General features: G+C 47.0%; 2 protein-coding genes across 4 annotated transcripts; both read right to left on the bottom strand.

Moving 5' to 3' along the window:
- Positions 1-3,146: 3,146 nt before the first annotated feature.
- CREM (cAMP responsive element modulator) lies at positions 3,147-15,441 on the bottom strand. 3 transcript variants are annotated; one of them, XR_012320043.1, is made up of 4 exons: positions 15,321-15,441; positions 11,311-11,467; positions 5,054-5,942; positions 3,147-4,640 (listed from the first exon to the last, which is right to left on the bottom strand). XR_012320043.1 is itself a non-coding variant. In XM_073677635.1 (3 exons), the coding sequence occupies exons 1-3, from the start codon at positions 15,343-15,345 to the stop codon at positions 5,798-5,800; spliced, it is 327 nt and encodes a 108-aa protein (XP_073533736.1). In that variant the 5' UTR covers positions 15,346-15,441; the 3' UTR covers positions 4,788-5,797. The 3 variants fall into 3 exon arrangements, 2 of the variants coding, with proteins under 2 accessions (XP_073533736.1, XP_073533737.1); XM_073677635.1 differs by lacking the exon at positions 3,147-4,640 and having other exon boundaries at positions 4,788-5,942; XM_073677636.1 differs by lacking the exons at positions 3,147-4,640; positions 15,321-15,441 and adding an exon at positions 14,883-15,101 and having other exon boundaries at positions 4,788-5,942.
- A 14,422-nt stretch (positions 15,442-29,863) lies between these two features.
- Positions 29,864-52,924, bottom strand: LOC141264619 (uncharacterized). Its single transcript, XM_073676898.1, has 5 exons — positions 52,628-52,924; positions 36,307-36,484; positions 33,865-33,941; positions 33,279-33,409; positions 29,864-30,102 (listed from the first exon to the last, which is right to left on the bottom strand). Exons 2-5 carry the CDS (start codon positions 36,478-36,480, stop codon positions 29,864-29,866), a joined length of 621 nt encoding a protein of 206 aa, XP_073532999.1. The 5' UTR covers positions 36,481-36,484; positions 52,628-52,924.
- Positions 52,925-60,948: the final 8,024 nt, after the last annotated feature.

Raw genomic sequence — 60,948 nt, 5'->3', positions numbered from 1 at the left:
GAGTGTTCCCTTTATTTTTTTGAGCAGTGTAAGTTTTACCCTCTCCAATCAACTTTTTAATCAAAGTACGCTGTTCTTCTGAACAATGTCTTGAGCAACCCATATTTCTCAGGCTTTCAAGGAGAAATGCAGGTACAACATGTGCTGCCTGAGTCACACCTGTTTCTTCACAGAATGATTGACCTCACTTATCGAACTCCACACTGCTAGTATTTTGAAAAATTAATTATTCAAATACAGACTCAAAAACCTGCAGATCATGAATGCAGTCTCTTGGTTTTCTTAGAATCTTCTGCACCAATTGGTAAATTGTTTGACATGTGGTAATATAATTTATACCAAAAACAGTAATTAATCTGGTTAGTCATATTGGACTGCTATTATTTTGAACACTACTGTATATACCCAACAGTGGCCACAGTCAGGATGGATGCCGAGGCATCTGTCCACCACAGGGACCCATTGGAAAAAAAGATTTGTGGAAAAATATGTAACTTTTTGCTATTTTTCAACACTCTCACTACATCAAATTAGCTGTAAGCAAAATTAATCAAATTGCGACTTTTTCAAAAGTCTTAACATTCACAAGTTGCGAAGTCCAGAAAAAAAAGCTGAAAAACAGCTCTAAGGGTATGTGCACACGATGCAGAAATGCTCAGGATTTTTTCCTGAGCGTTTCTGCATCTCTCTGGCAGGAAAAAACGCATGCGGATTGTACATGCGGTTTCCTGCCAGGGACATGCGGAAATGAAGCGGTCTTCACTTTCATTTCCGCATGCGGGTTGACAAGCGCTTCCCAAGCGATTTTAGCATCACTTGGAAAGTGCTTGTCAACTTCACACTATATAAATCCATGCAACCGGCATGGATTTATATAGTGTGTGATGTCAAAAAATAAAAAATAAATCTATACTTTACCCTCTGATGGCCCCCGGTGTCCTGCTTCATCGGTCCCGGCTGCCGGCAGTGGAGACTGTAGGACCTTCCGACGTCAGCGTCACGTGACCCGTCACATGACTCTGACGTCAGCGAAGGTCCTTCATTCAACCGCGAAGTGCGCGGGAAGCCGTCAGGACGCAGCGCGGGCCGTCAGAAGGTGAGAATATATATATTTTTTATTTTATTCTTTTTTTTTTAATGGTACCTGGGTCTGGATGAGAGTCCTCTCATCCACACCCGGGTATCATCCGCACATTAGACCGCATGAAAAGCGCATCAACATATACAGTGATGCGGATTCCATGCGGTCTAATGCAAGTCAATGGCGGCAAAAGAGCAGCGTTTCCGCAAAATTAATTGACATGCTGCGGATTTTTGACCGCAGCGTTTACGCTGCGGAAAAATCCGCATCATGGGCACAGCACATGCGGATTTCCATTGGGGAACATTGCTGCCCTTCTACCATGCGTTTTTCATGCGTTTCCGCGGCGTTTACGCAACTGCAAAAACGCCGCGGAAACGCATGAAAAACGCATCGTGTGAACTCAGCCTAAAGTCTAACAATTTAAAGATGCACCCAGAAGAAAAATACAATCCTCTGAATGAGCCCTAACTGGTACTAGAAAATGACGTGACGTGAGGCTGGTCGTACAGAGTACAGCCCGCGATGTACAAGCAGGCCTCGGGTCTCCTGACATGAACTTAACAGACTCAAAGATACCTATTAGGCTGTTGAGTTCTGGTCAGGAGAGCTGCAGTCAGTCTGTATATCATGGTCCATAGTCCGACCCAAGACATTGAAGACTGCAGTATTTGCTGGGGAGGTGCAAGTTGGGCAAAGTGCTCTTCCAGTAGGGCGCCCCTTGTGCACTGGGTGTTTATAGGACAACCTGATCCTGGCCATTTCCCCAAAGCAGAATTTGTGTGCAGCGAGTCTGTATTAGGCTACGTTCCCATGGTGAGTTTTTGATATTGCAGATTTTCTGCACTTATTGGGTTACGTGCGTTTCTTTTTTTTAAATTGCGCTTTTATAGCGTTTTTGACACTGCGATTTGTCTCATGTTTTAAATAAAACTGCTTTGTTTTTTATACTTTCTGATATTTGGCTTTGACAAAACGTTATTGATACAGTCATGTGCAGATTACATGCGCTTTTAGTGTGTTTCCACCAAAACCGCATTTTCCGCTCCTAATGAAATTCTATGGGGAATACCCGCACATAAAACTCAGCAAGAGGAATTGACATGTTGCAGATTTGATACACGCACCGCAGGTCAGTATACACTGTATAAAATAAAAAAAAAATAAAAAAACAGTGGGTGTGAGATTTCTATACATCTCATCCACTTTGCTAGAGCTGTAATAAGATTCTGCATCAAAAACTCACCAAAAACTCATCGTGGGAACTTAGCCTAAGGTTATGTTCACACATGTTGGGTTTTTCAGCGTTTTTTGCTGCCGATTTTTATGCAAATTTTCAGCTGCGTTTTGCAGTACCAGCAAAGTCTATGAGAAACCAGAATTCTCTGTTCACACATATTGTTTTTGTTTTTTTTTGCATATTTTGTGCCTTGGTTGGGTTTTCGGAAAATAGAGCATGTCACTTCTTTCAGCGTTTTTCACCCATTGGAAGTAATTTATTTTTGTGATTTAACCATCTTGTCTTGGTCACTGAGATGGTTGTTTATAATAGGAGTGTTTAATTAAATTAGTGATGTGTACATTTTAAACATTGGCTGAGCTATATGTGAGATTGAACAATACCTGTGGCCCAGTGAGGTATGAAATTGAACAATGCCTGTGCAACTGAATGGCAGACCCCATAGTGTACAAGTAAATAGTGTCATACAAACTCAATGCATTACCAGTGTCCAAAGTATTCCTGAAAAATTCACCTCCCCCACTATGCCAAAACCAGAATAAGATTTTTTTTTCCACTGAACTTTATGTACATGCATAAAGGGACAAAAGGACAGTGAAAAAAAACGCTGAAAAAACACAGCAAAACCTGCGTTTTTGACGAGGATGATCTCCTGCCAGAGTTGGGTTTTGCTTCAGATTTGTGACGCTGAAAAAACCCAACATGAACCTAGCCTTAGTGTGGTGTTCTCCTGAACATTATCGGTTAATGCTATAAAGAAGATACAGTATGGTTTCACTGTTTAGAGCTCCTTAAACTGAACATTAAAACTAAAGAAACATAATATTCTTTATTAGCAAATTTTTAATTATGAAAAGAGTGAACAGCACCATAACTACAGGGGAATAAAGAAGTTGCAGTTGCACTTGGGAGCTATTGCTCCTCTACTGGGAGGGATACCTTAGAGATGGTCAAGGTTAAGCTACACCCGAAAAATGCTGGAAAAGGAATTGTGAAACCGGATATAGCCAGCAGGATCGTCTAAGAAGCAATCGAATTGTAATATTAGATCGGAATTATAATTATTATATCTGAAAGCCTGGTGGACCCTCAGTTTAAGTCAAGGGCATCTCACTTGAATTATTGAAATCCATCTGAAAACTGTACAAGTAATGCAGACCAGATCACATACCCTGCCTTTTTCGAGAAGTGACTCCATTCAGGCTGCCCAAACACTGGGCATGAATCAAAGCCTGGCAGGGGGGTTGCAGTCAGGTATGTTTTTCTCGGAAAAGCTCCGGTGTTTCACAGAAAACATAGTCCCCAGTTGGCTTTTCAAACCCAAGGTAGAGGCCAGACTAGTCCAGTGCTGGACCCTCGGCTGGTTTCTTCCTGCATCATTCTAGTTGATTGACAGGTGACCTGTCAATCACTTAGAGCAAGCACTGCCCCCGACCGTCACCGACTAATATTGCCTATTCCTATGGTTCTTGACCATGTAGGAGCTGGAGAAAGAAGCGCGGATTTACCCCCACTTTAACGGTATCAAATGTAGAGCGAGAACTTAGAAATTGAAATGCGGTTTTTATTCGACGCGTTTAGAAGCACACCTGCTTCTTCCTCAGGACAAACCACTGTGGTGTGCTTCGAAACGCGTCGAATAAAAACTGCATTTGTATTTCTAAGTTCTCGCTCTACATTTGATACCGTTGACAGCGCGGATTTACCCCTACTTTTTCTCCAGCTTCTACATGGTATACCATTGTGGATCTGCAGCAGCCTACACCTTTTCCAAACTAACACAGGGGTTGTGTCTTTCACAAACCCGCCAGTTGAGCATTTCCTCTGCCTTTGATCTTCTTTTTAACCTGTATATGGCCCTATTGCGCTCTTTATCTTTCCAGATACCTGTATAATCGTTATAGTACTTGACCAGCTTTTCAAACTATGTCGAAATATTTCAAAGTAAAAAAAAAATACCTAGCTACAAGCGTGCAACCAATTGATTCATGCTACCCGTGGTTTGGCAGCATGGATCTGGTGCTAGGTTCCCTTTTTAAAAACAAGTATTGCCCGGAGGGATTTCTACTAGGTCTGATAGATAAGGATCCCATTTCTGTGACCCCCTCCATCGTGAGACTGGAGGTCCAATGACCCCTTTTTAACAGTTCAAACCAGCCAGGAGCAGCAGCGCATAGAGGAGTAAAAGAATGACAAATGTGGCAGCAATTTTCTCTTTCCATCTTGCTTTTCTGTACTTTCTACCCGTTTTGTACAATTTCATCTTGAAGCTTGAGGAGAGAATTTCCTTACAATTGTAGTTGTATGATAAGGTTGACCCTAAAAAAAAAAAAAAAGCCTGTGCAGTATAGGGAGGTAGTGTACTCTATAGTATCTAGAATTTACCCAAAATAATAATAATAATAATAAGCCTATAACAATCTTCTGTAGAACTAATTTCACACCTTCAAGATCTCTGAATGCAGGTTTAAAGTCCTCCGAATAATTTTCTTTTTAATACATAATATGCAAGGCATTATGAAGAGTGGTACATCAAAAAAATAAAATAAAATAAAGCAAAAAAAAAAAAAGTTGGAAAAAAAAAAGCACATGGTAAGACACAAGGAGCATAGATGGAAACCACATACCGGTACATATTTTAAAGGAAATGGTAAGAAAACATAATCTACCACTAGTAATTATGACAGGAATACAATATTAAAAATAAAAAAAAATAAAATATTCATACTCACTTTCTGCAAGCTTACGGACAGACATACATGAAAAAAAATAGTGTTAACCATATTCTACAAAGGTTTCTTCCTGAGGTAAACTGTGGGATCACAATGCAGTTTTAAAAAAATTGACTTTAAAAATTGCTAAAAAGAAAAAAATATATATTCAATTATTCACAATTCATATCACGGCATGTAAAATGTGTGAAAAAGCTACCTTATCTATAACAACACAATATATACATACAGGTTTTTTGGAATTTTTTTGGGGGGGCGATTTTCCCATTTGCTATAAAAGATATACAAAGAGGCTGATTTGTGACAAAGTAGAGCTATATTTTAGGAATGTCAGAGTAACTTCATGAGGTTGTTATATTTGCGCTGAGAGAATATAGAGTTCTATAAATTTCCAGCTCCTGCGTCAGCTCCTGGATATGTCCTTCCAGAATGGCGTTGTGGTTCTCCAGACATCTTATGTACTCTTTCCTCCTGAGTCGACACGCTTTCGCTGCTTCTCTACAAGCGGTGAAAGGCAAAATACCAAAAAAAAAAATAATAATAATATTGGCGCATGCGATTATATAAAATACAATATCTTACAAAGAAATAAAATTATTCATATTGTCATTTACACTCCTGATTTGTTGGAAACCTAAATGAATAGGACTTCAATCCCAGACTCATCACAGTCCACCTTGGAGTCCGTAATGCAACCGCTTAGGCCAACGCCTTTATCCAAGTCCAAAGCCCCCCCAAAAAAAGTTATTCCACTTTATGACAATATAGATCTTTGAGGGCTTTGAGTTCCTCAATCAGAGTCTTGTTTTGGTTCTCAAGTACAGCCACACGATTCTCAAGACACTTCACGTATTCTTTCTTCTTTTTACGACACTCCCGAGCGGCTTCCCTAGGACCAACATAAAAGACATAACTATGGCAAACCAGCCATGTTGAGAAACACGAGTGGCGGCCTCCACCTTCACACTGCCCATGCAATAATAGCAATAGGATGGCGATGCACCAAGCAACCAGCAGGTAATAGCAATAGGATGGCGATGCACCAAGCAACCAGCAGGTAATAGCAATAGGATGGCGATGCACCAAGCAACCAGCAGGTAATAGCAATAGGATGGCGATGCACCAAGCAACCAGCAGGTAATAGCAATAGGATGGCGATGCACCAAGCAACCAGCAGGTAATAGCAATAGGATGGCGATGCACCAAGCAACCAGCAGGTAATAGCAATAGGATGGCGATGCACTAAGCAACCAGCAGGTAATAGCAATAGGATGGCGATGCACCAAGCAACCAGCAGGTAATAGCAATAGGATGGCGATGCACCAAGCAACCAGCAGGTAATAGCAATAGGATGGCGATGCACCAAGCAACCAGCAGGTAATAGCAATAGGATGGCGATGCACCAAGCAACCAGCAGGTAATAGCAATAGGATGGCGATGCACCAAGCAACTAGCAGGTAATAGCAATAGGATGGCGATGCACCAAGCAACCAGCAGGTAATAGCAATAGGATGGCGATGCACCAAGCAACCAGCAGGTAATAGCAATAGGATGGCGATGCACCAAGCAACCATCAGGTAATAGCAATAGGATGTCGATGCATTAAGCAACCAGCAGGTAACAGCAATAGGATGGCGATGCACCAAGCAACCAGCAGGTAATAGCAATAGGATGGCGATGCACCAAGCAACCAGCAGGTAATAGCAATAGGATGGCGATGCACCAAGCAACCAGCAGGTAATAGCAATAGGATGTCGATGCATTAAGCAACCAGCAGGTAATAGCAATAGGATGGCGATGCACCAAGCAACCAGCAGGTAATAGCAATAGGATGGCGATGCACTAAGCAACCAGCAGGTAATAGCAATAGGATGGCGATGCACCAAGCAACCAGCAGGTAATAGCAATAGGATGGCGATGCACCAAGCAACCAGCAGGTAATAGCAATAGGATGGCGATGCACCAAGCAACTAGCAGGTAATAGCAATAGGATGGCGATGCACCAAGCAACCAGCAGGTAATAGCAATAGGATGGCGATGCACCAAGCAACCAGCAGGTAATAGCAATAGGATGGCGATGCACCAAGCAACCATCAGGTAATAGCAATAGGATGTCGATGCATTAAGCAACCAGCAGGTAACAGCAATAGGATGGCGATGCACCAAGCAACCAGCAGGTAATAGCAATAGGATGGCGATGCACCAAGCAACCAGCAGGTAATAGCAATAGGATGGCGATGCACCAAGCAACCAGCAGGTAATAGCAATAGGATGTCGATGCATTAAGCAACCAGCAGGTAACAGCAATAGGATGGCGATGCACCAAGCAACCAGCAGGTAATAGCAATAGGATGGCGATGCACCAAGCAACCAGCAGGTAATAGCAATAGGATGGTGATGCACCAAGCAACCAGCAGGTAATAGCAATAGGATGGCGATGCACCAAGCAACCAGCAGGTAATAGCAATAGGATGGCGATGCACCAAGCAACCAGCAGGTAATAGCAATAGGATGGCGATGCAACAAGCAACGAGCAGGTAATAGCAATAGGATGGCGATGCAACAAGCAGGTAATAGCAATAGGATGGCGATGCACCAAACAACGAGCAGGTAATAGCAATAGGATGGCGATGCAACGAGCAGGTACTAGCAATAGCATAGCAATGCACCAAGAAAATCGCAGGTAATAGCAATAGGATAACAATGCACCAAGCAACGAGCAGTTAATAGCAATAGGATAGCGATGCACCAAGCAACGAGACAGCGTAAAAACAGGTTAACAAACACCAGATCAATGTATAGAAGCAAAAAGAAATCATGGCCGTGATGTCGTGGAGATTTCCAGCCGAAAAGCACAAAAATCAGCATGATTGCAACAGAAGCAAGACAAACTGCATGCAAAGAGGAGAAGCACAAAAGATATAAACTAGATCAGGCCTAAAAAAGGTCACACATGAGATTAGATGAGATAAAACCAGCAAAAAGATCATGAAAAACACTTAAGAGACATATGAATGAAGCCAAATTTTTGCAAAAGCGAGTCATAAAACCATTTCTCATAACCTGAGTCAAGGCGTGTGGGGGAGGGGGAAATCTGATTTTAAATGTTTATTTTTGGGAACTTCAATATTGATTACAGAGTTTAAGGATAGGTCATCACTATCAGATCAGTAGGGGGCCGATTCTACAATGAACTGATTCACTTGAATTGAGAAAGAGCTGCAGTACCACTCATGGCCACTACACAAGGCACGGCGCTGTGGAGGTTCTGGTGAAAAGCAGCTTCTTCAATCAGCGGATCAGTTGGGGTGCAGGGAAGCGACGCTAGGCCCCCACTAATTTGATATTGGTCACTTCTTTTGAGGATAGGTCATCAATGTTTGGATCTTGGAAAACCCCTTTAAACTTGAGTAGTCATCTATAGGTGGCACTAGTTTTACTTATAAATTGCATCCTTTTTCCCAGGGAGGATTGTTCTACAAGTCACACGTCGTCTTTATTTTAAGCGTATTCAACCTTAAAAAAGCGATAACTAAACGTTCGAAAGAATGAACACATGCATTTCTCTGCAAAATGACTTGCTTCTACATATGTTCACTCTTTGAGCCGAGATCTCATTCTGCGCGTGCGCCACCTCTGGCGCCATTTTCCTGAAGACCGCAGGAGGTCGATCTGCCAATGCGCTGACGCCATTTTCATGAAGACCGCCACCAGCGAGAGCGCCGCCCACAGCTAAGACGGCACCAACCCGAAATTCAAATTAATGCAACAGAAGGGGAGGAGGGGCCGCAGCTGAGCCCTCTGAGCCGAAGACGCAACCCACAGTCCCAACCTGAAGCATCGAAATTTAGCATTAAGGTTTAATGAAAACCAGGCTGCAGATTTGCAGATGTGAACCCTTTGGTTATGACCATGGCTGTAGCATTACCATCAACTATATCATGACATTGGAAAGGATCCTTCTTGTCCAAAGACACTGGGCCACCAGGACCAATAACATCATACTATGACAGTGCCCATCTAACATACTGCTTTCTAGATACTTCTGCCCTAATTAACCATATTTAAGATATCCAGTGGTCAGCGACATCTTATGAAACATTTATATTATATTGATTAAAAGGAAAAACACTTTAATGGGCACCTAGTATTGTATGAAACTTTTGACATGCAAAAGTTTTGACCAGAAAGGGTGAAATGTTCTATATTTATTATGGCTTGCACTTTTCCCTCAGGAATACTCCAACCTAATAAAATAGTTTTCAGCAGTCTCACTATCATCACTGACAGGATTAAAATGATATCAGATGCTGCCTAACACCGGAGTCATCAATCACAATAGATGAAGTCGCAGCTCACCTCCTCCCCCTCCCTTCACAATGACCTTAGGGTATGTGTGAGCGTACCCTAAAAGTTAAAATCTGAAATAAGGAACATTTTATGGGATTTATTGGGTTTATAAGGCTAAGAAATGATGTTCACAGCTGCACCTCTCCTAATGTTCTGTGATTGTATGTCACCAGCCTGCACTTATGACGGCCCCAATGATTATGGACACATCCGGATATAGATCTACAGACAATACTGCCATGTGCAGAAAAGGGTCACGGTAACATGTGTGTACTGTTCAGATTGATGGAGGGTAGAAAACGAAGATCCAATGGAGGTAAAGGATAATGTGCAGCCTGAAGCAAGGAATAAATGCATGGGAATTAGATGGATGTGCAGTTTGGCAGGAACTCTGCTAGCTGCTATCACCCGTCCTCTTATTGAGCAGTAGCACGCACAGCAGGCAGAGCAGCGACAGCTAGGAAAGCAGAAGAACAAGGGTTACATAATGGAAAGGAGCATTTAAAGTGTAATGCTGGAGGACAAACAGCGAAAGATAAAATTTTGGCCAAAGTTATGGATCGCTAGACGTTTCGCCTAGAGTGCAGTAACTACAGAGCACAGCAAACATTTATTCTGGCCATGATGAACACTTGATACCAAAACAGTATTTGATATATGAGCTACAAGGCTCATGATGGCACTGCTTGGTTTTCATGTTGCTGCGGCACAGCACTGGTTAAAGAAGCACTCCTGTTAGTTTGAGGACTCCTTGAACATGTGTAAATGTTAGTGTAGGGCAGTGTCAGTGTGTTACTATGCAAATTGTCTCTTCAGACTTGAACTCTAGCGCCACCTATTGGAAGTATCAATCCTACAAGTAAATATCGACCCTTTAACGCAGGGTTCCCCAACTCCAGTCCTCAAGGCCCACCAACAGGTCGTGTTTTCAGGATTTCCTTAGTATTACACAGGTGATAATTGCATCACCTGCACAGGCAATAATTCCATCACCTGTGCAATACTAAGGAAATCCTGAAAACATGACCTGTTGGTGGGCCTTGAGGACTGGAGTTGGGGAACCCTGCTTTAACGAGTCGTGCAATATGACTTAGGATAAAAGCCAAACCAGAATCTCAATTTGTAGACACGGTGTTTCGGGGTATTGCCCCTCATCAGTGCAAAGTATGAGATCTGATTTGGGTAGGTGAGAGTGTGTTAATATACTCACCGATGGCTGTCTTTTCCGGCTTCCAGCTCCGCTCATCTTCTGAGTCGCGTGACAGCGATTCAGACTCTCTGGATCACACTGCGGTCTCTGTGTGACCCTACGGAGTGTCAGTACGAAGCCCCATAGACTTACACTGTAAAACAGACCTCCGGCTCACACATAGAGTGTAGTGTGATCCAGACAGTCTGAATCTTCGTCACATGACTCAGTAGAGGAGCTGCGCTGCGCTGGATACTGGAAAAGATGGCGGTCAGTGACTATATTAGCACACTGACACTGCACTAACATTTCCACTGGTTTAGGGAATAAAAAAATTAAATTTTGCATGAACGGGGGTGCTTCTTTAACTTTGGGGGCATGTCCGGCTCCATAACACTGGCCAAATTAAATCTACCTTAGAGGGGTATTCAGATTATAACTACTAGACCTGCGAAGGTTTGACCACTAAGACCCCCAACTGATGAACAGAATGGGGGGCTACTGTTTCTACTCTGCTACCTCCATCAGTCCCATAAACTGGGATTGGAGGGACAGCAAAGATACTCGACCACCAGTCTGATCCAATAGGGAGGGGGCACAAGTCCCCATTAGTGGTTTCAGGAGTCAGACCCCCGACTGATCCAGTAGTTAGCACCAATAAGTAATCACTCATTAGACCTGGAGTGCCCCTTTAAGTTTACTTTATGCAGTTAATTACCTGTTTTTCATTAGTCGCAGCTCTCGCTTCCGCGTTACCTCCTCCGCCAACTGCTGAGGGATATGCAGGTCTGTGGATGAGGCTGCCACAACTATTCCCTGAGGCAGTCCAGAGCCCGGCGTATGGATCTGGTGTGCTGGCATCTCTCCAGTGGCAGCTGCAATGTACAAAATAACAAATTCTCATTAATAGACATTTAATCAGGTCTGTTTTGGAGAAATGTACTGTCCCTAATATAGGTGTATTTTTATACTTCTCAAATCAGTATACATTATATTACAACTGCCCATTACTACACAGCCACGTTATTGTACCCCTCCCCCGCACCACCTGATGATGTCATATGTAACAAAGCTCGCTCATCCGAATCAACAGGAAATACGTGATGTCATCACTCGGGAATCCGCCAGGACGAGCTCCCCAGACGGGAAAGATTTACAGGTGCGACTCAGCAAATAGACATTATCCATTGGAGAATGAAAAGCTTTCAGCATTAAACTCTCGTCTTTTTCCAAGATCTCCGCTTGTACTTCTTTAGGGTTAAATCATTGGGGTGCATGGCTCCTTACAGTAACACTATGCGACCACGACCTGACACAGAAACAAAAATGGTCCCTGCTGAACAGCAAGCAGAGATCTTGAGAACTTGGAGGAATAACTTATTTGTTAAAGCGGTCAAACCCCTTTAAATTGAGTCCAAATAATTAAAGACTTTATAGAAAAGTCTAAGGCGTCATTCACATGTCAGATTTATTTTCCCCTTGTAATGATGGAATGACGGCTTCACGCTCTCCACAAGGGGAAACGTTACCCCTTAGACCCCCCCCCTATCGTAGGCCTCTCATCCAGCCAAATCAGACCTCCTGCTTTGCACTGATGAGTGGCAAAACCCCAGAAACATGCGCCTGCAAATGGAGTTTGGCTTCTTATTCTAAGTTATGTGGGAAGGTTCTTGTTAAAGGGTTAATATTGAGTTTTGGGATGGCTGCCTCTAATAGGTAGCACTAGAGTCCCTGTCCTCGTCCTCTATGATGAAGCTACTAGCATTTTATTTTCCTAAGGCAGAGGTATTGGCACTCCGGTGCTCCAATAGTTAAAGGCACTTTGCACTTACAATACGTAAAAGATATATAGTTATCTCAGCGCTAGAGGTTGTGACGTCATTCCGCCTCCTCCCTTATTACACCTCCATGAGTAATGCAGTCTAGTTGTGACCTTGATCACAAGAGCTTGATCGTTCCCACGGCCATTGAGACCCGTCAAAACCGTTATTATTTATACATATGTGACAGCACAAGTCAGGAGATCACAAAGGAAGAACAAGAGGGCTGCGAGGGCAGAGAGCTACTTGTGGAAAAAGCTATATAGCTAGAATATGGATACAGGGCTATGCCCCGCGATCTAGTGGAGCGAGAGGCCAAAGTGCCAGAGTGGGTGAAATACCTAAAAGCCTACGGGCAAGGCCATGGGTTTATATCGCCATAAGTGAGTGTGTAATATTATACATATACTGGGGGCCACTGTTCAACTGCATGTAAATATTACATTACCCTTATTCACAAATGTCTCTCTTCTGTATGTTAATAAACCATATAGTTTGTTGGATGAATATCAGATGCTGCTTTTATCTGCACATAGAGAATCCGATGTATTTGGCCAAGTACGGCTCATATAAGGGGGCAAGTGGCTTCTCCTGCACAGGGGCCCACCGGGGAATACACCAGTCCTCCTGTGGGCCAGTCTGAGCCTGCTGTATGTAGATAAACATACTATGTGTGTGTATATATATATATATATATATATATATATATATATATATATATATATATATATATATATATATATATATATATATATATATATATATATATATATACATACATATATATATATATATATATATATATACACATACACACACACCGTATACAAACACATATACTGTATGTAGATACACACACCTATACTAATATTATTCACACACACTGTACACAAACACACAGATATATTGTATGTAAATACAATATACACAGACATATTTCCATGTGTATCTATAAACATATGGTATATACCGTATATATCTACATATATAATATATGCACATTATAAACAAACAAGCATATACTGTATGTGGATATATTACACAAATCTATATACTGTATGTAGTAGACACTAATGTGCAGTTTCCAAGTTTCTCTCAGTACCACATACAGACAGATACATAATACAGATACATATTCACACAGGTACATACAATATACAGACATACAGGTACATATACACATATAGACAGATACAGGTACAGATACACAGTATACACAAATACAGATACAAAGTACAGGTATGTATACATACAGTATACACACACACGTACATACAGTATAACCATATAAACACACATATAGTATACATATATACAGTACAGACCAAAAGTTTGGACACACCTTCTCATTTAAAGATTTTTCTGTATTTTCATGACTATGAAAATTATACATTCACACTGAAGGCATCAAAACTATGAATTAACACATGTGGAATTATATACTTAACAAAAAAGTGTGAAACAACTGAAAATATGTCTTATATTCTAGGTTCTTCAAAGTAGCCACCTTTTGCTTTGATGACTGCTTTGCACACTCTTGGCATTCTCTTGATGAGCTTCAAGAGGTAGTCACCGGAAATGGTCTTCCAACAATCTTGAAGGAGTTCCCAGAGATGCTTAGCACTTGTTGGCCCTTTTGCCTTCAATTTTGAATAAATCCCCAACAGTGTCACCAGCAAAGCACCCCCACACCATCACACCTCCTCCTCCATGCTTCACGGTGGGAACCAGGCATGTAGAGTCCATCCGTTCACCTTTTCTGCGTCGCACAAAGACACGGTGGTTGGAACCAAAGATCTCAAATTTGGACTCATCAGACCAAAGCACAGATTTCCACTGGTCTAATGTCGATTCCTTGTGTTCTTTAGCCCAAACAAGTCTCTTCTGCTTGTTGCTTGTCCTTAGCAGTGGTTTCCTAGCAGCTATTTTATCATGAAGGCCTGCTGCACAAAGTCTCCTCTTAACAGTTGTTGTAGAGATGTGTCTGCTGCTAGAACTCTGTGTGGCATTGACCTGGTCTCTAATCTGAGCTGCTGTTAACCTGCGATTTCTGAGGCTGGTGACTCGGATAAACTTATCCTCAGAAGCAGAGGTGACTCTTGGTCTTCCTTTCCTGGGGCGGTCCTCATGTGAGCCAGTTTCTTTGTAGCGCTTGAGGGTTTTTGCAACTGCACTTGGGGACCCATTCAAAGTTTGCCCAATTTTTCGCACTGACTGACCTTCATTTCTTAAAGTAATGATGGCCACTCGTTTTTCTTTACTTATATACATACAGGTGCATATACACACACACACATACACATACACACACATACATACATACATACATGTAGTATACACACACAGGTACATATACACACACATACATACATACAGTATACACATATATACACACACACCCACTTCCCGGCTTCCCAGCACCATCCACCACAGTCTGGGCTGCCGGCCTCCGGCTCGGTGCCGCACTCACCCCACATGTTCCCGGCACGGTCGGTCCCGCAGCGCTCGGTGCACCGGGGCGGCTGGCTGTGCCCGGCTCTGCTGCTGATGATGATGATGATGACGCGGCTCGGTGCTGACGTCAATGTGCATCTTGTTTAGTGTGACATTTCCACTTCCCCGGCTGTAACCAGATTCCAGGAAATCTCATGACGTCAGCGGCTCCGTCAGAGGGGAGGGGCCGGGCAGCAGCTGACAGCCGGGGCTGCTCCCCCTCCGCTCCCTGGACACTCGCACAGCTCTGCTCATCCACAGCCCGGTCACCGGTGGCTGCCGATGCTGGGAGTTGTAGTGCCACTGGCACGGGTTACATGAAGGTGACCGCTGAGACAAGTCAGTGTGGGTCTCCGGAGAACTACTGGAGGCGGCATGCTGGGAGTAGTAGTCTCCGGACATGACTGATACTTACCGTAGTCATCTCTGGTCACTGCCATGTCCCCGCAGTGCTGCAGCTGTGTCTTTGCTGTCAGTGCCGCCGCCGCCGCCTATTAATGTGTGCAGCTGATGACATCATCGTGACGTCACCGCACAGAATAGCAGGGGTGAGGAGTGTTATTTATTACTCACAGGCAGCGCTGATAGGAGGGACATGGAGTGCCGACGATTTCTGGTGATGACGTCACAGTGTCGTCATAGTCCAGATGGAAACATTCACAGAACACAGCTACTATCAGAGCAGTGTAATTAATAAATAATTTGGAAAGTTAATTTTTATTAGATATAATTTATTTTCTGGTTAAAGGGAAGAGAGATATGAACTTTTATATATATTTTAATATTTTCAGTGTTTTTTTTTACATTTTTTATTGTTCCGTCTAGGGGACATGACTCTGCGATCACTTGTACAATGCAATACTTTAATATTCAGTGTATTGGTGGCGCCGTAGGTGCACAAACAAGGCAGACACGGGGGACTGCAGTAGGGGCTAGCTGTGAGCAGGTGAGCTGCTGTGACATCATAAGAAAGTTTCAGTCAGGTGAGCTGCTGTGCAGTGACATCTCAAGGGAGTTTCTATAAGGTTAGCTCAGTGACATCACAAGAGAGTTTCTATAAGGTTAGCTTGGTGACATCACAAGGGAGTTTCTATAAGGTTAGCTCAGTGACATCACAAGGGAGTTTCTATAAGGTTAGCTTGGTGACATCACAAGGCAGTTTCTATAAGGTTAGCTCTGTGACATCACAAGGGAGTTTTTATAAGGTTAGCTCAGTGACATCACAAGAGAGTTTCTAGAAGGTTAGCTCAGTGACATCACAAGGGAGTTTCTAGAAGGTTAGCTTGGTGACATCACAAGGCAGTTTCTATAAGGTTAGCTCTGTGACATCACAAGGGAGTTTTTATAAGGTTAGCTCAGTGACATCACAAGAGAGTTTCTAGAAGGTTAGCTCAGTGACATCACAAGGGAGTTTCTAGAAGGTTAGCTTGGTGACATCACAAGGCAGTTTCTATAAGGTTAGCTCTGTGACATCACAAGGGAGTTTCTATAAGGTTAGCTCGGTGACATCACAAGGGAGTTTCTAGAAGGTTAGCTTGGTGACATCACAAGGCAGTTTCTATAAGGTTAGCTCTGTGACATCACAAGGGAGTTTTTATAAGGTTAGCTCAGTGACATCACAAGGCAGTTTCTAGAAGGTTAGCTCGGTGACATCACAAGGGAGTTTCTAGAAAGTTAGCTCGGTGACATCACAAGGGAGTTTCTAGAAGGTTAGCTCGGTGACATCACAAGGGAGTTTCTAGAAGGTTAGCTTGGTGACATCACAAGGCAGTTTCTAGAAGGTTAGCTCTGTGACATCACAAGGGAGTTTCTATAAGGTTAGCTCGGTGACATCACAAGGGAGTTTCTAGAAGGTTAGCTTGGTGACATCACAAGGCAGTTTCTATAAGGTTAGCTCTGTGACATCACAAGGGAGTTTTTATAAGGTTAGCTCTGTGACATCACAAGGGAGTTTCAAGAAGGTTAGCTCAGTGACATCACAAGGGAGTTTCTAGAAGGTTAGCTTGGTGACATCATAAGGCAGTTTCTATAAGGTTAGCTCTGTGACATCACAAGGGAGTTTCTATAAGGTTAGCTTGGTGACATCACAAGAGAGTTTCTAGAAGGTTAGCTCAGTGACATCACAAGGGAGTTTCTAGAAGGTTAGCTTTGTGACATCATAAGGCAGTTTCTATAAGGTTAGCTCTGTGACATCACAAGGGAGTTTCTATAAGGTTAGCTCGGTGACATCACAAGGGAGTTTCTAGAAGGTTAGCTTGGTGACATCACAAGGCAGTTTCTATAAGATTAGCTCTGTGACATCACAAGGGAGTTTTTATAAGGTTAGCTCAGTGACATCACAAGGGAGTTTCTAGAAGGTTAGCTCGGTGACATCACAAGGGAGTTTCTAGAAGGTTAGCTCGGTGACATCACAAGGGAGTTTCTAGAAGGTTAGCTCGGTGACATCGCAAGGGAGTTTCTAGAAGGTTAGCTCAGTGACATCGCAAGGGAGTTTCTAGAAGGTTAGCTCAGTGACATCACAAGAGAGTTTCTAGAAGGTTAGCTGGGTGACATCACAAGGGAGTTTCTAGAAGGTTAGCTCGGTGACATCACAAGGGAGTTTTTAGAAGGTTAGCACGGTGACATCACAAGGGAGTTTCTAGAAGGTTAGCTGGGTGACATCACAAGGGAGTTTCTAGAAGGTTAGCTCGGTGACATCACAAGGGAGTTTCTAGAAGGTTAGCTCGGTGACATCACAAGGGAATTTCTAGAAGGTTAGCTCAGTGACATCACAAGGGAGTTTCTAGAAGGTTAGCTGGGTGACATCACAAGGGAGTTTCTAGAAGGTTAGCTCGGTGACATCACAAGGGAGTTTCTAGAAGGTTAGCTCGGTGACATCACAAGGGAGTTTCTATAAGGTTAGCTCAGTGACATCACAAGGGAGTTTCTAGAAGGTTAGCTCAGTGACATCACAAGAGAGTTTCTAGAAGGTTACCTCAGTGACATCACAAGGGAGTTTTTAGAAGGTTAGCACGGTGACATCACAAGGGAGTTTCTAGAAGGTTAGCTCGGTGACATCACAAGGGAGTTTCTAGAAGGTTAGCTCGGTGACATCACAAGAGAGTTTCTAGAAGGTTACCTCGGTGACATCACAAAGGAGTTTCTAGAAGGTTAGCTCGGTGACATCACAAGGGAGTTTCTAGAAGGTTAGCTCGGTGACATCACAAGGGAGTTTCTAGAAGGTTAGCTCGGTGACATCACAAGGGAGTTTCTAGAAGTTAGCTCGGTGACATCACAAGAGAGTTTCTAGAAGGTTAGCTCAGTGACATCACAAGAGAGTTTCTACAAGGTTAGCTCTGTGACATCACAAGGGAGTTTCTATAAGATAAGCTCTGTGACATCACAAGGGAGTTTCTATAAGGTTAGCTCAGTGACGTCAAACGTGAGTTTCTATAAGGTTAGCTCAGTGATGTCAAACGTGAGTTTCTATAAGGTTAGCTCAGTGATGTCAAACGTGAGTTTCTATAAGGTTAGCTCTGTGACATCACAAGGGAGTTTCTATAAGGTTAGCTCTGTGACATCACAAGGGAGTTTCTATAAGATAAGCTCTATGACATCACAAGTGAGTTTCTATAAGGTTAGCTCTGTGACATCACAAGGGAGTTTCTATAAGATAAGCTCTGTGACATCACAAGGGAGTTTCTATAAGATAAGCTCTGTGACATCACAAGGGAGTTTCAATAAGATAAGCTCTGTGACATCACAAGGGAGTTTCTATAAGGTTAGCTCAGTGACGTCAAACGTGAGTTTCTATAAGGTTAGCTTGGTGACATCACAAGGGAGATTCTATAAGGTTAGATCTGTGACATCACAAGGGAGTTTCTATAAGGTTAGCTCTGTGACATCACAAGGGAGTTTCTATAAGATAAGCTCTGTGACATCACAAGTGAGTTTCTATAAGGTTAGCTCTGTGACATCACAAGGGAGTTTCTGTAAGGTTAGCTCTGTGACATCATAAGGGAGTTTCTATAAGATAAGCTCTGTGACATCACAAGAGAGTTTCTATAAGGTTAGCTCAGTGACGTCAAACGTGAGTTTCTATAAGGTTAGCTTGGTGACATCACAAGGGAGATTCTATAAGATAAGCTCTGTGACATCACAAGTGAGTTTCTATAAGGTTAGCTTGGTGACATCACAAGGGAGTTTCTGTAAGGTTAGCTCAGTGACATCAGAAGGGAGTTTCTGTAAGGTTAGCTCAGTGACATCACAAGGGAGTTTCTGTAAGGTTAGCTCAGTGACGTCAAATGTGAGTTTCTATAAGGTTAGCTCGGTGACATCACAAGGGAGTTTCTATAAGGTTAGCTCTGTGACATCACAAGGGAGTTTTTATAAGGTTAGCTCTGTGACATCACATGTGAATTTCTATAAGGTTAGCTCTGTTACATCACAAGGGAGTTTCTATAAGATAAGCTCTGTGACATCACAAGTGAGTTTCTATAAGGTTAGCTCGGTGACATCACAAGGTAGTTTCTGTAAGGTTAGCTCAGTGACATCACAAGGGAGTTTCTATAAGGTTAACTCAGTGACATCACATGTGAGTTTCTTTAAGGTTTGCTCGGTGACATCACACGTGAGTTTCTATAAGGTTAGCTCGGTGACAACACAAGTGGGTATCAGTCAGGTAAACTAGTGTAGTGACACAAATGAATATCAGTCAGGCATGCTGCTATGACATCACAAGTGTGTTAACGTCAGCCATTCTACTGTGAAATTACATTTACAGTATTCATGTAAGTTCAAGGATGTGCATAATATACTTGACAACTCTGCAGAGAGATAGCTGTCAATCACTAGTAGGACCGCCCACTGGACTCCTATGCATACAAACACCAGGGACTGCAATGAATAAAATACAAGTTATACTGAATCTTTTCCAACAAACCGATAGATCATTCTGCTCCGCTTCTCCTTCTTTATGCCAGGCTGTGCAACAAGACAGGTTCCCTTTAAATATGGGAGAAATTTCTAACCTTATCAAGTAATAAGAGATAAGCGAAACAAGGCACCAGTGGTTGTAGCAGCTTCAGAGACTGTGCAGATGAGCAGACATTTAGGCAGTTCTCATCCCTAATAGATGTACAGTGGATGTGAAAAGTCTACACACCCCTGTTAAAATGCCTGTTTTTTGTCATGTGAAAAAAATCATTCCAAGAAAAATCTTTTCAGGGTTTTTTCCACTTTTAATATCTCCCATAATCTGTACAAATTCACTGAGAAACAAACTGAAATCATTTAGATAGGAAAATAAAAATAACAAGACTAAAATAATGTGGTTGCATAAGTGTGAACACCCTCTTATAATTAGGTTTGTGAATGTGTTCACAATTAGCCAATCACATTTAATTTTATGTTACATGGTAGTCAGCACACGGCTGCCCTCATTTACAGTAATTCTGATTAATCTCATATAAAGTTTTGCTGTTCTAGTAGGATTTTCCTGCCATTTTTTTAGCAGCTGTCACGGGTGTGTCAGGTTTAGCAGACAGTCATTCTGGATCCAGCTGTAGAAGGTCGCTGCGCTTGGCCTTGTAGACTCCTTCTTGATCCTTTCATCATACCTCCCTCTCTAGGACCCAGCGGTGATCTCCACCTTTTGCTACTAATTAACACACCCTTGCTGGATCTTTAAATACACTCAGTTTCTCCAGAGAGTTGCTGGTGATAGAAGTATATTCCTCTGTTCAGGCCTGGAGTTCTAGCAGACGGCTAGATTCTTCTTGGAGTTCCTTTGTGGAGTGTAGTCATGATCTCTCTGGTGTATTCTCAAAGATAAGTGTATCCCCATGTCTGTTTCCCTGTTTGTTTTTTTAGTTGCAGTGGGGCTGACTAGTGCCCACCCCTCTCCCTCCCTACCTAGGGCCTAGTTCTAGGGTCAGGCAGGGATAAGGTATCCTGCTCGGCGATAGGTGTGGAACCTATTTAGGGAAGATAGGTGAGTCAGGGTGGTGTTAGACCAGCTTAGGGGGTCTCCACTCCCCCTTTCCCTAGTTGCTGGGCTTCCCCCCTTTTCCCATCATCGTACTCTGGGTTCTTCTCATACCTAGTATGACAGTTGCATTTTACAGCAAAAGCCATGGTCTGTAAACCACTTACAAGACAGCAAAGGGATCTCATTGTTAAAAGTTATGAGTCAGGAGAAGGGTACAAATCATTTCCAAAACATTATATATATAATGGAACACTGAATTGGACTTTCCTAAAAAATTGATGAAAATACAAGAAAAAAAATGGGTCAGGGAGGCGGCCAGAAGGCCCACAGAAACATTAAAGGCGCTGCAGGAATTTCGGTCAAGTACTGGTTTTGTACTGCATGTGACAACAATATCCCATATTCTTCATGTGTCAGGCCTGTGAGGTAAGGTGGCAAGATGGAAGGCTTTTCTTACGAAGAAAAACATCCAAGTCGGCTTTGTTTTGCCAAAATCTACAAGAAGTCTGGCAAAAGCATGGGGGAAAAGTGTTAAAGTCTGATGAGACCAAGATTAAAATTTTTGGCCATAATTACAGAAGGTATGTTGAAGCCACTAATGGAGTACCCATGTTTGTGATCTCATCTGGTTACATCTTTTACCTTCTGCTCATTACACATTACACAATCCATTGTGCATTGTGCTGAATCATCCAGACGATCGTCCGCTTCCTCTGACACTGGATTTTATTTTTGAAGCAAGTAACAGCTTTAAAATAGGAGCAGACGTCTATTGGACCACAACCGTCCCGTATTCGGTGGGACTGTCCCGATTTGAGGACTCAGTCCCATGTCCCATCACGGCACAGGTGTTCTCCCGGCAAGTGCCGGGGCCCTGAGGAAGCGGGGGGCCCACACGCCGTCGGGGACTCCAACATGCTATGGGCCCGGTGAGTTGGGAGAGCCTGGTCCCAGCGCCTGCGAGTGGGCCGCCGCTTCTTCAGGGCCACGGCACTTACCATAGTAACTTACCTTTCCCCGTTCCTCCGCATCTCCTGACTCTGTGACATGTCAAGGCAGAGGGCGTGCTGACATCACTACACTGCACCCTCTACTCTAACAGTGCAGAGTGCGGGAAGACACTGAAGAGTCCTGACCTGCCGCCAGCGAGGAGAGGTGAGTATGTGATTTCTTTTATATATGGGGGCCATACTGTATGTGGCTACATATGGGGCCCATACTGAATGGAGCAATATATGGGTCCCATACTGTATGGAGCATTATATTGGGTCCATTATTCTGTATGCAGCATTATATGGGCCCATTATTCTGTATGCAGCATTATATGGGGCCCATTATTCTATATGCAGCATTATATGGTGCCCATTATTCTGTATAGAGCAATATATGGGGTCCATTATTCTGTATGGAGCATTATATGGGGCCCATTATTCTGTATGCAGCATTATATGGGGCCCATTATTCTATATGCAGCATTATATGGGGCCCATTATTCTGTATGGAGCAATATATGGGGTCCATTATTCTGTATGGAGCATTATATGGGGCCTATTATTCTGTATCGAGCATTATATGGGGCCCATTATTCTGTATGCAGCATTATATGGGGCCCATTATTCTATATGCAGCATTATATGGGGCCCATTATTCTGTATGGAGCAATATATGGGGTCCATTATTCTGTATGGAGCATTATATGGGGCCCATTATTCTATATGGAGCAATATATGGGGTTCATTATTCTGTATGGAGCATTATATGGGGTCCATTATTCTATATGGAGCGGTATATGGGGTCCATTATTCTGTATGGAGCATTATATGGGGTCCATTATTCTGTATGGAGCATTATATGGGGTCCATTATTCTGTATGAGCATTATATGAGGTCCATTATTCTGTATGGAGCATTATATGGGGTCCATTATTCTGTATGGAGCATTATATGGGATCCTTTATTCTGTATGGAGCAATGTATGGGGTCCATTATTCTATATGGAGCATTATATGGGGCCCATTATTCTGTATGGAGCATTATATGGGGCCCATAATACTGTATGGTGGACTATGTGGTGCCCATAATACTGTATGGAGGACTATATTGTCCGGTCTGCACTGTGCGCTTCAAGGATTCGTCGGTTTTTGAGCAATTGTAGAATTTACAATAGATATCACTTATGTAATGAAAGAAGTCAGTGAAATCTTTGGACTTGTACTATTCCTATATTTCTCTGCCCTATCTATGCATCATGAATCCGTGGTACTCTTTCACTCGGGGACGCGAAAACCTGGAGTTGGCCCTGGGAAAAAGAAATGGTAAATGGGCGTGGATTGGAGTGTGGCCAGGGACGTGCACCTTCCAGAGTGGGGAGGTATGTGTAGCACCCCGAGGGCTCGGCTGCTACAGGGGTATTGCACCTCGAACCAGAGGTGCGGTATTCCACTCCCGGGTAAGGATGGAGTGTGGACCAGGACTCAGTAAGCTGCATGCACCACACACACCCCATTTCCGAGGGACAGCTCAACGGTGCTCCCACTAGACAGTCTGAGGAGAAGACAGGAAGCAGAGCCCCTGCATGGGCTCTGCTCTGCAGGCAGGCCTTGTCAGGAGGCTGGAGCCTGAGAGAGAGAGAGAGAAGAAGGAACAGAAAGGAAAGTAGGAAAGGAACTGGAACAGAGGAGAAAGGAAGCAAGGAACACAGAGAAAGGCCCAGAGACACGAGGACAGAAGGAACCCCATATGCCCAGAGGAGATACTGGGTGAAGGGTTGGCAGAACAGGGTACCGGAACCCAAATTGGTGGAGGCAACAGATTCCTCAGCCAAAGACCGGAGGTTGTTACCACATCTTGGTGCGACCCCTCACTACATCCACCAGAAAGGCATACTGTATAGGGTCAGGGAAACCGGAGAAAGGTTTCGCCAACAGAAGGCCCGAGGGAGCTGGACAAAGGTGGGTCACTGGTGGGGACGGCCGGAGAAAGGAAAGAGAAGGGAGTTCTGTGCCACACTCTGGAGTTGCCTGGGAGTTGGTCGAGTCCCTTGCCTGGTGGACGCAGCATGACTCGGGCGGTCCTAACTGCGCACAAGTGACCTGATAAAGAACTGTGAGTAAAGCATTGAAAACTGCAACTGCACGTCTCTGTGATTCCTCGCCGCACCAGCACCATTAGTACTGGGACGCTCACACCATCACCACCATCATCCACATTAGCTGCCCTGAGGCAATACTTCTCCCGTGGGGAGTCATCCCATACTCAGCTGCGCAAACAACATCAGCCTCAGCGGTCTGCAGCGCAGCGGCGGTCCCCACTGACCGCAATCCACGGGTGGCGTAGTCGGACATTTGCTATACATTAAGACTGCCACTGGTTTGACCACCCTGGGCACGGACCGGGTCACCGCCACACGGAGACTACAACCCCCAGCGATCCGGCTCCGGGTATCCCCCTGCACAGCACAGGCCCAGGGGGCGCGTCATATGCATAGACTATAATGAGCACCAAGTAGTTAGCGGTTCTGTACCATTTCAAAGGTAAGTAGCTGCCAATTTAAAAAAAAAGGAAGCTTGGCAGCAGAGTATTTGCTTTAAACTCATACATTACACTTCTGATTTATGCCCATTATTTCCAGAGATATCATATATCAGACTCGGAGAGCTGCCCAAGGAGGATTTTGCAGCACCACACATTTGTTTTTCTTATCCCTTAGCACCATCAACCATATATTCACAGCACTACAGCTATGCGGTTAGCGCCGAGTGCTGTGAATGCATACCTCCTCATCTCACCAGATGCAGCAGGGCATGTTGTCCCAGAAGGTCATCAGCTTGTCTTTATTTCATATGTATCTGCATCCTCCAGACACAGAAGCAGTTGAATGCATGGTGAAGTAGGGAGCTGTCAACTCCCTGCTCCACCATTCAGTCTGTGCCCCACTGCACTGTCTGAGGCACACAGCAGCAGGCGCAATGATGTCATTAGAAAGCACTGAGTCACACACAACACAGACCGGAGCAGACCTGCAGATGTACCCAACTTATCATGGGAAAGGAGAGGGGGTGAGTATAATATACTATTATACTGGGCATGGGGGTGAACTTTGTGGACAACATAATGTGTTTGGGGTACTTAGGAGCATCACATTGTGGAAGGAATGCAAAATCTGGGGGCATCTTTCGGTGGGAGGGGAATGCAATGTGTATCTTTGGGGCATCATACCATGTAGATGGGCATCATACTGTGTGGGGACTCATCAAATTGTGTCAGGGCCAGCAAAGCGGTATCATACTATGAGAGAACACCATTTCTGTTTAGGTTCCGCAAAAAAAGAACTGGGCATGGCTAGCGTGTGGCTCAGGGTAAAAACAAATATATGCTTTTTGACATTGAGTCACTACTCACGTACAAGTCATGATACAGGGTAGTCAGGAGGTCCGAAGTCAGATACCAGGAGGGCTCGTAGTATGGAGGAGCAATACAAAAACGTGGTCAAGTAACAGTCCGGGGTCCAAATGGCAGGAAGGTACGACAAGATAAGGGGATAAGACAAACGAATAGTCAGGCCAAGTCCGGGGTAAGGTACCTGAGGTCAGAGAGCGTCATACGCAAAAGGGATAACACACACGAGTAGTCACAACAAATCCTAGGTCCGGCAACACGATCAGAGAATTGGACCCAGAGCTAAGCACACACAAAGCTACAACTGACAGAGACAAGAGACAGACAGACAGCTAAATAGCCTGGGAATCATTATGAACAGGAGATACCTGTAGGAAGCCCAGCACTCCCCGGCCCTGGATGTGGCTCGTGATCATCTGTCAGAGCTGAATGTGGCTATTTGGCTAAGAAAGGTTGGGGACCACTGTTCCATATAATAACATATTGGGTAGTTAATTAACGAATTAACGGAATGATGAGATGCTGCCATTGTCTGTACATAGTGTTTATATAGATGGCGTGTGGGGCCCTGCGGAGGATTTAACTGTTCCTCCGTGGGCCAGTCCGAGCCTGGTTGGGAGACATGTAAATACATAGTGTTGAGATGGTGCGAGCACAGAAGCTGTACCTGCACCATCTGCAGAGGGCGTCAGCTGTGTATTACAGCCGATGCTCTTCTGCGACAATGAGGTGGAACAATGAGGTGGAATAAGATTCTACAGGTGAACAACTGGCTACGTCGATGGTGCCGTCAACAAGGATTTGGATTTCTGGATCACGGAATGAATTACCTATACGATAGACTAGTTGCTAGAGATGGGGTGCACCTTACGAAGACTGGAAAACATGTATTTGGAAGTCGCCTTGCTACACTCATCAGAAGAGCTTTAAACTAGAACAATGTGGGAAGGGAAGCAAAAAGCCAGAAAAAGCCATACAGCTGACAAATACTATTGAGATCTCTGCTACTGGAAGTGGAAAGGAAGAACAAAGACAAAAAAATCTAAGTAATAAAAATATGGGAGGAAGAGAAACCAATCACAAACTAAAATGTTTTTTATACAAATGCACAAAGCATGGGCAACAAACAAGGAGAATTGGAACTACTAACGCAGGAAAAGAAATATGATGTCATTGGAATCACTGAAACTTGGTGGGACGATACACATGATTGGAATACAAGGCTAAAAGGATACAACTTATTTGCAAGAAACAGACTTGATAAACGAGGAGGAGGTGTCGCATTGTATGTTAGAAAAGCATATATCTGCACAGAGATTGAAGCTTCAGAGACTGGGAGTTCTGTGGAAACTGTTTGGGTAAGAATACAAGGAGAGAACAACGGAAAGGACACCATTGTAGGCATTTACTACAGGCCACCTGGGCAAGCTGAAGATATGGATGAACTCTTTATGTATCAAATGACCAAGTTCTCCAAAAAATATGACGTAGTGGTCATGGGAGATTTCAACTATCCAGACATTTGTTGGGAATCTCTCTCAAGTAAAACTAACAGGTCAAGCAAATTCTTATCCTCTCTTGCTGACAACTTTATCTTCCAAAAGGTAGGGGAGAAAACAAGGGGATCTGCTACTTTGGATCTAATCCTTATAAACAGGGAGGAAATGGTTGAGGAGGTAAAGGTGGCTGGGACCCTAGGAGGCAGCGATCATGCTATTATAAAATTTTGGATAACTAGAGGAGGAAGACATGTGAAGACTCAAACTTCAAGGTTAGATTTTAGAAAGGCAGATTTTAAGAGACTCAGAAAGAGAATAGGAGGGATCCAATGGCTGGATGTCCTTAAGGACAAAAATGTCCAGGAAGGATGGGAAATTTTTAAAAATGAGATTCTCAAAGCACAATCGTTAACAATCCCGAAAAGTAGGAAGAATGGGAAGCATTTAAGGAAACCAGGATGGATGAACACAGAACTTAAACACATGCTAAAAAGAAAGAAAGAAATGTTTATTAAATGGAAAGAGGGAGGCATATCTAAAGAAGATTATAATGCAGTCTGCAGATCCTGCAGGGCACGTATCAGGTTAGCTAAAGCTGACAATGAATTAAGGCTTGCAAGAGATGTCAAAAGCAATAAAAAAGGATTTTGGGGGTATGTCAAAAGTAAAAGAAAAGTCAAAGATGCTATAGAATTTTTACAGGATGAAAATGGAGAAATGGTAAAAGAGGATGTTGAGAAGGCCGAACTTTTTAACTCCTATTTTGCATCTGTTTTCTCTCAGAAAGAAAATGTAACATCAACTGATCTTCACTGTCCTTTTAAAGGAATAGAGGAATCCAAGTTATCTGTAAACAGAAAGATTGTGAGGGAATATTTAGCTAACATAAATGAGTTCAAGTCTCCAGGTCCAGATGAATTACACCCCAGAGTACTGAAGGAGATCGTAGAAGAAATTTTAGAACCACTCTCCATAATCTTTGAAAATTCTTGGAGAACAGGAGAAGTCCCAGAAGACTGGAGAAGAGCAAATGTTGTTCCTATCTTCAAAAAGGGGAAGAAGGTGGACCCAGGGAACTATAGGCCGGTGAGTCTGACTTCTATACCAGGAAAGATCTTTGAACAAATTATTAAACAACATGTATGTAAGTACCTGGATAAGAATGAAGTGATTAACCAGAGTCAGCATGGGTTTGTAACTAACAAGTCATGCCAGACTAACTTAATTTCCTTCTATGACAGAATCACTGACTGGGTGGATCAGGGAAATGCTGTAGATATAGTATATCTTGACTTCAGCAAAGCATTTGACAAAGTATCTCACACCATCCTTATTGAAAAAATGACCAAGTATGCAATGGACCAGGCAACTGTTAGGTGGATTCATAACTGGCTTAGTGATCGGACTCAAAGGGTGGTTGTAAATGGCTTCACATCCAGCTGGATGAATGTCTCAAGTGGGGTACCACAGGGCTCCGTCCTGGGACCTGTATTGTTCAACATCTTTATCAATGATTTAGATGAAGGAATTGAGGGTAAACTGATTAAATTTGCTGATGACACAAAGCTAGGAGGGATAGCTAATACTAGAGAAGAGAGAGAGGATTCAAAAAGACCTAAATAAACTGGAGCAGTGGGCAGCAACCAACAGAATGGTTTTTAACAGGGAAAAATGCAAAGTACTACATCTGGGCAATAAAAATGAAAAAAGCATATACAGAATGGGAGGAATAGAGCTAAGCAACAGTACATGTGAAAAAGACTTAGGTATACTAATAGATCATAGACTGAACATGAGTCAACAGTGTGATGCAGCAGCAAAAAAGGCAAATACAATTCTGGGATGTATTAACAGAAGCATACAGTCTAGATCACGTGAAGTCATTATCGGTCTTTACTCCTCTTTGGTCAGACCTCATCTGGAATACTGTGTACAGTTTTGGGCACCACATTTTAAAAAAGACATAGACAAACTGGAGCAAGTTCAGAGAAGAGCGACCAGAATGGTGACCGGTCTGCAAACCATGTCCTATAAGGAACGGTTGCAGGATTTGGGAATGTTTAGTTTGCAAAAAAGAAGACTGAGAGGAGACTTAATAGCTGTCTACAAATATGTCAAGGGCTGTCACATTGTAGAAGGATCATCTTTATTCTCATTTGCACAAGGAAAGACTAGAAGCAATGGGATGAAACTAAATGGGAGGAGACACAGATTAGATATTAGAAAAAACTTTTTGACAGTTAGGGTGATTAATGAGTGGAACAGGCTGCCACGAGAGGTGGTGAGTTCCCCTTCAATGGACGTCTTCAAACAGAGGCTGGACAGACATCTGTCTGAGATGATTTAGTGAATCCTGCTTTGAGCAGGGGGTTGGACCAGATGACCCAGGAGGTCCCCTCCAACTCTACCATTCTATGATTCTATGATTCTATGACACAACATATATACACATATCACCATATACCAAGCATACACAGCAGATATGTAATTACCCCAATATCTACTTGAAGGGTTTGAATTGTTACAATGTAAGAGGTTGAAGACGGAAGGGCTGCATTGTGTCTAAAATGTCTTTTAGGGAGTAGCGTTGTCTACTATATAATATTTTACTCCACACTGGAGCATTTTTTTGCCTAATCTATAGTGGGACTAATAGCTCTGCTGACGGTGGTGTACAGGTTGTGTGCGGGAATCTAAGCAACCACAGCAGCAGAAGGTCAAGACAACAAACTACTGTCGGTCTGTCCTCTCTGCCCACAGAAAGTTATGGACACCTCCACCGGAGTAAAGAGTTGTGGCAGATTTGGAGCACATTGAAGCATAGTTTCTTTGTTCACAAGTCTGATGTTCTCCTTTATGGACTGTCAAAAAGGAGAAGGTAGAGAAACTTTAACTTTTTCTCCACATACGAGAAAAACTGATGACACTCGGACCAAACTCTGATCAAAGTCTGATTAAAAAAAAAAAAAAAGCTCAAACGTGGAAAATACCTACATCTGAATGAGCCCTAAAGGAGTTTTGTTTTAATAAACCATGTAATTGCTTTCTATTAATCACCATTTACTAGAACTCAGTCAACCTCTCCTATCCAGAATTATGACGTCTGACGATGGGTCAAAGTATCCATAGGCAAATACTGACCAGAAAACAGAGTAAGAGGATCCACATTACCTGGGAGAAAAAATCCACTGCCTGGTATGAAATATGGTGCCCCGTTTCCTGCTAGGCCTACGTACGGCACAATAGCTCCGGCATAAGGATCTCCTGGTTCGGCCATAGGGAAAGTCTGTAATTCCGGCACTTCAAGTTTGACTTGGTTGCAAATTGGAATTTCTTAAATGAAAAGAAAGGACATAACCATTGACAGTCCGCACCAGACGGGTTTTATTTCATTCTTTTAGCACTGCTGAGGCCATTTAAAAGACCGACTAATTTGTCATAAAATTTGTTGTCAAACCTTAAAGGAAACCTGACACTTTATTCATGCTGCCCAAACCATGAGCAGCATGAATCAGAACCTGTCTGTACATGTGCAGAAGGTGTGTTCCTCTCTACAAGGCTCCGGCGTTTCAGAGAAAATATAGTTTGAAGATCTGTTCTGGGACCCTGTCCGGAGACGAGACTAGTCCGGCGGGGCTGTACCCGGCTGGCTTTCCGAAGCGCCGCTCCTAATGATTGACAGGTCTCTCCCCATGTCAATCACCGGCAGCACCGCTAGGAGAAGCCTATGGTCCCCAAACTATGGGTAGCATGGATCACAACCTGGCTGCCAAAGTGTCTCTTACTGCAAGGCTCCAGCGTTTCTCAAAAAAAATAATATGAAGATCCGCCCTGGGACTATAGTTGGAGACGAGACTAGTCCGGCGCTGTACACGGCAGGCTTTTCCAAGCATCGCTCCAAGTGATTTACAGGTCTCTCCCCATGGAAGAAACCTGTCAATCACCTGCAGCACCGCTGGGAGAAGTCGGCTGGGGTGGTGCCAATCTAGTCTCATCTCTGCCTATGGTCCCCAAAATACGGTGGTTTGGGCAACATGAATACAGGGTCATGTTCCCTTTAAAGGGGTATTTCCATCTTCAATATCCTATCCCGATATGTAGCAATTGTAATAATAATAGTATTAGCAAATACCTCCAATTAGAAATGTAGTATAGTTCTCCTGATAAGTTATGTTGTTTACCCCATGTGCATGGCATTGCAGTAGCTTAGGTATCCATGGTTACGACCACTAAGAGCTGTCTAACTAACTAACTGTCACTATATGAGTGGTTGTAACCATGGATATCTAAGCTATTGCATGCCCTGCACATGGGGTAAGCGACATAGCGAATCAGAAGGACTATACTACATTTCTAATTGGAGGTTTTTGCTAATATTATTATTATTACACCTACTACATATTGGGGATAGGATCTTGGAGATGGGAATATGCCTTTAAGGCTTGAAATAGTAGTGTCATCATTTATTCACATGATACTCAGCGAGTCTGACTTAGGCTGTGGTGGACAGCAGCAAATGATGAGCAAAGTACAAGAAATACATGAGCTCAGACTGCAGTGATGTCACAGTGTACTGATACAGTAACAGGCGGGGGCACAATATCACACCCTACAATAAAGATCCCCAGCAGCAATTAAAGGCACAGTCACACTGAGAAATTACTGCTAGTGCTAATGATTTTTAAATAGTCCGATCATTTGCAACAGTGATTGCTAACTGTACAAAATACTGATTGCTAAAATATAAAACTATCATTAATCTTTAATGGAGGCAGATCGTCCTTTCCGGTGATCACTGTTATTGGCATAACTGAAAGGTGGATCTGTCACCAGATTTCACTATGCAAACTGCCTACATGTTTAAATAGAGCTCTTAGACTTGATGTACTTACTTTATAAACCTATGCCATCATATCTGCTAATATTAAACTGAATTTCTCAAAGTAAGTACATCATCCTCATCAGGTCTAAGACATCTATTTAATAATGTATTCAGTTTGTATTGTGAAATCTGGGGAATGATCTGTTTGAAGCTCCTAGGGCCCAATGCAAAATCTGGAACTGGTCCATTACCTACTATGTACCCTTCATAATACTCCATACGTAGCAGAGGACCCTTTCTGACAGTGCAAGTGTGACCGCTATATCTGCACCCCCTATAATTTTTTCCCCATTGTTGTTTTATGGTTTATTCACTATAATTATTAAAAAAAATTATATGCAATGTACCCAATGCTGTTGTCTACGATGGAAAGGATTGTCAGTATTGGGTAAAGCGCCGTAAGGTAAGTTTTTTAAAAAATGTATATATATTTTAAAAATGTTAAAACTTAAAGGGGTATTTCCATCTCCAAAATCCTATCCCAATATATAGTAGGTGTAATAATAATATTAGCAAATAGCTCCAATTAGAAATGTAGGATAGTTCTTCTGATTAACTATGTTGCTTACCCCATGTGCAGGGCATTGCAGTAGCTTAGATATCTATGCTTACGACCACTAACATCTAACTAACTGTCACTATATCAGTGGCCGTAATCATGGATACCTAACCTGCTGCAATGCCCTGCACATGGGGTAAGTGACATAGCTAATCAGAAGAACTATGCTACATTTCTAATTGGAGGTATTTGATATTATTATTATTATTATTATTACACCTACTACATATTGGGATAGAATTTTGGAGATGGAAATACCCCTTAAAGTCAGATTTTTCACTTTCTGGAACTTCCTTAATGACGAGTCTGACTGTGACAATCGGTTTAAGGCTTGTTAAGATGACAATTTCTGCCATTTAACCTTGAAGCACAATAACTTAAAGGGGTATTCCCACCTTAGACTATAGTATTACTGTCTGATATGGGTTTCATGTCTAGGACCGCAGTTTATTTTCCGCTCGCTATTGAATAGGGTCTAGAGTTGATCAAAAATATTCACAGGACTCAGAAACCCGGACCAGAACCCTGCAAACCCTTTAATACCTGCCAATATCCCGGGAGCTTTTATGATTAGTTGGCCCGATGCGCCGTGAAGCGCGACGTTGCGCTGGAGCTGCCAATCAGAAGAGGCATCTGGTATGCCAGCAGGTAGGTGCAGGTTTGCAGGGCTCTGCTCCGGCGCCAAAAGACCAGAAATGTGGCCAATGGACCAGGGTCCTGCAAATCTTTTTGTTCAAAAAACGCTTGAAAAATGCATAGTGGGCACGCAGCCTCAATGTCTAGGGAAAAAAGGATCGGGGGTGTTGTATTTCAACATGTCCGATCTTTTATCGCAACGTGAGATAAATCACTGCCAGGGTGCATGTGTATGGGGTAGTTGGAAGGAACAGGTGTCTGAGGAGTATGTTACTTCTATGTGATCCAACATCATGGTGGGACTGACAGACTTCCTAGAAGTCACTGGACATAATACAGTCTTTCCATTGACCTCTGTTGTAAGAAAAATCGGCATAAATTTATTAGAACAGTTGTCTGATAGACCTCACATCCATATAGTAATGATCCTACCTGGTGACAGAGGAGGCCATTCTTCGGGAGAAGCCATTGTGGGCAGGGCGGACTGGATCCTGGTCTCAGTACACTGCTCAGTACTCTCTGGGACTGCAGAGTCGTCAGGGGACAGGTGCTTCAAGATGCCCCTAAATGACAGAGGAGAAGGGATTTATAAAGGAATTCATGGAAGGAGTACATACAAAGAATGGCAAAATGCTTCATTATGAAAAGCTATTTAAAGGAAAATTTAGGCTTAGGTATCCATGGTTACGACCACTTACAACTAACTGTCACTATTTGAGTGGCCGTAACCATGGATACCTAAGCTACTGCAATGCCCTGCACATGGGGTAAGAGACATAGCGAATCAGAAGAACTATGCTACATTTCTAATTGGAGGGATTTGCTAATATTATTATTATTACACCTACTACATATTGGGATAGGATCTTGGAAATGGGAATACCTCTTTAAGTTTAACTTTTCCTCTCAGACCACTACAAATGAATTTGACTCCACTCATGGACTAACCTACCATTTAATTTAATCTTTTAATCTGTGTGATGAAGAACGCACTTTATTCTTCGCATTTCGTACTTACTTATATGGATGACGTGCTCGCTTGTTAGCATCTGCTGCAGGTAATTCTAAAAACTCCCAGGGTTCCACGATTTTTACCTACAAAAAGGAATGTACAAGCAAATGAACAAACCAGGCGCGGACACAAAGGCCTCGGTTCATCGGGTCAATTGTGGCAGAATTCTGTCGCAAATCGCTTTGAAAAGGAGCAACATTTTTTCAACTTTTGGCATTTTCACAGCAGTTTTGCACAGCTCTGCCAAAATGAGCAGAGCTGGGGTGAGACAGGGACAGTATAGGGCGCGTGATGCCACAGCTCGTCTAATTCATGACGAGTTGTGGCATTTCTTACTCCAGAAATCTTACTCCGGTCTGTGACTGGAGTAAGATTTGTGGAGAGGCGCACAGAGCTGCACGTCGCTTGTCAGATGTTCCTGATTCATTAGGAGGCTCATGACTATTAATGAATTAGGTGTGATTGACAAGCGCCATAGGCTTTATCACAAATCTTACTCCAGCCAGAAACTGGAGTAAGAATTCTGGGGAAGGAACGCCACAAGTCGTCATAAATTAGACAAACTGTGGTGTCACTGCCCCGTCACGCCCCAGCTAAGCTCATTTTGGCAAAACTGACGTGTAAAAAGATCCAAACCATGGCACTCCATCCAGTCCAGAAAAAGTGGGAAAGGCGGGAAATGCTAGTAACTGGAACCATTGTTCTTGTGATGGGCGGGACACCCCCAACAATAAGTCATTTATCACCTATCTTATAAACAGGTGAAACTTTTTTTTGGGGTGAAGGGTGTGAGAAACTCCCTTTAAAGACACTGCCTTAAAGGGATTTTTCAACTGTTTTTAAAAAAGAGTCAAAGCTATATTTTCAGGGTTTTTTTTATCTCAATATTCGGAAAACCCGTCCAGTTTTATTTTTACATTCACACAGATGAGCTGAGTCTTTTGTTTTTTTGTGGGACGTGTTGCATTTTTCAATGCTACCATTTTGGGGATAATTATAACCTAATACATTTTATTAATTCTCTCTGGGAGAAAAGGGAAAAAGAAAAACAATTCCACCATCATTTTACTTTTTACATTCTGTGCCATTCTCCATGCAGCATAAATAATATGATATTTCTAGACCACGTTCCCATGTAGGGTAAAGACTGTGGTTTTTTTTGGGCAGAAAATCTGCTTTTAAAGTACAAGAAAAGTGGGTGTGAATTCATGAAGTCTCCTGACAAACGGGCGTCCAAAGACACTGTTGTTGAATTGTGCGGTTTTTATATGTATTTTCTGTATAGAAAAACCTAAAAAAAAAAACGAATTGCATTTTTAATGCACGGCCAGATCCTGCTAGAATTTAACCCTGCTGCGTCCTGCAGGGGTTGGATTCCCCAGCCAATCATCAGCCAGCAGGTGCTATATCAACCAGCGCCACCCTCCACACCTTGCCTGAGCTTAGGTTCTAGTGTCATTTTGTCTCTAGCTTCCTGCTAAGGTCTACCTGTTAGGTCTCCTGTGTGTTCGACCCGGCTTGTCTACTCATCTGTTCTGGTCTCTCCTTGTCACGCAAGGTGCGGGAAAGACTTACTGCAACACAGAGGGAAGAGGGAAAGGAAGCCCAGACACTAGAGAAAGGGGGGAGGGGCGACCTCCTAGTCTGGTCTAGTGTCACCCTGTCTCAACTACCGTCCCTATATTGGCTCTTCACCAATCGCTGTACGCGTGCCTCGCCCTGACTTTCCCTGGCGTATGGCTAAGGCTAAGGAAGGAAGGAGATGAGCACTAGTCGATCTCCACTAAACTCTATAGACAACAAGGGTAGACAAACAGGGGGGAATTGCTTAGCTTTAGACGACTCCAAACAAATGCGCACACGGCCTCAAGCTCCAGAGAGGATGAAGTACTGCTCTTGCTAAAGCCTCACAAGTAGTAATGAATATCGCCGGCACCTCCCTCTCAGACACACCAGGTATTTATACACCCAGGCCAGGGAGCTAATTAGCCAGAGGGAGGTCGCCGCTGGGTCCTAGAGACAGCCAGCCTCTAAGAAGATGTCTGTAATGCCAAATGTAGAGATCTCCTGCAACAAACTATAGGGCGACTGTCACCTCTGACAAACCCATGACACTCCACTCCTGACCCTGGCTTTGTTTGTGAACTCGTGCAGCGTGCCCCGACCCCGGATTATCTGACAACTCTTCTGTCGTGCCCTTCTGTATCTCGCATACCTGCTTGTGGGTCAGCTGCTACAGGTCCGGACATTGTCCTGGAGTGGCACCTGGTGGCTATCCTGCGGCCCAAGCCTATCCTTACCATCAGGGCCGCTAGTGAAGACCACGTAGCCACTTAGTCACGCCCCTCCAGGGTAAGCCCAGCCAGTGGCACAGAGGGTTCACACCCAACACCAGTACATTATTTTTTCATATACATTATGAAATAATTAGTAAATTAATGGAATTACCTTTTTTTTACGCCGAGCAGGAGACTCACTAACCACATCAATAGAATCACATTCGGAAACAACATCAAGCACACTCCCATTGTGCTGTGACTCCGGAGATTCAATAGAGGCACTCTCGGAAACTCTGTAGAAGAAACCTCCATTTTGTGGTGACACAAGGGCCTCCATAGTCATTAGCCTGAAAGAAGAAGGACACAACAAATATATATCATAAAATCCTCCTAAATTATCATAATAGAAAAATCATCTTTGACTTTTATAAGGCCCAGACCAATAAGCAAGTAGGGAAGCCAACTTGCTCCCAACATGAGCGCCGATCCAAACCCCAACTCAATGAGGTCAACAGGATTCTCTTGAACAGAAGCTAGTGTGTAATCAGCAGTCAGACGTGTCCTCTGTAGCATGTGCTTCAGGGGAAATACACTGCTCAAAAAATTAATAGGAACACTCAAATAACACATCCTAGATCTGATTGAATGAAATATTCTCATTGAATACTTTGTTCTGTGCAAAGTTGAATGTGCTGACAACAAAATCACACAAAAATCATCAATGGAAATCAAATTTATTAACCAATGGAGGCCTGGATTTGGAGTCACCCCCAAAATTAAAGTGGAAAAACACACTACAGACTGATCCAACTTTGATGTAATGTCCTTAAAACTAGTCAAAATGAGGCTCAGTATTGTGTGTGGCCTCCACGTGCCTGAATGACCTCCCTACAATGCCTGGGCATGCTCCTGATGAGGTTGCGGATGGTCTCCTGTGGGATCTCCTCCCAGACCTGGACTAAAGCATCTGCCAACTCCGCCAACTCCTGGACAGTCTGTGGTGCAATGGACATTGGTGGATGGAGCGAGACATGATGTCCCAGATGTGCTCAATCGGATTCAGGTCTGGGGAACGGGCGGGCCAGTCCATAGCTTCAATGCCTTCATCTTGCAGGAACTGCTGACACACTCCAGCCACATGAGGTCTGGCATTGTCCTGCATTAGGAGGAATCCAGGGCCAACCGCACCAGAAAATGGTCTCACAAGGGGTCTGAGGATATCATCTCGGTACCTAATGGCAGTCAGGCTACCTCTGGCGAGCACATGGAGGGATGTGCAGCCCTCCAAAGAAATGCCACCCCACACCATTACTGACCCACTGCCAAACCGGTCATGCTGAAGGATGTTGCAGGCAGCAGATCACTCTCCACGGCGTCTCCAGACTCTGTCACATCTGTCACATGTGCTCAGTGTGAACCTGCTTTCATCTGTGAAGAGCACAGGGCGCCAGTGGCGACTTTGCCAATCCTGGTGTTCTGTGGCATTTCTTTGGAGGGCCGCACAGCCCTCCATGTGCTTGCCAGAAGTAGCCTGACTGCCATTAGGTACCAAGATGAGATCCTCAGACCCCTTGTGAGACCATATGCTGGTGCGGTTGGCCCTGGGTTCCTCCTAATGCAGGACAGTGCCAGACCTGATGTGGCTGGAGTGTGTCAACAGTTCCTGCAAGATGAAGGCATTGAAGCTATGGACTGGCCCGCCCGTTCCCCAGACCTGAATCCGATTGAGCACATCTGGGACATCGTGTCTGGCTCCATCCACCAACGTCACGTTGCACCACAGACTGTCCAGGAGTTGGCAGATGCTTTAGTCCAGGTCTGGGAGGAGATCCCACAAGAGACCATCCGCAACCTCATCAGGAGCATGCCCAGGCGTTGTAGGGAGGTCATACAGGCACGTGGAGGCCACATACAATACTGAGCCTCATTTTGACTTGTTTTAAGGACATTACATCAAAGTTGGATCAGCCTGTAGTGTGTTTTTCCACTTTAATTTTGGAGGTGACTCCAAATCCAGGCCTCCATTGGTTAATAAATTTGATTTCCATTGATGATTTTTGTGTGATTTTGTTGTCAGCACATTCAACTTTGTACAGAACAAAGTATTCAATGAGAATATTTCATTCATTCAGATCTAGGATGTGTTACTTGAGTGTTCCCTTTATTTTTTTGAGCAGTGTATATTATTACATGCCAGCCATTAAAAAATAATGGTTGTCCATGAAACACATGAACACCCTAGTTGTGCTAAAACAAGAGCTGCTCTATGTGATGAGCTCTTTGCACTGTCTTATAGGGGATCCTCAACTGGAGACCCATATTACTGATGTCCTTATACGTTATTAAAGTATATTATGGGTTGTGTTTAGGAGTTGAGCCCTTTCAAAGGGGCTATGCACTTTCTAGTCAGCGCCAAACTGCAGGTATGCAAAACGCATACTTGCAGTCAAGTGGTCACCCACTCACTCCGGCAATACCGGGGAATCCTGACAGTGTGCAAACAGCACGCTGTCGCCATTCAGAAGTCTGCAGTATCATAGCATGACTGCAGACTATTGTGTCAAGCCTGGACAACCCCTTTAAAGACTTTTTTTTATTGTTCATTTGGTTCCTAAAGGCAAGAAGCCGCTTTGTGCTGCACAGTGTCTGCAAGTCCTTTATCTAGCTGAGCGCTTTAGAAAAACTGATAAAAATCCATCATTTCTCCTGCTTTTTCTCTGCCATTCTCTCTCCTCTTAGTGTTGGAGATAGCAGAACGGAAGTACACAGATCTTCAGTGGTGAGAGGGGAGCATATCTAGGAGGGCATAGAAAACAGACTACAGATAAAGAGGAAAGCACATGGAGAGGAAAATACAGTACTGATAATATGCACAAGCGTTACATCCAGCTTATATTACTGGGAGAGACACTCTCACAAGACAAAAATCTGAATCTTGGATCAGGCTACAAACTGCATTTCAGGAGCACTGAAAATGAATGAAGGAATGAAGATTGTAGACTGAAACTTAGTGATTACTTTTACTTAATAAAATTGCACTTGCTTGACTTTTTCCAAATCAAAGGTGTTCATAGCCTTTTAAGAAATGCATCATATTAACCCCTTTTCATTTTATATACATGATTATGGGGGACAGCCATCTTGCTGGAGCAAATCAAAAATTTTCCCTAAAGCAATTGTAGCACCCTGAGGATTCGGCTGCTACAGGGGTATTGCACCTCAACCCAGAGGTGTGATATTCCACTCCCGGGTAAGGATGGAGTGTGGAACTGAGCTCAGTTAGCTGCATGCACTACACACATCCCATTTCCGGGGAACAGACCGACGGTACTCCCACCAGTTTATGTGCAGGTACGATAGTGTCTGTTCCTGGCTGGAGTGGGAGGGGGGTGGAACATCCCAGTAGTGTAGGGGCAGATAGGGGGAGCAGCCTGGGTAAAGCTAGGAGCTCATTGGGTGTTGGTCACCTGAGCTCACACATAGAGGGAGTATATAAGGTGGGCACCATCTTAGGACAGGGTCTTTTGTAGAGTGAGGTCAGTCTGTCAGAGTTTAGTCAGAGGAGCAGAGCAGAGAAGCTCAGCCAGAAGGGCTGACAGGGAGTTGTGGTTCCGGCTGGGCCCAGCTCCAAGGCCAAGAGAGAGAGAGGAGTCAGAAGGACCCAGAGAAAACAAGCAGGAACCCCAAGACCCCAGAATACAAACAACAGGGTGAAGGGTTGGCACCTAGGGTACCGGATCCCAAGCTGGCAGAGAGAAAAGCACACCTTAGCCAGAGACCGGAGGTCGTGGGCAGGATCTGCCACGACCCTCACCAAATCCACCAGGAAGGCAGACCAAGTATAGGGTCAGGGAACCCAGAGGAGGTGTACCCACCAAGAGACCCGAGGGAGCCGGACATAGGTGGATCCCTGGTGAGAACGGCCAGAAGAGAGGGAAAGTCAGACAGGAGCTCAGGACCACGCTCCAGAACTGCCTGAGGGTTAGCCGAGTCCAGGACCTGGTGGACGCAGCACGGCTCGGGTGGTCGCTTCAGGCCAGAGTGACCATAAGAACACCCGTAAGTAAAAACCCCTGAACTGCACAGCCCGACTCTGAGTCTTCTTGCTGATTCATCCTGCACCTTCACAACCACCATCCTCTACATCTGACCCCCTGAGGCTATACCCCTCCCGTTGGGGGTTATACTACCAAAGCTGCACACATACCAACAGCCTCAGCGGACCCTGCTGCAGCGGCGGCCTTTTGACCGCAAATCAACGGGTGGCGTAGTCGACACTAAAGAACACCAATAACATCTATCAAGACTGCCACACACTGAGTTTGACACCCTGGGCACGGACCGGGTCACCGCCACTCGGAGACTACAACCCCCATCTGATCCGGCTCCGGGTATCCCTAACAACACTGGCCCAGGGGGCGCGTCAACTTTGGCGTAGTCGGCAGGATAACGTGCCCGCAACAACCGGGTACTGCGTGCCTGAAGAAAAGTTCACCGTTACCTTAAAAAGAAGTCTCCCGCCGGTTCCGGATCCCCGCCAACGGACCCCATCACAGGTCGTTTCCCGCCGGTTGTCCGCCATTTGCAGCTTTTTCCCGCCATCCATGGAGTTTCCCGCCACTGGGAGACGATTCCCGCCATTTCCAAAGATTTCCCGCCTTGGGGGAGCGGACGCCATTATGGGCGTGCCAGAGGGTGGCAAAAGGCCACCTCCCATCGTGGGCCAGGTCGAAGAATGGCGCCAAAAGCGGAAACCGCGCCCACCAACAGAGACTGTGATGCTGGAAGTGTCCATCAGCGTGAGAGAACTGCCCCTGGAACTGACAATCACAAAGTTGCCCCGGGACCACCCTCGATGTGGGCGGAGACAGAACAAGAGAGCAAAGATGGGTGTCGCCTGGAGCAGTCTGGAGAGAGCGCACCCGGAGACAAGACGTCTGGAGGAGAGTCCAGAGAGAGCGTACCCGGAGATGGAGGGAGAGACAGGCAGCACCGACCCAGTGTTCAGGAGCCTGCTGCAAGCAACAACCCCACTAGGCTTAGTGGAGATCCTGGCACAGCTCCCCCGAGACCGGGAGTGTGCACAGACCGCGCTGGAGGGCCTCGCACGGAGGATGGCCCGGGTGCAGCGGGAGACGTTGGCGGAGTGGAGCCAAGAGATGGCCCAGCAGACCGGAACCCGTCAGCGGAGCACGCCACTCGAGACGAGGAGACAGACCGCCTCTGAGGATGGCGCAGGAGGACTCAAGGCCGGAGACGGCGCCGAGAAGGGAGCTGAACGAATGGAGGCAGGTAAAGGGGACGTCTCTACCCCGAGCCGGGAAACCGCGTGCCTGCCCCAGCTCCCCGTCGCAGAGCCCGAAATTCCCCCTGCCGTGCCCGTCGCTGCATCGTCACCGCCGCAGACTAGGCCTCAAGCAGAAACCGCGGCCGCGACCCCTGTGACGTCACACGCCTCGACCTCGAGCGTGGCCAAGCAGGAAATACCACCGGCCTGGTCGCAAGGCCTAGTACCCCCGGGCGCCGCCATTCCAACAGCGCCCCCTACCTCCGCGGAGCCACCAGCCTGGTCGCAGGGCCGAGTAACCACGGGCGCCGCCGTTCTTACGGTGCCCTTTTCCTTTAGCGTGCCCCAAGCCTGGTCGCAAGGCCTGGTCAACCCGGGCGCCGCTACCACCACAGCGCTCATAACACCTAAAGTACCGCACCTGGGTGAGGACCTGTTCGCCCAGCATACGTGCCCGGATGGGCAGCCCTTCATATGGCCACCGGAGTTTCACCATCCCCGACTCCGGAAAGAAAGACCCCTAGATGAACCCCTGATTCCGGTTCCGAAGCCCGCAAGGAGGACCTCGCCCCCACTGGAGGAGATCCAGTTCGAGTGGGACCCCACCGGAGAAGACCTCATGGGGTTCACTCAGGAGACTCGGGCGGCCGCAGCGGAGCGTGCAGAGTGCTGCCGGCAGCAGCTCGAGGTCTTCGAGAGGGAGCGGAGAGAGAGGCGGGTCCGGGAACAGCAAATGCAGACAAGGAGCGCGGAGCAGAAGAGCCGGACCAGGAGGAATCCCCGTGCAGCTCATGGTCCCCCTTCCACCGGGACTGTGATAAAATTCAACATGCAGCATGGGTGGGGCTTCATTAGAGACCATCATACCCCCGGCGACGTCTTTGTGACCCGCAGAGACGTAGAAAGCCATCTGCCGGAGGGACACAGAGGTCGTGACCTGTATGTAGGGGACGAGGTCACCTTCACCCGGCACAAGTGTGCCAAAGGACCCTACGCCCTCCATGTGCATCGCCTGACGGAGGAGGAGCTGCGGTGTGAGGAGGAGCAAGAGGACCCGGACGGGTCTGAAGAATCTAAAGAAGGAGCAGGAGGACGCCGTCGTTGAAGTACGGTAGAGAGAGACTGTACATAGTTACCCGTCAGGGTATAAGAACTGTTCTAGTTAAAATATAGTCCCCGTTGGGACCAGCCAATTGAACTGAATCCCGTGTGTCCCTATTCCCACTGACCGAGGACTGAGAGCGGTCAATCCTCCCTAATACCTGGCCGAGGACTGAGAGCGGCCATATTCCCCTTGTATATAGTTGCGCTTTTTAAGGCGCCCCCTACCGGTTTTATAGGAAACTGTTTTCTTCCAAGAGAGACTATCGCACCTTACCCGGTCACAAGTTGCACCGTGGCCGGAGGAACAAGAATGTTTATATGAAGAAGTTTTATGCTGATAATATATGATGTTTTATATGTTTATGTTTATGAAAAAAAAAAAATTTGTATGTTTTGATGTTTTGTTATCTTACAGCCCGAGGACGTGCTGTGATTTACCAGGGGGGAATGTAGCACCCTGAGGATTCGGCTGCTACAGGGGTATTGCACCTCAACCCAGAGGTGTGATATTCCACTCCCGGGTAAGGATGGAGTGTGGAACTGAGCTCAGTTAGCTGCATGCACTACACACATCCCATTTCCGGGGAACAGACCGACGGTACTCCCACCAGTTTATGTGCAGGTACGATAGTGTCTGTTCCTGGCTGGAGTGGGAGGGGGGTGGAACATCCCAGTAGTGTAGGGGCAGATAGGGGGAGCAGCCTGGGTAAAGCTAGGAGCTCATTGGGTGCTGGTCACCTGAGCTCACACATAGAGGGAGTATATAAGGTGGGCACCATCTTAGGACAGGGTCTTTTGTAGAGTGAGGTCAGTCTGTCAGAGTTTAGTCAGAGGAGCAGAGCAGAGAAGCTCAGCCAGAAGGGCTGACAGGGAGTTGTGGTTCCGGCTGGGCCCAGCTCCAAGGCCAAGAGAGAGAGAGGAGTCAGAAGGACCCAGAGAAAACAAGCAGGAACCCCAAGACCCCAGAATACAAACAACAGGGTGAAGGGTTGGCACCTAGGGTACCGGATCCCAAGCTGGCAGAGAGAAAAGCACACCTTAGCCAGAGACCGGAGGTCGTGGGCAGGATCTGCCACGACCCTCACCAAATCCACCAGGAAGGCAGACCAAGTATAGGGTCAGGGAACCCAGAGGAGGTGTACCCACCAAGAGACCCGAGGGAGCCGGACATAGGTGGATCCCTGGTGAGAACGGCCAGAAGAGAGGGAAAGTCAGACAGGAGCTCAGGACCACGCTCCAGAACTGCCTGGGGGTTAGCCGAGTCCAGGACCTGGTGGACGCAGCACGGCTCGGGTGGTCGCTTCAGGCCAGAGTGACCATAAGAACACCCGTAAGTAAAAACCCCTGAACTGCACAGCCCGACTCTGAGTCTTCTTGCTGATTCATCCTGCACCTTCACAACCACCATCCTCTACATCTGACCCCCTGAGGCTATACCCCTCCCGTTGGGGGTTATACTACCAAAGCTGCACACATACCAACAGCCTCAGCGGACCCTGCTGCAGCGGCGGCCTTTTGACCGCAAATCAACGGGTGGCGTAGTCGACACTAAAGAACACCAATAACATCTATCAAGACTGCCACACACTGAGTTTGACACCCTGGGCACGGACCGGGTCACCGCCACTCGGAGACTACAACCCCCATCTGATCCGGCTCCGGGTATCCCTAACAACACTGGCCCAGGGGGCGCGTCACAATCACATGGACATAAGTATCCTAAGTCATGAAACAACTCAATGACTTCTATGGGAAAGAGTTGTGGGCATGCTCAATGATCTGTGCAGAGGCCATTGTGCAGAGAAGGGGATGAGGTGAGCTGTGACCAGTATGAGCGGTAGATACTGTATTTTCTATATGTAGGTGTTATTTTTCTTCGTAATTCTGTCTGTGTTGATAACGAGATGAGACACAGGATATATATTTTTCTTACAGACCGTGAAAGCTGGAAGAAGAATCCCGTCTGTGCCGTTTTTGTTTTATTGCGTACTGCCTGGCACACAAGGATAAAACCACTGTTACCATAGGGATCATTAATTTCTGACAGAAATGCATTGTGAGAAGCCATTTTCATACTACATGTACTTGTAGCCCAGCACGAAGCATTTATTAAAACGGGGCATATAAAAAAGGAGTTTTATGCATTATGTTTTGATAAATGATACTTCTCTGCTTTTATTATTCTTTTCTGTCAGCTCCTGCTCTTTCCTTGATTATAATAACAGTAGCTTAGTATGTTTAGTACAGAACTACGGGGTATGCTGTGGCTTGTTATTATGTAGCATGCTGGCCGCTGACCCCACAGAAGGCAAACATCTCATCATCACAGACAGGATTACAATGAAAGGTAACACCTATATACACAATAGATCACACAGGATCCGCCATTCACAATAGACGATGGTCACAGATCATTCCCTCTCTGCATAGTGACCTCTGCGCAGATCACAGAGCATGTCCACAGCACTCTCCTATACAAGTCAATGAGAATGTATCAAGTTAAAGAAGGCCTGTTACCAGGTCTGGAGAGGCCAGTTTTGACACTTATTTTATTCCTGCTCCTCATTATTCTGTTTTTGATTTATTTAAATCAGCAATACGATTCTAAAGATATGGGCCTTTTTATTTAGTGCAAATTTGAATGGTCTTTAGTTAAGGGGCTCCTGTGTATAGTGGCCGCTCTCTGCACACAGGATCACAAGGCGGCTGCCGATGCTGACAGGAAAGGGAGAGGTACTGGAGGCTGCAGGCACGTACGAAGCAGGTAGCAGAGGTACTGGAGGTTGCAGGCAGACAGGAGACCGGGAAGCAGGTAGCAGAGAAACTGGAGGGTGCAGGCATGCAGGAAATCCGGATGCAGATAACACAGGTACTGGATGCCTCAGGGAGACAGGAGACCATGAAGCTGGTAGCAGAGGTACTGGAGGCTGCAGGCAGACAGGAGATCGGGAAGCAGGTAGCAGAGGTACTGGAGGTTGCAGGCAGACAGAAGACTGGTAAGCAGGTAACAGAGATACTGGAGGCTGCTGGCAGACAGGAGACCGGGAAGCAGGTAGCAGAGGCACTGGAAGCTGCCGGCAGACGAGAACGGGAAGCAGGTAGCAGAGGTACTGGAGGCTGCAGGCAGACAGGAGACCAGGAAGCAAGTAGCAGAGGTACTGAAGTCTGCAGGCAGACAGGAGACCGGGAAGCAGATAGCAGAGGCACTGAAGGCTACAGGCTGACAGGATATCCCAGTGTAAGAAAAGCCTTTCCATGTCAGGGGCCTGCAGAAGAAGATTGGACATCTGCGGATGGGGTAACTAGCGACCGGTCACACCGGTCTCATGTCAGCCTGCAGCCTCCAGTACCTCTGCTACCTGCTTCCCGGTCTCCTGTCTGCCTTTAGTACCTCCGCTACCTGCTTCCCAGTCTCCTGTCAGCCTGCAGCCTCCAGTACCTCCGCTACCTGCTTCCCGGTCTCCTGTCTGCCTTCAGTACCTCCGCTACCTGCTTCCCAGTCTCCTGTTTGCCGTAAGCCTTCAGTACCTCTGCTACCTCCTTCCCGGACTCCTGTCTGCCTGCAGCCTCCAGTACCTCTGCTACCTGCTTCCCAGTCTCCTGTCAGCCTGCACCCTCCAGTGCCTCTGCTATCTGCTTCCCAGTCTCCTGTCTGCTTGCAGCCTTCAGTACCTCTGCTACTTGCTTCCTGGTCTCCTGTCTGCCTGCAGCCTCCAGTACCTCTGCTACTTGCTTCCCAGTCTCCTGTCTGCCTGCAGCCTCCAGTGCCTCTGCTACCTGCTTCCAAGTCTCCGGTCTGCCTGCAGCCTCCAGTATCTCGGCTACCTGCTACCCGGTCTCCTGTCTGCCTGCAACATCCAGTACCGCTGCTACCTGCTTCTTGATCTCCTGTCTGCCTGCAACCTCCAGTACCTCGGCTACCAGCTTCATGGTCTCCTGTCTCCCTGAGGCATCCAGTACCTCTGCTACCTGCTTCCTGGTCTCCTATCCACCTGCAGCCTCTCGTGCCTCTGCTACCTGCTTCCCGGTATCCTGTCTGCCTACAGCCTCCAGTATCTCTGCTACCTGCTTCCCGGTCTCCTGTCAGCCTGCAGCCTCCAGTACCTCTGCTACGTGCTTCGTAGTCTCCTATCTGCCTGCAGCCTCCAGTACCTCTGCTACCTGCTTCCCATTTTCTTGTCTGCCTGCAGCCTCCAGTACCTCTGCTACCTGTCTCCCGGTCTCCTGTCTGCATGCAGCCTCCAGTACCTCTGTTACCTGCTTCCCGGTCTCCTGTCTGCCTGCAGCATCCAATACCTCTGCTACTTGCTTCCCAGTCTCCTGTCTGCATGCAGACTCCACAATCTCTGTTATCTACGTCGTGGTCTCCTATCTACCTGCAGCCGCCAGTACCTCTGTTACCTGCTTCGTAGTCTCCTATCTGCCTACAGCCTCCAGTGCCTCTGCTATCTGCTTCCTGGTCTCCTGTCTGCCTGCAGCCTCCAGTGCCTCTGCTATCTGCTTCCTGGTCTTCTGTCTCCCTGAGGCATCCAGTACCTCTGCTACCTGCTTCCTGGTCTCCTGTCCGCCTGCAGCCTCTCGTGCCTCTGCTACCTGCTTCCCGGTATCCTGTCTGCCTACAGCCTCCAGTATCTCTGCTACCTGCTTCCCGGTCTCCTGTCAGCCTGCAGCCTCCAGTACCTCTGCTACGTGCTTCGTAGTCTCCTGTCTGCCTGCAGCCTCCAGTACCTCTGCTACCTGCTTCCCGTTTTCTTGTCTGCCTGCAGCCTCCAGTACCTCTGCTACCTGTCTCCCGGTCTCCTGCCTGCATGCAGCCTCCAGTACCTCTGTTACCTGCTTCCCGGTCTCCTGTCTGCCTGCAGCATCCAATACCTCTGCTACTTGCTTCCCAGTCTCCTGTCTGCATGCAGACTCCATAATCTCTGTTATCTACGTCGTGGTCTCCTATCTACCTGCAGCCGCCAGTACCTCTGCTACCTGCTTCCCATTCTCTTGTTTGCCTGCCGCCTCCAGTACCTCTGCTACCTGTCTCCCGGTCTCCTGTCTGCCTGCAGCCTCCAGTACCTCTACTACCTGCTTTCCGGTCTCCTGCCTGCATGCAGGCTCCAGTACCTCAGCTACCTGCTTCCCGGTCTCCTGTCAGCCTGCAGCCTTCAGTACCCCTGCTACCTGCTTACCGGTCTCCTGTCAGCCTGCAGCCTTCAGTACCCCTGCTACCTGCTTCCCGGTCTCCTGTCTGCTTGCAACCTCCAGTACCTCTGCTATCAGCTTCCCGGTCTCCTGTCTGCCTGCAGCCTCCAGTACCTCTGCTATCTGCTTCCTGGTCTCCTGTTCGCCTGCAGCCTCCAGTGCCTCTGCTATCTGCTTCCTGGTCTCCTGTCTGCCAGCAGCCTCCAGTGTCTCTGCTATCTGCTTCCTGGTCTCCTGTTTGCCTGTGACCTCCGGTGCTTTTATTACCCATTTCCCGCTTGCCTTACCAGCTTTCTGCACTGAAGCCTGTGGCCCATGTGCCCCCTGAACCTTGGGCTTGGAGGATCCACCTCACCAGGTCTGTCCAAACAATGTGCAGGGCTTGGGAGTAAACCCCAATGCGAGCGCTGCCAATGGCTATGAGGGAGGGGGAGTATAGGCATTGAGCGGGTGGAAAGGTGTGGCGAGCAATTGGCCACACCAAGGGTGCACCGAAGCCCCCTCGTTTATATATGTAATAAAATAGTTTTTCTCTAAAACAAATTTATTAACATCTAAGTTACATATATGATTTTTATAGGGCTAAGTCCCCTATATGAAAGTCTAAATAGTTCAATTTCAGTTTTGGGGGTGACAGACTCCCCGTAATAATGTGGCTTCCTGATAAAAGAGTTCAAGGTGTTATCTCCTGAAGAGAAAAACTGATGATTCAGCCCTAATCCTATGGTGATCACCTATTATGGGCAGTGAGGTCGGGTGTAGACATATTTCCACTGCAAATGAATGGCTGACCATGGAATACGCTATTTCTGCCAGATGGACACATAGGGACTGAGCACAGGTTGGCATCAACTGTCCCTCCCTTGTGCTTCCTATTTGCAAACGTTTTTTTTTTTAGATGCATCGGAGCAAAGAAAAATTGGTTACAAAAGACCCTGGGGAGGGAAATTACCGCAGAAAAGAGTATAACCAAGGGTGGAGCCATGGATTTCCCTTGACCTTGACTATGACTCTGCTAGGAGCCCATTATACACCTCCCGCACCCAGGAATATAAGTGAAGTTACAAAACTGTGTCACATTACACCCCTGGTGTTCTATTTCTTTCCCTACACAGCCATCAGCTGGCACCAGCCTGACAACTGTGCCCTTTTTCACGGATTACACTTGTACCTGTGATAGTCTATGGGGCTGTGCACACGAACGACATTTTTCCTTGGACTGAATGGTCCACGGAAAAATATCGGAGACATGATCCAAGTACTGGCAATGTAAGTCTATGGATCCGTCAAAAAATTGGATGGCGGACCAATTTTCACAGACCGTCACCTAGGAAAAGGTGGAGAAACTTTTCTTTTTTCCAAGTAAGTAAAAAACTGATGACATTCGGACCCCACTCTGATCAAAGTCTGATTAAAATAATCGGACCATTTTTCTAGTACGTGAGAATTACCGAAGTCTGAATGAGCCTATAGGCAGCAGTCAGATGGGTATTTAATACGGATCACATTGCAGTGAATGGACTGGCTGGCGGCTCTCCTGACCCGAGCGTGACAGCTGCATAGAAACACATACTGTAACGCCCAGATCAGGAGAGCCGCCGGCCAGTCCGCACTGCGATGCGATCCTCGTCTGTGGTATATGCCCATCTGATTGCGCTCTAAGTTGGATAAACGCTTGACAAGTCTCCTAGTTTAGGAGAGAAAAAGCGGAGACCTTCTAGACTCCCGCAACAGCTGACAAATCTCAAGGACCGCACCGAAGTCTTCCAAGAAGCTGCATTTCTTATGTGTGATGTCGGAGAGCTCTGTCTTATCCATAATCCAAACCAAAGGGAGGTGGGAGACACATGGCCTGAATAGGGGAGCAGGGATGGAGGACGATTCGGCAGCAGTCTTTGCAAGTGACCAGTCCTTTCCCAGAAGAGCGTTCCATTAACAACCATGAATAATCAGTAAAGAATCCACTGACCTCTATGGTGATTCATAGACCCACATATGATGTGTCCTAGTGCACAACATGTTACATCCAGGCACATACAGAAACATATTCATCATATATATACACACACACAGATATATATATATATATATATACACACGCATTCATATATACACACACATATACGGTATATACAGTACAGACCAAAAGTTTGGACACACCTTCTCATTTAAAGATTTTTCTGTATTTTCATGACTATGAAAATTATACATTCACTCTGAAGGCATCAAAACTATGAATTACCACATGTGGAATTATATACTTAACAAAAAAGTGTGAAACAACTGAAAATATGTCTTATATTCTAGGTTCTTGAAAGTAGCCGCCTTTTGCTTTGATGACTGCTTTGCACACTCTTGGCATTCTCTTGATGAGCTTCAAGAGGTAGTCACCGGAAATGGTCTTCACTTCACAGGTGTCCCTGTCAGGTTTAATAAGTAGGATTTCTTGCCTTATAATGAGGTGTCTCCAAACTTTTGGTCTGTACTGTATATGCACATATTCACACACACACATATATATATATATATATATATATATAAATATATACACACACACACACACATATACATACATATATAGATATACACACACACACTCATAGGCAGATTATAATGAGGGCAATCTGGACTACCGCCCGGGGCGTCTATGGCCAGATTGCACTCATTATATGTGCGGCCCCGTGGCACATAAGGCCAGACAGTGGCGGGGGGGCCCCCGGACCGCTCCCCCCAGCAGCGGCGCACGGCCGCTGCTTCTTCTTCGGCCGGGCCAGCACTGCAGCAGTTAACTTCCCTGTACTGGCCCGGCCACGTCACTGCTAGGAGACACGGCCCTGTGCGCGGCCGTGTCTCCTAGCTGTGACGTCACTCAGTGTACACCCGGCCTGCAGTGCTGCACCGGAAAAGAGCAGGAGGACTGGAGCCAAGCCGGGGGATGGTGAGTGTGTGTGTGTCTGTGTGTGTGAGTGAGTGTGTGTGAGTGCGTATGTATGTGTGTGTGTGTGTGTGTGTGTGCAGGCAGATATCATTGTGTGATGTCTGTTTATATGTATTTTTGTGTTTCAAATGTGTTTATGCGTGTATGTATATGTCAGTATATGTTTGTGTGTGTGCGTGACTGCGTGCGGCCTCCCGCTGAGTATAGATGGCGCCGTGCGGCGTCCTGCTGTCTCTGGGGGGGGGCCGCCGTGCGACCTACCGCTGTGTATAGATGGCGCCGTGCGGCCCCCTGCGGTGTATAGATGGCGCCGTGCGGCCTCCCGCTGTGTATAGATGGCGCCGTGCGGCCTCCCGCTGTGTATAGATGGCGCCATGCGGCCTTCCGCTGTGTATAGATGGCGCCGTGCGGCCTCCTGCTGTGTATAGATGGCGCCGTGCGGCCTCCCGCTGTGTATAGATGGCGCCGTGCGGCCTCCCGCTGTGTATAGATGGCTACGTGCGGCCTCCCGCTGTGTATAGATGGCTACGTGCGGCCTCCTGCTGTGTATAGATGGCTACGTGCGGCCCCCTGCTGTGTATATAGATGGCTACGTGCGGCCCCCTGCTGTGTATAGATGGCGCCGTGCGGCCTCCTGCTGTGTATAGATGGTTACGTGCGGCCTCCTGCTGTGTATAGATGGCTACGTGCGGCCTCCTGCTGTGTATATAGATGGCTACGTGCGGCCCCCTGCTGTGTATAGATGGCGCCGTGCGGCCTCCTGCTGTGTATAGATGGCTACGTGCGGCCTCCTGCTGTGTATAGATGGCTACGTGCGGCCTCCTGCTGTGTATAGATGGCTACGTGTGCTCAATATTGAGTCATACAATTGATGTAAGGCAATGTGCCCACGATGCAGAAATGCTCCGGATTTTTTTTGAGCGTTTCTGCATCTCCCTGGCAGAAAAAACGCATGCGGATTGTACATGCGGATTGTACATGCGTTTTTCCTGCCAGGGACATGCGGATGTGAAGTGTTCTTCACATGCATTTCCGCATGCGGGTTGTCAAGCTCTTTCCAAGCGATTTTAGCATCACTTGGAAAGTGCTTGACAACTTGATCGCACTATATAAATCCATGCAACCGGCATGGATTTATATAGTGTGACCGTAAAAGAATGATAAAAAATAAATATATACTTACCTTCTGATGGCCAGCTGACCCGTCACATGATTAAATGACGTCATGGCAGGTCCTTTTCAGACCATCGCGAGCTGCCATCAAGCCAGGACACATCGGATAAAGACACCGCGGCCATCAGAAGGTAAGTATAATATTTATTTTTTATTTTATTCTTTTTTTACAGGTTCTATGGTACCCAGGTCCGGAGGAGAGTCTCCTCTTCTGCAGACCCGGGTACCATCCGCACATTGGAACGCTTGGATTCCGCATGTACAGATGCAGTGATGCGGATGTCATGCGTTCCAATGCAAGTCAATGGCGGCAAAAACGCAGCACTTCTGCAAAATAATTGGTAGTGCTGTGGATTTTTCCGCAATGATAATCCGCAGCGGAAATTTCCGCAGCATGTACACAGCACATGGGGATTATCATTGGGGAACATGGCAGACCTTCTACCAAGCGTTTTTTAAGCGTTTCTACAGCGGAATTGCTTAAAAAACGCATAGTGGGCGCACAGCCTAAAAAAAATTATTATAATTAATATTGTGCCAAATTAATTTCACGTGAACTATCACATGATCTATCACAGGGGATCATGTGTCACGTGATACATCAGGTGTGTGTGTGTCTGTGGCGGGGGGCCGCACCTTCTAAACTGCCCGGGGCCCTTGCTACTCTTAATCCACCCCGCACACACTGTATATGAGTATTCTGTACAGCTAAGCAGCGGGTGTCAGGGAGCACCAGCTCCCTCTGGTGGCGCAGAGGTAATACTGCAGCCGCCGTCTCCCTGAGTATGAGGCACTTACCGGCCTTGTCAGTGCGTCACACACGGTGGCCGCACGTAGGCGGCACGTCAGCTGGAGGGGCTGGTGGAGAGCTGTGTGCCGCTCCTGTAGAGGGGGCTGGCTGACACCACTGTTAGGAACCTGACAGAGGTCTTGTTTTTCTGAAGAAACAGCGGTTTGTGCTCCTCTCCTAGCACCGGCCCGGTAACGACCTCTTCTCGGGCATGGCGTCAGTTATTGCCATGGTTACCAGGGCTGCAGGTGGCTGCTGTGTGACATCTACTGGGAGTTGTAGTTCCTTCATGAGCTGCAGCCTGTCTGTGTGCAGATGCAGTGTGTGACACGAGGGTCTCCAGGCATCATGTGCTGTCACTTTGTCACACAGTTGTGTTCCGAGGACGCCGCCATCATTTTCTTTGCACAGGATTAGTTGATCCGTCTTTTTACTGTGCTGCTGCGGTTTTCTTATCTTGAACTGATTTTCAAAAGTTTTTTTTTCTCCCCTGTAGTGTTTTGTATTTCGGCATAGGATGTGTTCACACTGCATTTTTTTCCAGGTGTTTTTTTTTAGCTGTGTTTTTCAGGTGGTTTTTTTTTAGCTGTGTTTTTCAGGTGTTTTTTTTTAGCTGTGTTTTTCAGGTGTGGTTTTTTTATGCATTTTCATCTAAAAAAAAAGTGTATTCTTCGTTGCTTAATGTATTTAAAAAAATGTGCGAAAATCATCCCATAAAATGCTTAAAAAACACTAGAAAACGACCAAGAAAATGTTAACAAAAATTGTGTGGGACAAAAAACGACAGCGTTTCCTCTTAAAAAACTCAGCTTCTTTGACCTGCAGAAAAAAAAACAGTATGAAATCCACATGAAAATCTACTTCAATACTCTTTAAAAAGTTTCCTGTTAATTTCAATGTAATAACATCGTGCACATGGTGCTGTTTTTTCCACATGGAAAAAGAAGCATTTTTTCAGACTTTTCTGCTCCGACTTTGACAACTGAATCAATTAAAGCAGGAAAAATGTCCCAATACACAAAACTTGTGTAAAAAAAAAAAAAAAATGTGCCCAGCTTTAAAAGTGCTTTTTTTTAACATGGATTTTTTAGCCAGAAAAATCCACGTAAAAAAACTCCATGTGCACTGTTACCGATGCCTAATTGGGAGCAGGTTGCATCAGGAGCCTCTTCTCAGAAGTGATCAGCAATTTTTTTCCCACCAGATGTTTTTCAAAAACCCCTTCGGGGAAAAAAACCCCCACTAAAGAAAGTAACCAGCAAAGTGGATTTCACATAGAAATAAACCGGAAGCGTTTTCGAAGGCTTGAAGCGAACCTGCTCAAAAAACCCTGTGTGTGAACATCGTCACATAGCCTAAAAGTCAACGTCAGGCTCAAATTGACATTAGGCTGCATTCATACGTTGCCACCATGTTTAGTTGTTTTTTTTTTTTTTGCTACACAGCACCACAGGTGCTTTCAACCTGTATTTTGAGATATCAGGAAATCCTCCCAACATATTCCTCTGATGCAGCCTGCCCTATACCCTGACCCGGTACTGCGCTATACCTTGTACTGCCCTATACCCTGATCCTGTACTGCCCTGTACACTGACCCTGTACACATTGTGCCAGGTTTGTGCTGTCCTATCTCTGCTGTACACACTGTGCCAGGCTTGTGCTGCCTTATACCCTGACCCTGTACACACTGTGCCAGGCTTGTGCTGTCCTATCCCAGTCTGACCCTGTACACACTGTGCCAGGCTTGTGCTGCCCTATCCCTGTCTGACCCTGTACACTGTGCCAGGCTTGTGCTGCCCTATCCCTGTCTGACCCTGTACACTGTGCCAGGCTTGTGCTGCCCTATTCCCGTCTGACCCTGTACACACTGTGCAAGGCTTGTGCTGCCCTATCCCTGTCTGACCCTGTGCACACTGTGCCAGGCTTCTGCTGTCCTACCCCTGTCTGACCCTGTACACACTGTCCCAGGCTTGTGCTGTCCTATCCCTGTCTGACCCTGTACACACTGTGCCAGACTTGTGCTGCCCTATCCCTGTCTGACCCTGTACACACTGTGCCAGGCTTGTGCTGTCCTATCCCAGTCTGACCCTGTACACACTGTGCCAGGCTTGTGCTGCCCTATCCCTGTCTGACCCTGTACACTGTGCCAGGCTTGTGCTGCCCTATCCCTGTCTGACCCTGTACACTGTGCCAGGCTTGTGCTGCCCTATTCCCGTCTGACCCTGTACACACTGTGCAAGGCTTGTGCTGCCCTATCCCTGTCTGACCCTGTGCACACTGTGCCAGACTTGTGCTGCCCTACACCTGTCTGACCCTGTACACACTGTGCCAGGCTTCTGCTGTCCTACCCCTGTCTGACCCTGTACACACTGTCCCAGGCTTGTGCTGTCCTATCCCTGTCTGACCCTGTACACACTGTGCCAGACTTGTGCTGCCCTATCCCTGTCTGACCCTGTACACACTGTGCCAGGCTTGTGCTGTCCTATCCCTGTCTGACCCTGTACACACTGTGCCAGGCTTGTGCTGTCCTATCCCAGTCTGACCCTGTACACACTGTGCCAGACTTGTGCTGCCCTACCCGTCTGACCCTGTACACACTGTGCCAGGCTTGTGATGTCCTACCCCTGTCTGACCCTGTACACACTGTCCCAGGCTTGTGCTGTCCTATCCCTGTCTGACCCTGTACACACTGTGCCAGACTTGTGCTGTCCTATCCCCGTCTGACCCTGTACACACTGTCCCAGGCTTGTGCTGCCCTACCCCTGTCTGACCCAATACACACTGTGCCAGGCTTGTGCTGCCCTATCCCTGTCTGACCCTGTACACACTGTGCCAGGCTTGTGCTGCCCTATCCCTGTCTGACCTCGTACACACTGTGCCAGGCTTGTGCTGCCCTATCCCAGTCTGACCCTGTACACACTGTGCCAGGCTTGTGCTGCCCTATCCCTGTCTGACCCTGTACACACTGTCCCAGGCTTGTGCTGCCCTATCCTTGTCTGACCCTGTACACACTGTGCCAGGCTTGTGCTGCCCTATACCTGTCTGACCCTGTACACACTGTGCCAAGCTTGTGCTGCCCTTATCCCCATCTGACCCTGTACACACTGTGCCAGGCATGTGCTGCCCTATCCCCGTCTGACCCTGTACACACTGTGCCAGGCTTGTGCTACCCTATCCCCATCTGACCCTGTACACACTGTGCCAGGCTTGTGCTGCCCTATTCCCGTCTGACCCTGTACACACTGTGCCAGGCTTGTGCTGTCCTATCCCTGTATGACCCTGTACACACTGTGCCAGGCTTGTGCTGCCCTATCCCCATCTGACCCTGTACACACTGTGCCAGGCTTGTGCTGCCCTATTCCCTTCTGACCCTGTACACACTGTGCCAGGCTCGTGCTGTCCTATCCCTGTCTGACCCTGTACACACTGTGCCAGGCTTGTGCTATCCTATCCCTGTCTGACCCTGTACACACTGTGCCAGGCTTGTGCTGCCCTATTCCCGTCTGACCCTGTACACACTGTGCCAGGCTTGTGCTGTCCTATCCCTTTCTGACCCTGTACCAGACTTGTGCTGCCCTATCCCCATCCGACCCTGTACACACTGTGCCAGGCTTGTGCTGCCCTATCCCCATCTGACCCTGTACACACTGTGCCAGGCTTGTGCTGCCCTATTCCCGTCTGACCCTGTACACACTGTGCCAGGCTTGTGCTATCCTATCCCTCTCTGACCCTGTACACACTGTGCCAGGTTTGTGCTATCCAATCCCTGTCTGACCCTGTACACACTGCCAGGCTTGTGCTGCCCTATCCCACTCTGACACTGTACACACTGTGCCAGGCTTGTGCTGCCCTATCCCAGTCTGACCCTGTACACACTGTGCCAGGCTTGTGCTGCCCTATCCCTGCCTGAACCTGTACACACTGTTCAAGGCTTGTGCTGTCCTATCCCAGTCTGACCCTGTACACACTGTGCCAGGCTTGTGCTGCCCTATCCCTGCCTGAACCTGTACACACTGTTCCAGGCTTGTGCTGTCCTATCCCTGTCTGACCCTGTACACACTGTGCCAGGCTTGTGCTGCCCTATTTCTGTCTGACCCTGTACACACTGTGCCAGGGTTGTGCTGTCCTATTCCTGTCTGACCCTGTACACACTGTGCCAGGCTTGTGCTGCCTTATACCCTGACCCTGTACACACTGTGCCAGGCTTGTGCTGCCCTATTCCTGTCTGACCCTGTACACACGGTGCCAGGCTTGTGCTGTCCTATCCCTGTCTGACCCTGTACACACTGTGCCAGGCTTGTGCTGCCCTATTCCCGTCTGACCCTGTACACACTGTGCCAGGCTTGTGCTGCCCTATCCCTGTCAAACCCTGTACACTGTGCCAGGCTTGTGCTGTCCTATTCCCGTCTGACCCTGTACACACTGTGCCAGGCTTGTGCTGCCCTATCCCTGTCTGACCCTGTACACACTGTGCCAGGCTTGTGCTGCCCTATCCCTGTCTGACCCTGTACACACTGCCAGGCAGGTGCTGCCCTATCTCTGTCTGACCCTGTACACACTGTGCCAGGCTTGTGCTGCCCTATCCCTGTCTGACCCTGTACACTGTGCCAGGCTTGTGCTGTCCTATTCCCGTCTGACCCTGTACACACTGTGCCAGGCTTGTGCTGCCCTATCCCTGTCTGACCCTGTACACACTGCCAGGCAGGTGCTGCCCTATCCCTGTCTGACCCTGTACACACTGTGCCAGGCTTGTGCTGTCCTATTCCCGTCTGATCCTGTACACTGTGCCAGGCTTGTGCTGCCCTAGCCCTGTCTGACCCTGTACACACTGTGCCAGGCTTGTGCTGTCCTACCCCTGTCTGACCCTGTACACACTGTGCCAGGCTTGTGCTGCCCTATTCCCGTCTGACCCTGTACACACGGTGCCAGGCTTGTGCTGTCCTATCCCTGTCTGACCCTGTACACACTGTGCCAGGCTTTTGCTGCCCTATTACCATCTGACCCTGTACACATTGTGCCAGGCTTGTGCTGCCCTATCCCTGTCTGACCCTGTACACACTGTGCCAGGCTTGTGCTGTCCTATCCCTGTCTGACCCAGTACAGTGTGCCAGGCTTGTGCTGTCCTATTCCAGTCTGACCCTGTACACACTGTGCCAGGCTTGTGCTGCCCTATCCCTGTCTGACCCTGTACACACAGTGCCAGGCTTGTGCTGCCCTATCGCAGTCTGACCCTGTACACACTGTGCCAGGCTTGTGCTGCCCTATTCCCGTCTGACCCTGTACACACGGTGCCAGGCTTGTGCTGTCCTATCCCTGTCTGACCCTGTACACACTGTGCCAGGCTTGTGCTGCCCTATTCCCATCTGACCCTGTACACACTGTGCCAGGCTTGTGCTGCCCTATCCCTGTCTGACCCTGTACACTGTGCCAGGCTTGTGCTGTCCTATTCCCGTCTGACCCTGTACACACTGTGCCAGGCTTGTGCTGCCCTATCCCTGTCTGACCCTGTACACACTGTGCCAGGCAGGTGCTGCCCTATCCCTGTCTGACCCTGTACACACTGTGCCAGGCTTGTGCTGTCCTATTCCCGTTTGATCCTGAACACACTGTGCCAGGCTTGTGCTGTCCTACTCCCGTCTGACCCTGTACACACTGTGCCAGGCTTGTGCTGCCTTATACCCTGACCCTGTACACACTGTGCCAGGCTTGTGCTGTCCTATCCCAGTCTGACCCTGTACACACTGTGCCAGGCTTGTGCTGCCCTATCCCTGTCTGACCCTGTACACTGTGCCAGGCTTGTGCTGCCCTATCCCTGTCTGACCCTGTACACTGTGCCAGGCTTGTGCTGCCCTATTCCCGTCTGACCCTGTACACACTGTGCAAGGCTTGTGCTGCCCTATCCCTGTCTGACCCTGTGCACACTGTGCCAGACTTGTGCTGCCCTACACCTGTCTGACCCTGTACACACTGTGCCAGGCTTCTGCTGTCCTACCCCTGTCTGACCCTGTACACACTGTGCCAGGCTTCTGCTGTCCTATCCCTGTCTGACCCAGTACAGTGTGCCAGGCTTGTGCTGTCCTATTCCAGTCTGACCCTGTACACACTGTGCCAGGCTTGTGCTGCCCTATCCCTGTCTGACCCTGTACACACAGTGCCAGGCTTGTGCTGCCCTATCCCAGTCTGACCCTGTACACACTGTGCCAGGCTTGTGATGCCCTATCCCTGTCTGACCCGGTACACACTGTGCCAGGCTTGTGCTGCCCTGTTCCCGTCTGACCCTGTACACACTGTGCCAGGCTTGTGCTGTCCTATCCCTGTCTGACCCTGTACACACTGTGCCAGGCTTATGCTGTCCTATCCCTTTCTGACCCTGTACCAGACTTGTGCTGCCCTATCCCCATCCGACCCTGTACACACTGTGCCAGGCTTGTGCTGCCCTAACCCCATCTGACCCTGTAAACACTGTGCCAGGCTTGTGCTGCCCTATTCCCGTCTGACCCTGTACACACTGTGCCAGCCTTGTGCTATCCTATCCCTCTCTGACCCTGTACACACTGTGCCAGGTTTGTGCTATCCAATCCCTGTCTGACCATGTACACACTGCCAGGCTTGTGCTGCCCTATCCCACTCTGACAGTCTACACACTGTGCCAGGCTTGTGCTGCCCTATCCCAGTCTGACCCTGTACACACTGTGCCAGGCTTGTGCTGCCCTATCCCTGCCTGACCCTGTACACACTGTTCCAGGCTTGTGCTGTCCTATCCCTGTCTGACCCTGTACACACTGTGCCAGGCTTGTGCTGTCCTATTCCCGTCTGACCCTGTACACACTGTTCCAGGCTTGTGCTGTCCTATCCCTGTCTGACCCTGTACACACTGTGCCAGGCTTGTGCTGCCCTATTCCTGTCTGACCCTGTACACACTGTGCCAGGCTTGTGCTGTCCTACTCCCGTCTGACCCTGTACACACTGTGCCAGGCTTGTGCTGCCTTATACCCTGACCCTGTACACACTGTGCCAGGCTTGTGCTGCCCTATTCCCATCTGACCCTGTATACACGGTGCCAGGCTTGTGCTGTCCTATCCCTGTCTGACCCTGTACACACTGTGCCAGGCTTGTGCTGCCCTATTCCCGTCTGACCCTGTACACACTGTGCCAGGCTTGTGCTGCCCTATCCCTGTCTGACCCTGTACACTGTGCCAGGCTTGTGCTGTCCTATTCCCGTCTGACCCTGTACACACTGTGCCAGGCTTGTGCTGCCCTATCCCTGTCTGACCCTGTACACACTGTGCCAGGCAGGTGCTGCCCTATCCCTGTCTGACCCTGTACACACTGTGCCAGGCTTGTGCTGTCCTATTCCCGTTTGATCCTGAACACACTGTGCCAGGCTTGTGCTGTCCTACTCCCGTCTGACCCTGTACACACTGTGCCAGGCTTGTGCTGCCTTATACCCTGACCCTGTACACACTGTGCCAGGCTTGTGCTGTCCTATCCCAGTCTGACCCTGTACACACTGTGCCAGGCTTGTGCTGCCCTATCCCTGTCTGACCCTGTACACTGTGCCAGGCTTGTGCTGCCCTATCCCTGTCTGACCCTGTACACTGTGCCAGGCTTGTGCTGCCCTATTCCCGTCTGACCCTGTACACACTGTGCAAGGCTTGTGCTGCCCTATCCCTGTCTGACCCTGTGCACACTGTGCCAGACTTGTGCTGCCCTACACCTGTCTGACCCTGTACACACTGTGCTAGGCTTCTGCTGTCCTACCCCTGTCTGACCCTGTACACACTGTCCCAGGCTTGTGCTGTCCTATCCCTGTCTGACCATGTACACACTGTGCCAGACTTGTGCTGCCCTATCCCTGACTGACCCTGTACACACTGTGCCAGGCTTGTGCTGTCCTATCCCTGTCTGACCCTGTACACACTGTGCCAGGCTTGTACTGTCCTATCCCAGTCTGACCCTGTACACACTGTGCCTGACTTGTGCTGCCCTACCCGTCTGACCCTGTACACACTGTGCCAGGCTTGTGCTGTCCTACCCCTGTCTGACCCTGTACACACTGTCCCAGGCTTGTGCTGTCCTATCCCTGTCTGACCCTGTACACACTGTGCCAGACTTGTGCTGTCCTATCCCCGTCTGACCCTGTACACACTGTCCCAGGCTTGTGCTGCCCTACCCCTGTCTGACCCAATACACACTGTGCCAGGCTTGTGCTGCCCTATCCCTGTCTGACCCTGTACACACTGTGCCAGGCTTGTGCTGCCCTATCCCTGTCTGACCTCGTACAAACTGTGCCAGGCTTGTGCTGCCCTATCCCAGTCTGACCCTGTAC

This window comes from Phyllobates terribilis, unplaced genomic scaffold, assembly GCF_046119375.1.
Source record: "Phyllobates terribilis strain yellow unplaced genomic scaffold, ASM4611937v1 Scaffold_4__5_contigs__length_816908805, whole genome shotgun sequence".
NCBI lineage: Eukaryota > Metazoa > Chordata > Amphibia > Anura > Dendrobatidae > Phyllobates > Phyllobates terribilis.
Note: the sequence above shows the minus strand (reverse complement) of the source record. Positions and strands in the feature narration are given on the sequence as shown.

Excerpts from the sequence above, each read along its gene's own strand:
- LOC141264619 (XM_073676898.1), bottom strand. The coding sequence starts at position 36,480 with ATGACTATGGAGGCCCTTGTGTCACCACAAAATGGAGGTTTCTTCTAC. Across the intron at positions 33,942-36,306 it reads CTGCTCGGCGTAAAAAAAAG|GTAAAAATCGTGGAACCCTG; the intron begins GTAATTCCATTA and ends TCCTTTTTGTAG. Across the intron at positions 30,103-33,278 it reads ATGGCCTCCTCTGTCACCAG|AAATTCCAATTTGCAACCAA; the intron begins GTAGGATCATTA and ends TTTTCATTTAAG.
- CREM (XM_073677635.1), bottom strand. The coding sequence starts at position 15,345 with ATGGCAGTGACCAGAGATGACTACG. Across the intron at positions 11,468-15,320 it reads AGTGACCAGAGATGACTACG|CTGCCACTGGAGAGATGCCA; the intron begins GTAAGTATCAGT and ends TGTACATTGCAG. Across the intron at positions 5,943-11,310 it reads CTGCGACTAATGAAAAACAG|GGAAGCCGCTCGGGAGTGTC; the intron begins GTAATTAACTGC and ends TGTTGGTCCTAG.